Below are 72,089 nucleotides of genomic sequence, written 5' to 3'. Positions count from 1 at the left end.
TAAACGAGGCACCACTGTATTTTGTTTTTCTAGCTTGATCAAAATGATTTATTATTTCATAACAGGTAGATAGTTAAGAGATTAGGTGGCTTCAGTGGTGGGCGCCGGGCACCCCCCAGAATTTGATGCCTGGGTGCCCCGCACCCCTTGCACCCCTGGGTAAAGATGGCCCTTGTCTCAGCTTCAGTGTTTAAAATGCTTAATGGTTTAGCACATGCACAGAATTACAGTTTCTGTAGCTTCCAGGGAGGCTGAACTGCTGCTATGCATCTATGCAAGGTTTTCTCTGCCTTGCCTGTCCTGTTTGAAGTCCCTCGCCCCATGTTAAAAGAGAACTAGTATCTGGATGAGCAGTTTGGGCTTGGACACCTTCATTGTGCTCATGCAAAAGGGCAGTCTTTTTGGAGAGGAACTGTTGTCCGCTGGTAATTATTTAACTCTCAACCATCGGGGCTTTCGATACACACCTCCTGCAAATGAGGAAATCTCTCCAGAACCTCAATCAGCCCGAATTCTGCCTTTTATACTATTTGTTAAGGAAAGCCTAAGGCACAAAATATTGATCCATGCATGTTCTTCCTTCTCAGAGCCAAGGTTAGAATAGGAACAAACAGAGATTCTACAAAGTCTCTTTTGTGAACAAGGAAATGAGACTTGATTCCATTATTTCCCCTTTAAAGCCATGGCATCACAAAACTGAAACTGGACTCATCTTCTTAACCTGAGTACATGCCTTATCCTCTTTTTTTTTAATGGAGATGATATTTCCCTCTCCTAAACACTGGGATTCAAAGCCTGGCAATTTCCTTCATTGCTCACTGCTTTGAGCCCTGCTTTGGTACATGAACTGCATTGGTCCGGACTGCTTAGGCCTTTGTGGAGGTTGGGATAGTGGCTGGATGCTTGGTATTCTTTTACAGGAGTTTTTGGAAAGGTTGCTTCTTAGGAAGGTTGATGCTTAAAAATAAAATAAAAATCAGTAACACCATGTGAAATAGCCACCTCCAAAATCAATTTTTATATAACTTGCCTACTGATATGATCAAGGATTCTCTCGAAAGGTAAATTATGACACGGGGAGCTTATCCTTGAGTGGGGAAGATGCTTTCTGCAATCGGGCAGCACATTTTGGCTGCTAGGTGCATATGGAGCGATGGGAGCAGGAAGAGGGTAAGGTGAAAGGAGCATAGATGACCACTAGTCATCGAGTGGCCTAGGACCCTCATACCTACGGGACCGCCTCTCCTGATATGTCCCGCAGAGGACCTTAAGGTCCATGAATAATAATAGCTAAAAGGTCCTGGGCCCTAAAGAAGTCAGACTATCCGTCGCCACGGCCAGGGCTTTTTTAGTGATGGCTCCGACCTGGTGGAATGCTCTGTCCCACAAGACTAGGGCCCTGCAGGACTTGATCTCCTTCCACAGGGCCTGTAAGACAGAGCCATAGCTGCCAAATCTCCTGTTTTTCACGGGAAACCCCCAGATTTTAACCCGTTTCCCGCTGTTATCCCGAATAGAAAAAAATCCTGGAAATCCCGTGATTTCCTACCTGCCAGGGAGGCTCCTTTTGCGCATGTCTGGACATGCGCAGAACCAATTTCAGGTGCCGCTCTTCCCATGTCTTCTGCGCCGCTGCTGATCCCGGATTTTTCAACGGGAGACTTGGCAGCTATGGACAGGGCTATTCCGCCTGGCCTTCAATTTGAATTAGCCTGATCCTCTATTCCCTTTTCCCTTTCGTTTTTAAATGAAGATACCCTTCTGGGACCCCACATTTAAACTCTTCCCTGGTCTCCTTGCTGGTCCTAGCAGGACCAACTTGGCCTGTTAGCCCTGGTGATCATTTGATGTCTACCGACTGCGGTCCCCCCCCCTAAAATGATCCCTGAATTTTTGAATTTTATCGACATTGATGCTGCATTGATGTTGTATTTTATGCTGTTTTTAAGTGTGTTTTAATTACAGTTTTATATTTGCTGTTAGCCACCCTGAGCCTGGTTTTTAAACTGGGAAGGGTGGGGTAGAAATAATAATAATAATAATAATAATAATAATAATAATAATAATAATAATAATAATAGCAGGACCAGATGTAATGTTTATAGCCCACCTTTCCTCCATGGAGCTGACGGTGATTTACATGGTAGGTTAGGCTATGAGACTGTCATGGAATTCTATTCAATAGTTATCCAGAGCAGAACTCCAATGTATAGTTAGCAGAGTAAAAATTTAAACACGTTGCAGGATTCACCCAAAATAGACCGGAGGCAATTAATATTTCATCCTGCTACTGAAGGCAAATAGCATAATGGTCACAAATCCAATACATTCAGGATTGGCCCTGTCCATAATAAATCCAGTTGCAGCAGACTTAACTAAAACTAATTATAATAAGTCTAAAACATAGCTGCCAAGTCTCCTGTTTTCCCCGGGAAACCCCCGTTTTTCCAGCTGTCCCCAGCAAAAAAAAACAGATTTTTTTGTTTTTCCCCGGTTTATTCTGGCGCGACGGCCATTTTGGAACTGGGCGGAGGATGCTCAGAAGCAACTTTTGATGCTGCTCTGCCCAGTTCCAAAATGGCTGCAGTGCGACTTCTGGTGCGGCAGCCATTTTGGAACTGGGCACAGCAGCATCAAAAGTCACTTCTGAGCATGCTCCGCCCAGTTCCAAAATGGCCACAGCGCTACTTCTGGTATGCTAATTTCGGTCTGGTCCCTTTTTTTTCAGAGAGGAACTTGGCAGGTATGGTCTAAAACCTTAACACTAAGCATCCTATGTACAGAACACCACATCAGAATGAAAAGAGACAGAGAAAGTGAAACCCAGGCTCCTTCTGGCCTCTTATTATCATGACCTTGAAGAAGAAGATAAGAGAACCAGTTTAAACCAACTGTGCTCAGCCTCTCTGAAGGAATAACCCAAACATCATGAACCTTCTGCTTGTTTCTTTCACAAAGAGAAGCTTCCAGACCCCTCTTGAATTAATTAGAACAGGAAAAATCTCTACACATCAGATCAATACTTTCTGTACTAAGAAATGCAAACTGACAGTGGCTGTCCGGGGGTCACCCAGTAAACTTCATGGCCAAGTGGGGATTTGAACCCTGGCCTCCCAGGTTATAGTCCAACACTCTAACCACTACTGCCTAGAAGACAGGAATCCGCTTCAGGCATTCCTTTTTGTTTTGTTTTTTTGCAACCAACATAAGCAGAGGTGGGATGTCAGAGCGAGAGAGAAAAGAATAAGGATGGGCAAGTGAGCATGAAGTGCAGAAATGCTCTGTGGCTCAAGAGACTTGGTTCTGAAAGGAGGAAGCTGCATGTGACATAAAGGTAAAGGGGCCCCTGACCATCAGGTCCAGTCATGTCCAACTCTGGGGTTGCGGCACTCATCTCGCTCTATAGGCCAAGGGAGCCAGCGTTTGTCCGCAGACAGCTTCCAGGTCATGTGGCCAGCATGACAAAGCTGCTTCTGGCGAAACAGAGCAGCACACGGAAACGCCGTTTACCTTCTCGCTATAGCTGTTCCTATTTATCTACTTGCACTTTGATGTTCTTTCGAACTGCTAGGTGGGCAGGAGCTGGGACCGAGCAACGGGAGCTCACCCCGTTGCAAGGATTCGAACCGCCGACCTTCTGATCAGCAAACCCTAGGCTCAGTGGTTTAACCCACAGCGCCACCCGCGTCCCTTGAGTACCCCCTGAGAAAAAAGCACTGGGCTTGGGGTACCAGAAAACGTGTTCTGTAACCAGCCTAAAATCAGTGGCAATTTGGTGAAATTCAGCAAGTACCATTGTCAGAATGCTAATTAGCAAAATACCCCCTCACCCCAGTGCAGCTGGCATTCCTCAGTTCAACAGAAGTGAAAAAATCCAAGTTTCCCTTTTAGAATTCTTTAAGCAGAAAGACTTATTTTGATTGTAACTAAACTACCCATAAATCTATGCACACATGTATTGATCTTGGCTGCCTCTTAAAAATGACTCTGTCCCAGTAAGTTGGCATATTTCATAAACAAAAAAAGAGCAAATTATCGATCTATCACACACTCTAAAAGTCCTGTGAAAAATCTAGGTTGCTTTTAAGTTCATTCCGTACCTAAGGGAATGAGAAACCCTGAAATGAAAAATAGATATTTTTAAAAGGGGCAGAAATAACACAAGATATATAGCTGCCCCTGCCAATATTTAATCTTTCATTGTAACTCCGATTCCGTATATTGTATCTCTTGTTATAGCTACTGATATGCTACTGATAGACTACTTAAAACATTAGTATAACTACTTCTGACATGGAACAGTAATTAATTTAGTTATATGCCAGAAGATAATTAGTTCATTGTGGGAAATACTTCTATAGCTTGCAAATTGAAACTGCTGTCTGGCACAGTTGGTTTGCTGTGAGCTCAAGCTTAAAGCCACAAAGTTCTGAGGGTGGTTGCAAATATACCAGAAAGAAGCTAAAGAATGGCAAGGATTGCTACTTTTCCAAATGTGCATGGTAGGGCGATTACTTTTTTACAACCACATTTCCCTGTATCATAATTTGGTGAGCTTTCATTAACGACTAGATAAAATCTTACTTTCAAAGAAATTTGATAAAAAAACCTCACGCACAAAATGATTTAAAAAAATTTATTTATCAGTTTTTTGACCATTTTTGAAGTCACTGTAAGCAGATACCGTATAAAACTGAACCCAAGCTTTAGAGTTGCATATATACAACATCATATAGGGTCATCAAACACACAAGGAAGCTTTTTTTTAGCTGCAGTAACAGTATAGACGCCGCTAGAGGAAAATGTTTTGCTACCTCTCCTGTAGGTTCTTTTCCCAGCATGTCCGGCAGGGTCTGCTGGCTGAGTTTTGAGGTCCCAAAACGGGGCTTTTACCTTGCGCAGGTGTGACATTTGTATACCCTATGTTGCTAAGAACACTCCCCATTGTAGAATGTGGTGTTGTGTCCAAATTTGATACGAAATATATATAGAATCGTTAATACAATTTTATGAAATGGTAAAACGGCATACAAAATTTTTTTAAAAACGGTTTGTGCGTAACCTTTTTAAATATTTCAATGGAATATACATCATTTTAGTCATTAATAGGCAAAAGTTCATCCATTTGTGCTACAGGAAATAATTTTTGAGGGGGAAAAAATGAAAAAGTCATCACCCTAGTACACGGACTCTCCATATTTGGAGAGGAGAGTTGGCTGTTGTTGGCAAAGCTGGCTGTTGTTTTGTTTTAAAGAAGAATCTGGCTTTCAGGTTGCACCAAGCTCTTCTTCGGGGTTGGGTCATGAGAGCAAAAGAAGAAGAAGCAAATAAAGCAAATAAATCTCAACATGGAACTTTTTTGGACAGTCAGGAGGTTGGTTCGGGAAGTCTGATATCCACTGCAGCCGGCACAGAGATAGCCGGCTTGAATGCAAACACGGCATTCTGATGTCATGTGTGATGTCACAAACAGATAAGCTCAAAGTCTTGGCAACCGGAAAGTCAGTTAACTGTCAGACTGAGTCTGGACACAGTCAGGCTGGATGTTCAGAACAGGGGGAGGATCTACACGCATGGTTTTTAACGTCAAGGAAGAGTTAAGGAATGGCTTTCCTATTTGGACGCATTACGTCCTCCTTTCAACGTTCATAGCGCATTATTAAAATGGGACACCAGAGAGCGCTGCAGAGCAACCAGGAACCTGCATTAGGGAAACAGCGTTTTGACGAGAGAGAGAGAAAAAAACAAAGGTAAGAAATGAATGCTTTAATTTACAAATATGCTCTGTGACGTTTTAGAATGGCATATCTAATATCGTTCTAATAACAACAAACAGGTCAGTGTAAACCCAGCCCAGGTGGTGATAAACAAGTTTGCCTGGGAGCTAGAGTAATGTTATCATAGGAAGGGAGTTTTAGAACGATTTGCAGATAAATGAGCCGCCAACATTTAAGTCCTTTCTGGACATCTTGCCATGAGAAGAAACAACAGTATATGTGACGGTTTCAGCTAATTAGCAGAAGCATTTGCCTGATTCTGAATTTAACACCCCCCCCCCCCTTTAATGGACTTCATCTGCTTTTTGTATAGCATCATTTAAGAGATCCTTCTAAACCTTGGCTCCAGAAATCTCCATTTTGCCTGTAATTGTAGTTTGGATTTGCTTACTTCAATTCATATTGATGAATGAAGGATTCTTTTCGGTTATTCATAGCAGTATGTAATATCTAGTAAATGCTGTCAAATGCTCTACCACTGAGTTATACCCCAAATGCAAAATGCCTTTCTCTTCTGTCTAAACCAAGTATTTCTAGTGAGGTCATAAGATGTCTAACACCACCTTGTGCTTTTATATGGTTGATTTAACTATTTTTTTCTTTGATGTGGGCCTGGCCCAGCCTGAATAATAGGTCTTGCTGTTTCTAACAGAAAACCTGCAAACATAAAAATATTAATTCTGATTAGTACTCTTTGTCATCTTCTTTTTCCCTTTTGCGTGTTTAAAGTTTGTATAATTTCTATTTTACTTTTACAGAAAGGGAATTTTTTTAAAAATAAACTTTATTGATATCAAAAAAAGAAAAAAAATACAAACCAATAAAATCAATAAAAACATATATCACATTTCATTGTTGAGCCCACTTTATCCCTTACAGAAAGGGAATTTAACAAAGAACTAGTTCAGCCATTTGTTGTGGGAGGGTGTGGAGGGAACTGATCTGCAAACAGGTTGGGGGTGGTGGTGCTGAAGTTCAACAAATGCTTAGTTTGTGGGCGTGTCGTTTTTTGCCACATTGTACCAGGTGGCAGAGTGCTTTGTGTAATCTAAAAAAGAGGATATTCCTTCCCATGTTTGCTATGGTGTGGATCTCATCCAGGGCCAGATTTAGGTTTGATGAGGCCCTAAGCTACTGAAGGTAATGGGACCCTTTATATGTCCAGCTGTCCTTTGTTAACAACAAATTGTCGCTGTTTTTTGTGTTGAATATATGCTTTATGAAACAAAATTAAAAAAAATTCCTTCCAGCAGCACCTTAAAGACCAACTAAGTTTTTATTTTGGTATGAGCTTTCGGGTGCATGCACACTTCTTCAGATACGCATGCACACAAAAGCTCATACCAAAATAAAAACTTAAGTTGGTCTTTAAGGTGCTGCTGGAAGGAATTTTTTAATTTTGTTTCGACTACGTCAGACCAACACGGCTACCTACCTGTAACTAGAAATATGCTATATGGTAACTTATGGACCTAATAGGTATCTAAAGCCATTTGCACATAATGAAATATGCATTTTATCAAAGTAATTGTTGAACTGAAATACAATTAAGAAGAAGTATATTAATAGTGAAATACAATTAAGAAGAAGTATATTTTTGGGAGCCCTCAAGAGAGTGGGGTTCTAAGCTTTAGCTTGTTTAGCTTATACGTAAAACCGGCACTGATCATCTCCCGAAAGCTTCTAGTCCAGAACCATTTAGTACAGCGACTGTTGTAGCTGTGGAACATCACCTGGTTTCAGAAAACAGTCAATCCCATAATTCGGTCTGCGGAGGGGTGGTCTATGACTTGTAACAACAAGGTTGTTGACTGACTTCTGAACCCTATGTACCATGACGTGGTATTGAAACGACACAACAAGAAGCAATGGTGGACTATGCTTGTTGATGATTTACTGCATTGTATGAGATTATACATTTCAGAACCAACTTAAAAAAAACAAAAATCAAGGCTCAGTTTCATACGTTTTACAAAGAATCTGCCTTGGCTGTGGTAAATGCCAGACACAAGATTTGAAACCAGTCAGAATTTTTTGTTTTGTTTTGTTAATGCTTGTCTGTCAAAAAGATAATACAAGGTGGATTGTGATTTAAATAAAAGTGGAGTCTTTGAGAGTCTTGGCCAAGACGGCCAATACTGACAAGCTGGAATGTGTCCATAGGAGGGCAACCAAAATGGTCAAAGGCCTGGAAACGATGCCTTTTGAGGAACGGCTTAGGGAGCTGGGTATGTTTAGCCTGGAGAAGAGAAGGTTAAGGGGTGATATGATAGCCATGTTCAAATATATAAAAGGATGTCATATAGAGGAGGGAGAAAGGTTGTTTTCTGCTGCTCCAGAGAAGCGGACACGGAGCAATGGATTCAAACGACAAGAAAGAAGCTTCCACCTAAACATTAGGAAGAACTTCCTGACAGTAAGAGCTGTTCGACAGTGGAATTTGCTGCCAGGGAGTGTGGTAGAGTCTCTTTCTTTGGAGGTCTTTAAGCAGAGGATTGACAGGCATATGTCAAGAATGCTTTGATGGTGTTTCCTGCTTGGCAGGGGGTTGGACTGGATGGCCCTTGTGGTCTCTTCCAACTCTATGATTCTATGATTCTAACTTCCTTCATAAAATTTTCCTTGGGTTAGGTATTCAACTTTTTTCTTTTGCCCACAACTCCATACCAAGTTGCAGATTCATCCAAAAAGTTTTCAGATTTGTAAAGTTCCAGAATGGATTTGGCATGAAAATGGGCATGAAAATATTGTTTTTCTTCTGTGTGGGACTGAGATGGATATGGGTCCAGCAAACTGCAAGCAAGTTGGCTTTCATCACTGAAACAAGTCCTCAGTGAGGAAATAAACAAGTCCAGCTAGGCAATGTACTGTAGATGGTTTGGTGGTAGAACTCTTCTGTGGATTGGTTGGGATGATTAGCATGACTTTTCTGTTGTGCGGTTTGTCTAGGTACATTAAGTTCTGCGTCCACTTCATCTGCTACTTTCTTGCACTTCTCTGCTATTGTGCTGAAGGTCTCTTGACCATAGCTGCCAAGTCTCCCGTATTCCCCGGGAAATCCCTGTTATTCCAGCTGTTCCTAGCTGAAAAAACGGGTTTTTTTGTTTTTTCCCGGTTTATTCTGGCGCGGTGGCCATTTTGGAACTGGGCGGAGCATGCTCAGAAGCGACTTTTGATGCTGCTCTGCCCAGTTCCGAAATGGCTGCAGTGCGACTTCTGGCACGGCGGCCATTTTGGAACTGGGCAAAGCAACATCAAAAATAACTTCTGAGTATGCTCCGCCCAGTTCCAAAATGGCGGCAGCGCTACTTCCGGTCTGCTACTTCCGCCCGGTCCCTTATTTCTCCGACAGCAACTTGGCAGGTATGCTCCTGACTAGCTTCCCTGTGTTGTTGTATCACGCCCGGAGTCAGTGTGGTGTTGCTATCTCTTTAAGGAGTGAAGCCCAGAATTAGCAACACTCGGCAGCAGTCAGAGTTATGTTTGTTTGAACACCTTTACTTTAGAAGGCTGATGCAGCTTGTGGTTTAAACTTTGAGATATGTCCACTAGAACACCTTAGCTTTAGTAAACTTGCACAGCCATTAGTTTAATCTTGCAAGAAAATGTTTTTTGTTGATTAATAATTTTTGGAGGTTATCTAACCTTATGTTAAAACAATTTTAGCTTTCTTTGGGGAAATTTCTCCGACTGCTCTGTTTAATTCAACCTTTTGTAGAGTTTTTGTAGAGTTCATTACTCTAGTCTGAGTTTAAACATTAAGATATTAAAAACCAAACTAAAAAGCCTTTTCCTTCTGAGGAAGATATTTCCAGTGAAACGAGAGTATATAGCCGGCATCTCGTCAGGTGATTTGATTTATAGGTCACTTAGAAAAAGTTTACTTTCCTTCTTATCTACTTAAGTTCGGGAGATTTATATCCATTATATATATTTTTGAATAGTCATTAGTTCTAAGTTGTCTTCACAAAATATCTTGTTTCAGGGAGTTGTCACGGTGGTTTTGTCTTATTGTTTGTGTATCATTCATTCCCGTGATTGTCTGTTTTGCCTCTTCTTGTTGTATCACACCCAGCAAGTACTGCATAAATGGCCTCGGTCCAGTATACCTGAAGGAGCGTCTCCACCTCCATCATTCTGCCCGGACACTGTGGTCCAGCACCGAGGGCCTTCTGGCGGTTCCCTCGTTGCGAGAAGCCAAGTTGCAGGGAACTAGGCAGAGGGCCTTCTCGGTGGTGGCGCCTGCCCTGTGGAACGCCCTCCCAACAGATGTCAAAGAGGGAAACAACTATCAGACTTTTAGAAGACATCTGAAGGCAGCCCTGTTCAGGGAGGCTTTTAATGTTTAATAGATTATTGTGTTTTATTTTTCTGTTGGAAGCCACCCAGAGTGGCTGGGGAAACCCAGCCAGATGGGCGGGGTATAAATAATAATAATAATAATAATAATAATAATAATAATAATAATAATAAATAAAAATTATTATTATTTCATTTCCATTACATCTAACTTTTCACAGCTTAGGTGACTGGCCCTGGCACTGAAGAATATTTGCTTATAATCACAAGGCAATCAATACAAGTTGATCTCCATGATCACGCAACAACTGGTATGAAAGTTTCCTTCAGTTGCGAGGCAATGCCTGTATGATTTGCTGCAAACACACAGGTGCTCTTGTATTTCTGAGTCCTCCATTTTTCACACAGCATTGGTCTGTTGGTATTCAATGTCATTTTTGGATAACCTAATGTATTTTTTTATGATGACCTTAATTGTGTCAACTGTATTACACATATCACTTACGCTATTCAGATAATTTGCAGAGAGATTAAATCTATGGGATGAGCAGTAGGGGGCAAACATTGCCCGAGGATAGAATGCCCTGATTTGTGCTTGAACCTTCTTTTCCTGTCCGGCTTCCAAACTCATTGTATTGTTGTCCAAGTAACTTTTTGAGACCTGGTCAAAAATTAGAACAAACAGGTGTGGTTGTTTTGGACATGCCTACTGCAGTTTGGTCTGAGATTGAAATCAACCCAAGAATTCCTCATGTACATATGCATTCTTATCATTTTATTTCACAAATCTTTCACCGAGAGATAATTGTTCTATCTATACCAGGAATAGCTGCTGTTTCATCTGCTAAAACTGAGAATTTCATGAGAAGTTAGCCTCCATAACTATTTATTCCCTCGAACGTTTCCCACACAATTTCATTAACACATTCTATATTTGGGCAGATGCGTACTTAGCATTATCACCCCCAGTTTCAATAATAATAATAATAATAATAATAATAATAATAATAATAATACCGTAATAATTCTTAGAATTTTGAAGTGTCAGGCATAGCTCTAGTGGCTTTAGCCCAAACGTAGCAGAGTTTTCCTGCACAGCGCAGAAGCTAGTTGAGGTGGAAATTACTAGTCGGCTAGACGCAGAATAACTATTTACAGGATTTATTAAAAGAAAATAAAAGCAGCAGAGTTTCTGCATACAAAGCAAAGCAAAGTAAATCCCCCCTCTCTCTCCAACCACACGCAGAACTCCTACTCCCACCAAGAAACAACTGTGCTAGCATTCCTAGATAACAGAGTTCAGTGCTGGTCGTTAACCAATCAGAGAGCTGTTGCCTGGCCAGGCCAACCTTGGCTTTCTGCCAAGAGTAAATTGACACTGCCTTGAGTTAATTTGTATGAAGCAAGAATCTGTAAGTTTCCCATGAGAATCAATTAACAGAAACCGAACAATAATTGCATCCTCTGACTCAACATGAAACTGTAAACGGTCTATCATGCTAACTGTGGTATTGGTCTTAGATGGAGCAAGACCATGCACATTGCTTGATATTACAGTGTACAGCTTTTGTTTAGTTGCCTGTATAGCTTGGAAGCAAAGATTGTTTTAATTATTCCTCTGAACAGTACACTGTTTCCCTCCACCTCCCAAATAAATATATGGACTCAGACCCAAAGGAGATGAATTGGTGACCTAAGGGAATAACAGCTGAGGAAAATCTAGCCTGGGCATCACCACCCAACTCCGGCCAAAGGAGTGAATTCCGGGGGACTCACCAAAGAAGCCTCATTGCACCCATAGGCCAGAGCATGTCAGGTGGTACTCTTTAGCCTCTACAAAAGCTTCTGACTCTGAAGCAGTGGCATAGCTGCCAAGTTTTCCCTTTTCTCAGGAGGAAGCCTATTCCGCATAAGGGAATTTCCCTTAAAAAAGGGGATAACTTGGCAGCTATGAGCAGTGGTGGAGGAGAGCACCACCCCTTGCCTGCCATGAGCAGCACCATGATGGAGGTGGGAGAGCCATGGCAAATCTTTTGCCCACAAAACCCAATTGCAGTCCCTGCCATTTTGCCATTAAGACACCATTCACTGCACATGAGTAAAGATTAAATAGTTTTTAATTGATGCATTAAGGAGGGAGTGTGTTGGGGTGTCTGTGCATGTCCATCCTTTGATCTGCTTTTGTGCACTATTAAAGTTTTTGATTTTCAAATAAGAAAGTGGAACTAAAGTAGAACAAAAAAAGTAACACTTCTGCAGCAACTACTATTCCTGTTTACTCCCATCCTCTTATTAAAGCGAACATAACCCTACAACAGCCTTATGATTTTTCTTTCTTTCTTTGAAGCACATTTAGTTTTTATTTCCATCCATTGATGCTGTCAGGCAGTGCTGTTGCCGGGTGCATCACGACAGAGGGGGGTTCAATTAATACATCGTTTCTGAAAATTATCTGACAATGAACACTCCCCCCCCCCCGTGTCTCTCTCTCTCTCTCTCTCACACACACACACGGAATAAACTGTGTATTCAGTTTGCCCGTGCAGTCATATCTAAGTCTCCCTTGGCTGCTAGCCAAGACCTCTAAAAACCCATTAAGGCTATTAGAGAAATTATTTCCTTTCCATTTTGAGCTGGGTAAATTTCACAGTTATCGCAAGCAAAAGGAAATGAATTGGGAGGATATCTGTCTAGGGATGGCTTGCCCTGTAGTAGGAATTAAGCCAAGGAAATGCAAAGCCCCATTTCCCTTTGTGCCATTTGCACTGGAGAGCCAGCGGGTGGCAGTGTAATCCAAGCCTTGTGCACCAAAGGTCTCTAGGGAGGAAATCTCTCGCACTTCTGACCGGCAGCTGTGAGCAGTGGAAGCTCTTCTCCTTGCAATTATAGACTTTACTGGAAATCAACTTTGCCTTGGAAAAAAAGCAGTGTGTAAACCAATATTTTCCATGCACTGCAGCCTGCCGTAGAAGAGAGATTCCAAATGACGGCTTCGGGTGCACCACTGTGACCTAGCACATGCTAGAAAACACTTCAGATGAATCCCGGAGCTTTGTCTGAACAATCACGCAGAGTGTTGTGTTCAGACTCCACAGTACAATGCCACTTACCTGTTTGATGTTATTCAACAAAGGGCTAATTTTCTCAGGGCAGAGAAAGAAATTTGGGCGGATTTCCCATTTTGTTTTTCACTGATTTGTAGCTTTGCATCCATGATTAGACCAAAGGGGGAGTGAGGGGACTAGTAGCCAACCTGAGCATTGACCAGGCCAAGACCTGCGTAAGCAACGCATAGCTGAACATAACTGACCTGCCATGTGGTGGTAAAAAAATAAAAATAAAATAAATTGTACCCCATCCATCTGACTGGGTTGCCCAAGCCACTGTGGGTGGCTTCCAACATATACAAAAACATAATAAAACAGCATGGTTTAATGTTTTATTATGGTATGTCTTCTTGCCCCTGTTTCTAAAGTTCCACGCAGGTAAGAAAAACAGGATAATTGTTCAGGCGTTGATTGTCAGTGGTATGCATTTGGCATGAGTTGTGAAGCTTGGTTCGAAATGCCTTTTTAGTCAGTTCTCTGGACCTACAGAAAAGAGTTACGTATGCAACTTGCTCGTGTACGAAGCTATGAACACGAGTTTGACCAAGATGCGGGAGGCAGTGGAAGACAGGAGTGCCTGGAGTGCTATGGTCCATGGGGTCACAAAGAGTCGGACACGACTAAACGACTAAACAACAACATCCAACTTGCTGTGCAGCTGCTGCTACTCAAAACACAACTGTGTGCTAAGCAAAGTTTCTCCCCATTAAATAGGAGTGGTTACAACTATACCAAGATGATGTAAGTTTCCAGCAGACATTTAAAGTTTAAATCAGAAGGCACTTGCTGAATCTCTATTGGCAGAGCATCCCACAGAACTGGGCTCTCTTTCTTGCTGTTGTCAGATGAGCCTCGTCAACTTGGGGAATGACCAACCACACTTCTGCAGATGATCTAAGTGAAGGAGCTGAGATATAAGAAGCTTGAAAACATTTCTGTTTAGCCCAGGCATTTGGTGGCAGAAGAATCCTGTTCCTGGCAACCCTGAGAGCCCTAGATAAAATCATGTTTTAAACTGAAACTGTTTTAAGAATGCTTAACTGTTTTAGAATGCTTAAAATACAATCTGATTGTGTTTTCTTCCCTGAGATGCTTCAGGAGGAAAGGCAGAATAGAAATTTAATAAATAAGATATGTATCCTAAACCAATGAGGTTTGGGGCTTTGGCCCAACACCATTTCAGGCTTTATAGCAGGGGTAGTCAACCTTTCTATACCTACTGCCCACTAATGCATCTTTCTTGGTGGTAAAATTTCCTTATTTCTTGGTGGTAAAATTTCCTTACCGCCCACCAGTGCTCGATGGAAGGAGGATTCAGCTTGCGCCATAGAACCCCCGACCGCCCACCTAGAACCCTGAAACGCCCACTAGTGGGCGGTAGGGACCAGGTTTGACACCCCCTGCTTTATAGTCCCACGCAGCCCTCCAGTCTGGGCTGATGTTATGCTGAGTACCCAGGCAGGCAGAGTTGAGCCCATTTACTCTACCTAGGTCTCGGTAATACACACCAGGTCGGCTCACTTATCTACAACTAAAACGTGGATAGGCATGGTTTTATTACTGACCAGCTTGACATTCAGGTGCAGAACCACCAGACTGTTGGCAGCAATTGTAGAGCATTCATTATTACCAGGGATAGGAGGGAGCTTCGTGGGAGATACCGTATTAGGCTTCAAGTACCTATCATCAGCCTTCCAACACGCCTCCTTTCAATCACTGAGATTGAACCCCCCCCTCCAATACCCTTCTGCTGAGACACACCCTATGTATAGAACATTTCTAGAAAAACCCAGTGCATGATTTATCATGCCACCAGGCCACATAGACATCGATCCACAATAGTCAAGAGCACATACAGTCCACCATAAATGTGCCAACCCTCCAGCTGAGCAAACAAAACAAAACAGTATATTATACAGGAATTCCATCCCGCCTTTCTCCTGGGGCATAAACAGTAGATTTTCTACACCCAGGAGTTATAAACCCTTTGTTGTTGTTTAGTCGTTTAGTCGTGTCCGACTCTTCGTGACCCCATGGACCATAGCACGCCAGGCACTCCTGTCTTCCACTGCCTCCCACAGTTTGGTCAAACTCATGTTCGTAGCTTCTAGAACACTGTCCAACCATCTCGTCCTCTGTCTTCCCCTTCTCCTTGTGCCCTCCATCTTTCCCAACATCAGGGTCTTTTCCAGGGAGTCTTCTCTTCTCATGAGGTGGCCAAAGTATTGGAGCCTCAGCTTCAGGACCTGTCCTTCCAGTGAGCACTCAGGGCTGATCTCCTTCAGAATGGAGAGGTTTGATCTTCCTGCAGACTCTCAAGAGTCTCCTCCAGCACCATAACTCAAAAGCATCAATTCTTCGGCGATCAGCCTTCTTTATGGTCCAGCTTTCACTTCCATACATCACTACTGGGAAAACCATAGCCTTAACTATACGGACCTTTTAGTTACAGGTAGGTAGCCGGGTTGGTCTGAGTCGAAGCAAAATAAAAAAAATCCTTCAGTAGCACCTTAAAGACCAACGAAGTTTTTATTTTGCTATGAGCTTTTGTGTGCATGCACACTTATTTAGATACACTTGAAACAGAAGAGTCAGACCCTTATGTATATACAGATGGTGGGGTGGGGGGGAATGGGTGATGGGCTGATGGGAGTGGTAAACCTGTAGATGGCTGTTAACAACTGCTGATGACTGCAATTGGTCCTGCGGGGAAAAAGGGACCCCTGAAGAAGTGTGCATGCACACGAAAGCTCATACCAAAATAAAAACTTCGTTGGTCTTTAAGGTGCTACTGAAGGAATTTTTTTATACGGACCTTTGTTGGCAAGGTGATGTCTCTGCTTTTAAAGATGCTGTCTAGGTTTGTCATTGCTTTTCTCCCAAGAAGCAGGCGTCTTTTAATTTCGTGGCTGCTGTCGCCATCTGCAGTGATCAAGGAGCCCCGGAAAGTAAAATCTCTCACTACCTCCATTTCTATAAACCCTCTAGGACTCCTCAGTTTCTCATACTGGGTACTCCAAAAGCACAAACCTATGCATGTCTCCCTCTCACCCTTGCGACAACCCCATGGCCCTGCCAGATGGCCTTGAAAATGAAAAGTGATAACAGCTGCACAGTCTTCAGGCACCATTGCTCTCAGCTGCTAGGCTTGTCCGCCTGGTGGCAAGAGGCTTGCTTGGTGGTAATTGGCAATTGGAGGCAGGTGCACGGCTAGCAGGAGGTATGGAGGGCAGATGTTCAGAGGTGTTTTCGGTTCTCTTGCTTCCCATTCACCAGGCTGCCGCAAGCAGCAACCTCTTGGTGTCCTGGACCCACCGAGCCTCTGCTTCCTCTCCATTGACTGCACCCATTCCCCCATGAACTAGACTGTAAGCTTTTTGAGGGAAGGAGCTGTGTCCCCCCCTCCCATGTAAAGTCAGATACTTTGTAAAACCTGCTAGCATAGTAGGCCAAATGTCCTGCTTGACAGTCCTCTATTTGAGGGCACCCTCGCTTTGAAGGATTGTCCAGTCCAGATCTGGTTTAAAGACAGATAACAATAAGAAAGCGGAGCCAGGCCTTGAACTAGCGTTTCAGCAGTTAGCGCTGCAAGAGCAGAATGAGCAGGCACATATCGTATTTTTCCGCGCATAACACGACCCCATGTATAAGACGACCCCTATTTTGGGGAGCCCTCAACAGCCGTTGAGCTTCTTTTGCAAGTTCGCTGAGCTGTTGAGCAGCTTTTCGATGATCCTCCGTTCTGGCTGATGGAACTGGTGCCATAATACACCGCATACTGGCACTCACCAAATACTCTTCCTAAGCCGGGAAGCACTGCTAATAACAAGAAAGCACTGCTAATAACAAGGCCAGTGGAAGTGATGATATTCCAGCTGAACTATTCAAAATTTTAAAAGATGATGCTGTTAAGGTGCTACACCCAATATGCCAGCAAGTTTGGAAGACTCAGCAATGGCCAGAGGATTGGAGAAGATCAGTCTACATCCCAATTCCAAAGAAGGGCAGTGCCAAAGAATGCTCCAACTACCGCACAATTGCGCTCATTTCACACGCTAGCAAGGTTATGCTTAAAATTCTACAAGGCAGGCTTAGGCAGTATGTGGACCGAGAACTCCCAGAAGTGCAAGCTGGATTTCGAAAGGGCAGAGGAACCAGAGACCAAATAGCAAACATGCGCTGGATTATGGAGAAAGCTAGAGAGTTCCAGAAAAACGTCTACTTCTGCTTCATTGACTATGCAAAAGCCTTCGACTGTGTCGACCACAGCAAACTATGGCAAGTTCTTAAAGAAATGGGAGTGCCTGATCACCTCATCTGTCTCCTGAGAAATCTCTATGTGGGACAAGAAGCTACAGTTAGAACTGGATATGGAACAACTGATTGGTTCAAAATTGGGAAAGGAGTACGACAAGGTTGTATATTGTCTCCCTGCTTATTTAACTTATATGCAGAATTCATCATGCGAAAGGCTGGACTAGATGAATCCCAAGCCGGAATTAAGATTGCCGGAAGAAATATCAACAACCTCAGATATGCAGATGACACAACCTTGATGGCAGAAAGCGAGGAGGAATTAAAGAACCTTTTAATGAGGGTGAAAGAGGAGAGCGCAAAATATGGTCTGAAGCTCAACATCAAAAAAACCAAGATCATGGCCACTGGTCCCATCACCTCCTGGCAAATAGAAGGGGAAGAAATGGAGGCAGTGAGAGATTTTACTTTCTTGGGCTCCTTGATCACTGCAGATGGTGACAGCAGTCACGAAATTAAAAGACGCCTGCTTCTTGGGAGAAAAGCAATGACAAACCTAGACAGCATCTTAAAAAGCAGAGATCACTTTGCCGACAAAGGTCCGTATAGTTAAAGCTATGGTTTTCCCAGTAGTGATGTATGGAAGTGAGAGCTGGACCATAAAGAAGGCTGATCATCGAAGAATTGATGCTTTTGAATTATGGTGCTGGAGGAGACTCTTGAGAGTCCCATGGACTGCTAGAAGATCAAACCTATCCATTCTTAAGGAAATCAGCCCTGAGTGCTCCCTGGAAGGACAGATCGTGAAGCTGAGGCTCCAATACTTTGGCCACCTCATGAGAAGAGAAGAATCCTTGGAAAAGACCTTGATGTTGGGAAAGATGGAGGGCACTAGGAGAAGGGGACGACAGAGGACAAGATGGTTGGACAGTGTTCTCGAAGCTACGAACATGAGTTTGACCAAACTGCAGGAGGCAGTGGAAGACAGGAGTGCCTGGCGTGCTATGGTCCATGGGGTCACGAAGAGTCGGACACGACTAAACGACTAAACAACAACAACAACAACAAGCCGGGAAGAGCAGGTAAGCAGCCTCCTCTCCGACATTTTCCTGCTACCACCGCAGCACCAGCCCTCACTTACTTAGCCTGTTAACCCATGTATAAGATGACCCTCAATTTATCACCAAAAGAAAAATCAGAAAAAAGGTTGGAAAACTACAGTAGGTCACCTACTCACCGTCTTCCCAATTGCTGCTATGATGAAATGCATTTTTAAAAAATTAAATCATTTCTAAGCATGCATTTATATATTTAATGTAGCATGGACAAATATTATGCAAATATGTCTCTTGTTCTGTCCTCTTTTCCACGATGCAATATCACATTTTTCTTTTCATTTTGGTAATGTGGCCACCATAACTTGTATTACCACTGCCAATAATAATCATGTGACACACAATAGATTGTTGATAATAATCACAAGTAATCACAAGTATCTCTTATGCGGGACCCAGGTGGTGCTGTGGGTTAAACCACTGAGCCTAGGGCTTGCTGATCAGAAGGTCGGCGGTTCGAATCCCTGCAATGGGGTGAGCTCCTGTTGCTCGGTCCCAGCTCCTGCCAACCTAGCAGTTCAAAAGCATGTCAAAATGCAAGTAGATAAATAGGAACCGCTACAGTGGGAAGGTAAACGGCGTTTCCGTGTGCTGCTCTGGTTCGCCAGAAGTGGCTTTGTCATGCTGGCCACATGACCTGGAAGCTATACGCCGGCTCCCTCGGCCAATAATGTGAGATGAGCGCGCAACCCCAGAGTCGGTCACGACTGGACCTAATGGTCAGGGGTCCCTTTACCTTTACCTCTTATGTATCACATTAAGTGTTTCCTTTTAAGGCAGGCTTCTGTAATTAATAGCAATGGTGCATACCCTCCAACACGACACAGAGGAAAATTTGGATGTCCTTCTTTTGGAGCTGTGCTGCTGCATGAGTCATGTGATTTGCGTGAGAGCACGACCCCCCAAAATGCATGTCTTTTTGGGGGGGGTTGCTATTGAGGGAGCCAAAAGAGGACATCCTGGGATCCAGTCAGAAGCCAGGATGACTTCTGTAATTCTGGGATAGCTCGGTCAAATCAGGGCAATTGAGGGGCATGGTGGTGAGAGACCAAGTCCTTGCATAAGATTTAGTAGTGATAAGGGAAGGTATAAGGCAGCTTTAGAAGACACGGATTTGGGATTGTATTCTGAGAATGCTGTCCAGAGAAGGGAGAGCTACACAAGATATGAGAGTCAAAAAATCTCAGTCATTCATAAGATTCATACCATCTCATAGCTGCCAAGTTCTGGTCTGAGAAATAAGAGACTGGACCAGAAGTAGCAGACCGGAAGTAGCGCTGCCGCCATTTTGGAACTGGCCGGAGCATGCTCAGAAGCTACTTTTGATGCTGCTCCGCCCTGTTCCAAAATGGCCACCGCACCAGAAGTCGCACTGCAGCCATTTTGGAACTGGGCAAAGCAGCATCAAAAGTCGCTTCTGAGCATGCTCCGCCCAGTTCCAAAATGGCCGTCGCGCCAGAATAAACCGGGGAAAAATAAAAAAAAATCCGTTTTTTCGGCTGGGGACAGCTGGAAAAACGGGGGTTTCCCGGGGAATACAGGAGACTTGGCAGCTATGTACCATCTTCCAGGAAGGGTCATCCCACACTTGCAGCATTGGCATGTGGGGAGAGCTACGGTTCCCCAGTAAATTCCCAGAGTGCTTTAGTATATAATATTTATTGTTCTTAACAAATGGGCATCCCAAAAGACTGGTCAGGGTGGTGGTGGAGCTAAATTTGGCATGGTTAGAGGAGTTGGCAGAATCCCAAAATGGAGATCCAAGACAGGCAGCTATGTTTACGGCGCTTCCTTAAGGCTAAACTATTTGCTGCATGGGAGATTAGTGCTTAACCCTTTAAAACCACCCTTTACAAGCTGTCTTTCTCCCTACTGTGAGGAGACCCCAGACACCCCATAATTTTTTCCTCTTGCAAGTGGGAAAGCAGAAAACGCAGGTAGGGAAAGGATCAAGCAGTCCCTCCCAGGTAGCTCATGTTTGAAGTTTGCAAGGCTGATTCTTGGTGGGTGCAGGAAGGAGACTTTCTCTCTCTCTTCTGTGCATTGTACAGTATGTATCTAACAGTGGTTGTAGAATATATTCATTTTCATTATCTTAGCTCCCTCTCCTACTCACCCCCCATCCCACCTCATCATCCAAGGCCCCTGAACATTAGTAACCAAAAGGTTAACAGCTTCCAGTAAGTAACAAGTCATTTCAAATGATGTAAAATATGACACACTTAAAATAGAAGCAACAGCTAACATCTGCAGGATGGGACCAGTGTGTGTCTAGAAAGTGCTTTAAGAATGAGATCTGTTGCAGCATTGAGCTTCCACAGTACTAACTCAATGGGCCAGATATTTATACTGTTGCTGACAGCAGCCCAGTCTTCTGCAGTTGCTGGGATAGCATATGAAGCCCGGACATTGTACATTGTGAATCATGACATAAGAACATCACATACATGATGTTGTTGTTGTTTAGTCGTTTAGTCGTGTCCAACTCTTTGTGACCCCATGGACCATAGCACACCAGGCACTCCTGTCTTCCACTGCCTCCCGCAGTTTGGTCAAACTCATGTTCGTAGCTTCGAGAACACTGTCCAAACATCTCGTCCTCTGCCGCCCCCTTCTCCTAGTGCCCTCAATCTTTCCCAACATCAGGGTCTTTTCCAGGGAGTCTTCTCTTCTCATGAGGTGGCCAAAGTATTGGAGCCTCAGCTTCAGGATCTGTCCTTCCAGTGAGCACTCAGGGCTGATTTCCTTCAGAATGGATAGGTTTGATCTTCTTGCAGTCCATGGGACTCTCAAGAGTCTCCTCCAGCACCATAATTCAAAAGCATCAATTCTTCGGCGTTCAGCCTTCTTTATGGCCCAGCTCTCACTTCCATACATCACTACTGGGAAAACCATAGCTTTAACTATACTTTAACTATACATACATACACAACATCTACTTTAGAGTAATTGCTTCCCGTGTGCCAAATCAAACAAATGTTGCATCTAAGAAAAATATCTGTAGAAAAAAGAAGCAGTAGACATGTCACCTTATACTGAAAAGCAACTGACTGACAAACATATCTACATGCTTCCAGCTACCATACCAAACATACCAAACAATCAATTGTATATAGCCAGGTTCTACGCTACAGCCGCATCTGCTCTGACTCTACAGACAAGGATTCTCATCTAAGAGGTCTAAAGCAGGCATAGGCAACCTTGGCTCTCCAGATGTTTTGGAACTACAACTTCCATGCTCCCTGGGCACTGGCCCTGTTAGCTAGGGATAATGGGAGTTGTAGTTCCAAAACATCTGGAGAGCCAAGGTTGCCTATGCCTGGTCTACAGCAAACCGTTTTGGAATGAAAATATCCGCCTGATGAAGTCAAACAGCAAATCAACAAAGCCAGATTGATACCCAGAGAGAACTTGATGCAAGACAGACCCAAAAGAGAAAATAACAAAACACCACTAGTAATCACATACAGCTCCCAAGTTAAAACAGTTCAACGCATCATCAGAGATTTACAACCTCTCCTAGACAACAACAGTTCTCTTTCTTAAGCTCTGAGTGGAAGACCTTTCATTGCCTACAGGCAGCCACCCAATCTTAAACAACTCCTCGCCCACAATTATACAACAACCAGACTTAACATGGACACTGGTACCAGAGCCTGCAATAAACCCAGATGCCAACTTTACTGTCACACACACCCAGACAACACCATCACTGGCCCCAACAACATCAAACATACCACCGCAGGCCTATTTAACTGCTCATCTTCTAACATTGTGTATGTTGAGTGATTTACAGTTTGAGGTTCATTACTGTTCCACAGAAATGTGTATTTCTTTAAAAGAAAGAAGGAAATGTAGTGACCTAGTTCTGCAGCTGTGGGGCAGTACAGCAGCTGATGTTAAGTTTGTATTGATTTAAGGCGTGTCAGCAATCGCATACAGTATATGAAGAGGTCTGCGTACCTCGCTCAGTACCCTGAGTGGTGGGTCTGGATGGGTCATGTTTCTGTAATGTTCTTATGATTAGTGTAACTTCTGTTATTTTTCTTTAATTAAATCGACTCCTGATTATACTTTGCAGTCTCCTCAAAACGCTTTTTGTTGCGCAATAGTTACTCTGTTTAAATACGCCAACAGTGTAGGCCATCAAATGCCAACAGTGCCCTTCAGCTCTCTATATTGGACCAACAGGCCAAACCCTACACCAAAGGATAAATGGACATAAACCTGACATCAGGAATAATAAGACAGAGAACCAGTAGGAGAACACTTCCATCTCCCAGGACATTCTCAAGACAAGGACAAGATCTCAAAAAAGCTGTCTTATTACAAAAGAATTTCAGAAGTAGACTTGAAAGAGAAGTTGCTGAATTACAACAACTTATTACTAAACTGAAAACTATGGAGAGACCTGGTATGAATAGAGATATTGGATTCTTGTCTCATTACACATGCTAAAGCTATTTTTGGTCATCTGCATACTATCCCTTGTTTTTTCCCCGTAGGACTAATTGCAGTTAACAGTCGTCAACAGATTTACTATACCCACTATATACATCTCTCCAGAGACCATTTTATATACGGTTCTATCCCTGATGATTGGGTGCAGTTTACATATTACTATTTATAACGGCATATTGTCCGATCCACACAGAACAGAAATTAAAAAGAACAAACCCATGCATTGCTTCCAAGAGTCTCTTCCCCCTTGAAAGAAATTTGTATGTGCCCATCCTGTATGTGTAATGCTAGGTATGTGTAACTGAAAAAAAGACACATGTTCTTTCTCTGTTCATTCCTGCCTTTACTTTCCTCTTTTTTCTCTGTTGTCTCTTTTGTGTCAACTTGTAGACTGTTTCTTGTACTCTGTGTGACTAATAATAAAAGTAACAATTTGTTTTAAGACAGTATTAATTATAAAACCATACAGAAAACAACTAAGGAAAATCAATTTCTGAAAAATGAATTCAACCAGTGAAGACAAATATCCATTCCTAATAAATTCTTATTTATTTTTGTTTTAGGTTTTTTCTCTGGTTTCCCTAGCCAAGCAGTATTTTTCAGGTCAATTGATTTAAGCAGTGGCTATTGGCAGTTACAAATGAATGACGACAGGAAATGATTGAAACTTCTTATTTGCCATAAGGATTCCCCCCCCACACTTTCATTTTAATGTAATATGACCAGGAATTACTAGTTCTCCAGCTACATTTCAAAGATGAATGGACAACGTTCTCTCTCTCTCTCACACACGCACACACGTTGGCAAGAAACTTGTCTGTCACCTGCATGATGATGAACTAGTACTAATATAGTATAGGGAGAAAAGAAGTTGCGATAAATGTGAGAGACTCAGAGTGGCTCATTAAACTCCAGATAACAACTTCATAAAAAGGAACACACACACACACACACACACACACACACACACACACACACACCCCACTTAATCACATTTCTTACGTTTTCGAATACTAGGAAACATTGTTAGCAGTCTTTCTTTAGTGGATGCTTCCCTCTTCTACTTATGGCACATTTTTTAAATGTGTGATGAATGGATCCAGCCTGTGTTTATGATCATTATCAGCAGAATTATTGCTCAGGAACGTCCTAGAGATGATGTTCATAATTACCTAATATGAGATTTGTCCAACTCATATTGCTTGGCTATGCTACTAACTATGCATAATTTCTCCCATAATTTGTTTTCGTTTCTGGGAACGTAAAACACAGTTCATAGAATCATAGAATCATAGAGTTGGAAGAGACCACAAGGGCCATCCAGTCCAACCCCCTGCCAAGCAGGAAACACCATCAAAGCATTCTTGACATATGCTTGTCAAGCCTCTGCTTAAAGACCTCCAAAGAAGGAGACTCCACTACACTCCTTGGTAGCAAATTCCACTGCCGAACAGCTCTTACTGTCAGGAAGTTCTTCCTAATGCTTAGGTGGAATCTTCTTTCTTGAAGTTTGAATCCATTACTCTGTGTCCGCTTCTCTGGAGCAGCAGAAAACAATCTTTCTCCCTCCTCCATATGGCATCCTTTCATATATTTGAACATGGCTATCATATCACCCCTTAACCTTCTCTTTTCCAGGCTAAACATACCCAGCTCCCTAAGCCGTTCCTCATAAGGCATCGTTTCCAGGCCTTTGACCATTTTGGTTGCCCTCTTCTGGACACGTTCCAGCTTGTCAGTATCCTTCTTGAACTGTGGTGCCCAGAACTGGACACAGTACTCCAGGTGAGGTCTGACCAGAGCAGAATACAGTGGTACTATTACTTCCCTTGATCTAGATGCTATACTCCTATTGATGCAGCCCAGAATTGCATTGGCTTTTTTAGCTGCTGCATCACACTGCTGACTCATGTCAAGTTTGTGGTCTACCAAGACTCCTAGATCCTTTTCACATGTACTGCTCTCAAGCCAGGTGTCACCCATCCTGTATTTGTGCCTTTCATTTTTTTTTTTTTTGCCCAAGTGTAGTACCTTACATTTCTCCTTGTTAAAATTCATCTTGTTTGCTTTGGCCCAGTTGTCTAATCTGTTAAGGTCATTTTGAAGTGCGATCCTGTCCTCTGGGGTATTAGCCACCCCTCCCAATTTGGTGTCGTTCTGCCACATATGTGGTCAGCATAACCAGGATGCTTTGTAAACACATGGACAAAAGTTATTTAATGTTGGCCTCTACGTATTTATAATTGTTAACATTTACTGCAACATTATTTCATCTTCCTGTCCATGAAATGGGAAGAATAGACCTCTCCTTGATTTCTGTGAAACTACCTGAACTACAAAGCCGGCACAGATGTTCTTTAATGTTAACCCTTTTGAATGCTATCAACTACATAACCAGACTTCTTATCTGTTTTGGTTAATTTTCTTGATCGTTCCTTGCAAATGTTCCAGAGGTCCGTTCTTGACCTGAAACTGTTCTTAACTTGAGGCACCACTTTAGCTAATGGGCCCTCCCACTGCTGCCATGCGATTTCTGTTCTCATCCTGAGGTAAATTTCTTATCCCGAGGTACTACTTCCGGGTTAGTGGAGTCTGTAACCTGAAGTGTTTGTAACCCGAAGCGTTTGTAACCTGAGGTACCACTGTACGTTTGACAACTGAGGTACCACTGTATATATACTTGAAATGAATTTTTCTTCAAATTACACAGGGATAAACCCACTTTCTCTCAAAAAGTACATTTCAAAATACAGCAATATTTTTATATGGCTTTCAAACTACAATGCAATGTTCACAAAAGTGCAAAATCCCATGACTATCTATATTCTGATCCATGCCTTAGTCCCAGGAGGTGGAAATCAACTCAATGTGGTGCTTTGAAGCCACTGGTTTCCCCCCCCCCCCACACCTGGCAGACAACCTTTGACAGAGGGGTGGGACTACCTGCCTCTCAATCACCTAATGATGCCCATTGATTGACATGTAGGTGGTCCCACACACCTGTCAAAGGGGGTCCATGTGGTGGGGGAGATAAAGATCTGGTCTGCTTGCCAAAAAAGGGTTCTGCACTCCACTGTATTGCATGCAAGGTCTAAGATCAAACTGAAAGATCTCCTTAATGAAAGTATTATCTCTTTCTGGTTGGTTGTTTGTTTTTTAAACACATGGGACAGGAAAACCATTTATTTTTCAGCCAGCCCTATTGGAAATCCTTCCTTCCATATATGTTTCCCTACAGGGATCCAGGATTCTTTTCCTAAGACTGAAATATTTTTCCTGTGTGGCCTCAGGAAAGGCACTTCTGCCTGGTTCTTTTTCCTTGTATGTAAATCCAGCAATCATACCCGAGGGGGAAATTTTAATTCATCACTTCTCCGACCACATCACTTCTCACAGTAGACTTATCTGCTTTCCACATTATCTGATAATAGCCCCGCTCCCCCTTAATGTAGTCTGCTACTCCTTCGACTCTGCTAACTTATTTTTATCCTTTTTCAATGTCACAGCAGTTTTTGACATTATTATGCTGACAGGGCGTGTCATTTTCCAACTGAAGCTCATCTGCAATTTTATATTAACACCCATGTCTCTGGTTTAAATATTAAACTGACTTCTCAACAAGCTTTCCGCAGCAAGAGCTGGCTATGTTGTAGTTCAGTGATCATTTCCAAATTATACGCTTCCCCTCCACTGCCACCTTCCTAGGCCTTCATTCAAGTTCTTCTGCTTCCATTCCATCAACCTCAGCTCTGGCATTACATTTTTCCTCTCACGAATTTAGTTGGAATTATTCTCAACACTAGGGCTTGACAAAAAGAAATATCCCCTACTATTTGCTTAGGTTGTCAAATGCGAGGTTTCAAAAAATCCATCTTTGTACTTGTCAGACCAGTCATGACTCAGGTGGCAAGTCTTATGGGTTGTGTTGACTGCTGCCCCATGTGGTGAATCCCTTGAGACTGCTGAGTGGAGGGGAAAGCGGCCATGTTGTTCTTGCAATCCAGCTTCCAGCATAGCTCTATCTCTCCAGAAGGCTCCCCCTGACCAGGCCTGCCTATGAAACAGGGCTGGGAAACCTCTGTCCAAATGTGGACATTCCTGTAGAGCAACTGTCTCCAACCTGGAGCCGCCCAGATCATTTGAAGATTCATTCCCCGTGTCTGCAGTGATGGGATTGTTGTCTATCACATGATGGTATATGTTTTCATTCCACAGATTGGGACGTGATGGAGACAGGATGTTTGTTTTACTGTGTTCCGTGAAATGGGATTATTGTCCTTTGTTTTCTCTCTTTGCTGTCTGATGCTAGAGAGAGGGAGCCCTGTTGCAGTGCTCCTTGTGTGTGTTTATATGTAAAGAAAGTAGATTAGCCAAATGCTGAGTTGCTGAGGTCTGTTACGCAAACTGTGAAGACTCTGTGGATCCCTAAGCATGCTAATGCTTTTTGGCATCAGTCGCTGTGATGTTCAGGCAGAAGAAAGTTTTTGAAGCTCCTGAACGATCGACCAGGAGGGAGAGAACATGCCAGCCGGGCATGTGTCTCTGCCAAGGTCCTACTCGTGTGTAGGACGACTCCTAACAGTTCCCATCAGCCCCAGCAACAGGGGCACATAGCTGCCAAGTCTCCCGTATTCCCCGGGAAACCCCCGTTTTTCCATCCGTTCCCAGGTGGAAAAACGGATTTTTTTGTTTTCCCCCGGTTTACTTACCGGCCAGGGGAGGCTCCTTCTGCGCATGTCTGGAGTCTCTGGACATGCGCAGAAGCGATTTCTGACGCAGCGGCCATTTTGGAACTGGGCAGAGCAGCATCGAAAGTCGCTTCTGAGCATGCTCCGCCCAGTTCCAAAATGGCGGCAGCGCTACTTCCGGTCTGCCGATCCCTTATTTTTCCGGCAGGAACTTGGCAGGGGCAGCACATCCTGTTTTGCCACTTGAGGCAAAATGGCACTGCCACTGCAACCCCCCCCCGCCCCTGCCGACGAAGCATCCCTTGCCTATACTGTGTGGCGGCGTTGCAAAATGGCGGCGGTGACCGTAGATTCTGGTGAGATCTCACCAGAAATCAGCACTGGCGCTGGTGCCGCTTCTCTGATAGCAGTGAAGGTAAGGCTGCTCCTTCACTCTGCCTCGTGGCTGCCCTGCCAAGCCAGAATGGCCAGGAATGATGGGAATTGTAGTCTTAAGACACCAGGAGGAATCCAGGTTGGGGGAAAGGTGCTGTAGAAAATGTACGTTTGATGTCGTAGCACATATTGCAACCTGCGACTCACCCTTCCAAGCCAGTATAATGCCAGACATGCTCCAGCTGCTGTCTTCCTGGCAAGCCAAGGACCTCCTGTGTCTCACTTATGTAGATATTTGCAAGACCCACAGTGCCCTTAATAAGCTTCCACGCTCAGGCTCTGGGTAGAAGTATACATACGTTGCTAGTTGGCCTTGGCTACCAGGAATGGCTATGGGCTGTGCAACACCATGGGATGGCAGAATTGTGGTGTGTGCTCTGAAGACCCTTTCCACACCCTGAATATATGCCGAGGGACTAATACTCTATGGCCCAGCCTCAGTTATCCATCCATAAATAACGGTGATACTCCTTGGAGTGTTGTTATGAAAGGTCAATATACATTTTAAAAAAGAGTTATTATAAGAGAAGACTTGAACACCTGCCTCCTTCTCTCCTGACAGTAATACCCTGGGATAATGATGAATTATGTGAAACAGAGCGGGACACGGGGGGCACTGTGGTCTAAGCTACAGAGCCTGCGGCTTGCTGATCAGAAGGTCGGTGGTTCAAATCCCCGTGACGGGGTAAGCTCCCGTTGTCCGGTCCCTGCTCCTGCCAACCTACCAGTTTGAAAGCACGTCAAAGTGCAAGTAGATAAATAGGTACTGCTCCAGTGGGAAGGTAAACAGCATTTCCATGTGCTGCTCTGGTTCGCCAGAAGTGGCTTACTCATGCTGGCCACATGATCCGAAAGCTGTCTGCAGACAAATCTGGCTCCCTCGGCCTATAGAGCGAGATGAGCGCTGCAACCTCAGAGTCATCCGTGACTGGACCTAATGGATGCCAAGACTGGGCTCAGGGCGGCTAACAACAAAAATATCAAAGTAATATTTATTAAGGTATGCAATAGTACAGTGTGCAAATTTTTGCTGTTGGCTGTGTGTCAGATCACTTCATTATTTGCAAAACTGCTACGTGACCATTTTTGGTGAAGGGCGGTATGGAATTCCCAAAACAAAGAAATAAATGAACTTTTCTACATGCGTAGACATGTATAGGAATGTACTGTAAACAATAGCTTACATATAGGAAGAGAATGCTCACTGAGGCACTGGCAGTCTGTGCTCAGTTTGGTGGTTCATAAGTTCATAAGTTGTGCCGGCCTGCCCTGAACAGAAAGTGCACAATGCTGTACATTCAATATTGATGCCTGCTGCAGTCTGCACATCTACGTCTGTGCGCTGTGCTTTCCTGCTGAGCTGTAATTAATTTGGGACGCCTGCCCTGACATAAGGTGACACATTTGGCTTCACTGTGCTGATTTAGTAAGCCGTCTCATTTGCTCATGGAACCGACATCGCTGCCTTCTGCTTTCAGGAGCATTATCCGTCTTAAACAGGACATGAACAACAACAACAAGGCAAAACCAAACGAAGAAAATGATTCTGCCTTGAAAGACAATGCCACCTAAATGTGTCTCTCTGCATGTGTAGTCTGATGACAGCAACAAAGAAATGTAAAACAAGGTCCCTGAAACTGGTACCAGCTTGTAAAATCTTGTTAAATCATGCTTTTAAACACACACACACATATATACACACACACCGATGCCCATATTACAAAATGCAGTTTCATTTTTCTTTTTTTACTGCTTCCTTTTCTATAGCCTCAGTAGGCCTACGCTTTTCTTTCTCTTTCTTTCTTTCCTTTTTTTTTTAATTCGTCCTTTCCCCTGCTTTTTCAAAAATGCACTCATTGAACTCTTGGCAATTAGTGTAATTGAAATTTATTGACAATGTGGCAGTCTTCTAAAGCTTCATTGTTCTGAGTGCTTAGCGCACAGGACCATTGAAGAGTGCCATGGCAGTGTCAGACGGCGCATAGCTTGCTCAATTATATCAATGGACCAGTGACTGCCAAAGGTTCCTTTGGGGGTATGAATGTTACTTAGTGATAAGAGCCTCTAGAAACAGAATCCCTGGGCCCCATCTCTAGTGGGAGATGGAAATGAAATATGTATTTCTCTGCTGTGGAAAATTAATGTAATTGGCTCCCTTAAAAAGCTTTGACAAGTTGACCTGTTTGAAATCTGAGGAGGGCTTATGCTGCAATATCACATTATCTCCAACATAAAACCCCCTACTCTGATGGGGAAAGGGGGAAAGATAAATGGCATTTGGATAGTCATATTAAACTTTAGTGCCATGGACCATATTAGTACATGCTTCCACCTCCCGCCCGTGTCTCGCTTCTGAATATATTCTGATAGAAATTTTACCCTTTCACATTACTATCTCTCCTTTTTGTTTTCTTTATAAGGGGACAATGGGGAAAGAAAATGTTTGGGACTAAGATCTCTGCTCTTCAGTCTTCCTTTCTGTGCAGTGGCCGCCAGGAAGTCATCTCCAAAAATCACTTTCTCCAGAGATATCCCATTAGCTTCAAGGGCGCTGCCGTTCCGCAAGTGGTTTGATTGCCACCTGTGCACATAATATGAACTTAGTAAATGGCGGCCTTCATACGTTCCTCAATGGAAACACACCGGCCATTATGAAGTGTAAATTGACTCTGAAGTGGGTGGGGGGTTGAATCCCACAACCATTGTGCCACGCCAGGAGTGCAGCATTAGGGATGCACATAGTGTTTCAGTCTCCTTGGGGCCCTCTGACCTGTAGCTCCAAAAATTGCCCCAACAGGAGAGTCACAGCCTCTTGCTGGGTTCTGCTCTCTCCCTCTCTTCCATCATTGTTCCACATAGAACTTTGCTCTGTGCTTCTAAGGCTAGTTATTTATTTATTCTAGGGATTTATGCTCTTTAAACAATGGTGTCTTGGATTTTTTTTAAAAAAAATGCAATACAGTGGTACCTCTACTTACGAATTTAATGCGTTCCGAATGCACATTTGTAAGTCGAAAAAAATTGTAAGTCAAATCCCATAGGAATGCATTGGGAGAAAAAAATTCGTAAGTAGAAGCAACCCTATCTAAAAATTCGTAGGTAGAAAAAATCCTATCTAAACAGCATCCAAGATGGCATACGGAGCTCCATTCGTAAGTAGAAACATTCGTAAGTAGAGTTATTCGTAAGTAGAGGTACCACTGTAAACACAATGTAAAAGAGTATCTCAAAGGCAGTCAGAAGAAATAAAACACCATGAAAGCAAATAGCAGAGGGAAATATGCCTGGGGGATATAAAAGAAGATATTTGGCAGCCACTGAAATGACATTAAGGTAGGCATTCTGTAGTCAGGGTGAAACCTAAAAGTAGGCCCTCTCCTTTGTTGACATATTTTGAAGAGCAAAAAAGAGGATGGTATGATGACTCTCATTGCCATAGACTGGGCAGAGGAGGAATGGTGGAGACCGCCTCCCCAGCTTGACTCTTCCAGGGAGGAGGAAGAGGAGGACAATTTAGATTTACAACAGGGGTTTGAGGGAGGTCACAGCTCAGAGGCAGATGAGGGGGAAAGTTGGGAAATAATGGGAGAGGAGGAGGAGGAAGCACCAGAGGGGCAACAGCTGATGGACACAGTCTCTTTAGAAAGCATTCCAGACCCCCCTCCCCCAGAACCTGGCAAGCCTTGAAAGTAGGAGAGCAAAGAGCTTGAAGACAGAGGGCACTTAGCAGCACCCATAGAAGTGACAAGTGGGAGAGACGGGAGGTGGAGATTGATTCGGGACAACGCCATTATCCAAGAAGCTGGGTTCCATAGCCTCTCTCTGCAAATACTGAATAAAAAGCGGACGGTAAGAAACATTTCCTTGTCTTTGTATATTCCTGGCCGGGAGTTGCTGGCAGAATCCTGACACTCATTTTAAATACCCCTACTATATGTAGGCTATAGAAGCTGTGATATATTGCTGAGGAGGGAAGGATAAGAGAAGAAGATATACACAAATAGATAGTATGTAGTAGTATAGTTTTGCATTATGGTGTTGATATTATATAGGTTCGTATTGAACTAAACTGTAGTGTATAATGGTGTATTGTTGCAGGGGCAAAGACGACACGACTTGAGGCAGGTTGAACTGAATGGGAAGGCGACCAAGAGCAGAGCTCGAGCGCTTCCTTTTATTGAAAGCTCAGGATGACAGTTAATCATTACAACGACAGTGTAACTTCTAGCCAATTACAGCAGTGCAGTCCCATACAAGGTGATGTTTCCTGTAACGTCACAACCGGTCACTCCCTAAGACATCCTCCATAGCCCACGTGTTGTTTTGCCATGCCCTCTGTCCATGCTCCAAGCACATGTCACTCTGTAAACACCCCCTCCTAGTTCCCATTGTGTTGCCCTCCTTGGCTTGACCCATCTGGTTTGTCCTGATTCATCCAGTTCCGTCCAGATCCCCCTAGATCCTTCTAGCTCTGTTGTGACCTGTTGCCCTGCTGACCTGAGCCTCTGACCTGTCCTTCTTCACGTGTCTCCCATTCTGACATTAGCCGGTTTGCCATGCTAATGCCCACACTCTCGAAGATCGGTGTGGCTTGCCAGCACCAGATCTCAGTCATTCCCACACATGCCAGCACAATTTCCTCGTGTAATCCCCACAGTGCATAGTATTGTATTGCAGTGTATGGTATTGTGGTTTTGTGTTGTATGTGTTTTGTATAAGAGGATACATGGCAACCCTACCTTGTAGCCACCCACTGTACTCAAAGAAGAGCCCCTGTTTGAAAATCAGAGTATATGCATATCCATAACATGCAATGTTACCATAACTGAATGCCTGTTAACAGCCCCCCAGCTGTATTTTGGACTAGAGGGTGTTTCTGATCTTCAAAGGCATCCCCATGTATAACATATTATAGCAGCTGAGGCTGACGGATGCCAACCATTTGTGGAAGTTGCCAAGGCATGGATCTCTGGCCAGGAAGTTGCAGCTGATGGAACAGCCTGAATGGGCTAGAGAGGCAACCTGCACCTCTAGTGACAATGATGGACCTGTGAGCACTCCCAGACTTGTGAGGGAGGCAAACTTCATCCTAGGCAGGCTGAACACCACTAACCTGGGCAGATACACTACTTATCCACAGTATCTCCATCTCGTCTGTGGACAGCTTCAGTTGTTTGGCCCATTCTTACTCCACTGCTGTTTTCACACCATCGCTGCTTCACCAAAACAGGATGGGGGAAAACACCAACAAAACAGAGTTCGGTGTCATTTTGTTGAGACCTCGCCCCAAATGTTACATAGAATATTTCACAGATATCTCCTGAAGTTAGGAATGCTGAATGTTTGGATTCATGCGTTATTCCCTTGAAATGTTTAGCCTGGAGAAGAGAAGGTTAAGGGGTGATATGATAGCCATGTTCAAATATATAAAAGGATGTCATATAGAGGAGGGTGAAAGGTTGTTTTCTGCTGCTCCAGAGAAGCGGACACGGAGCAATGGATTCAAACTACAAGAAAGAAGATTCCACCTAAACATTAGGAAGAACTTCCTGACAGTAAGAGCTGTTCGGCAGTGGAATTTGCTACCAAGGAGTGTGGTGGAGTCTCCTTCTTTGGAGGTCTTTAAGCGGAGGCTTGGCAGCCAAATGTCAAGCATGCTTTGATGGTGTTTCCTGCTTGGCAGGGGGTTGGAGTGGATGGCCCTTGTGGTCTCTTCCAACTCTATGATTCTATGATTCTATGAAATGTATTTTCACTCTTACGAGGACAAATCTTGCCAAAGTTTATGATGACTTGCAAACAAACGGATGAGATTTTTACATGCAGAGTTTCGCCAAACAAGCGAGCGGTTAGTTTCCAGTACCTTGGTTTAACTAGGCTGAAAAAGTCTGGTGGTTCCTTGAGATCTTGTCACCTTGTAGAAGAAATGCTATAAGCAAAGGCCCAATCTTCATAAAACTTTTCTGAACTCCCTGAAGACCGTTGCATCATTCACAGCATTATTAGTTGGCCTCCCTCCCCCCCCCTCCCCTGACACCAGGAATGCTTGCAGATGCTCCACATATGAACAGCTTGCAAACACTGGCCTCTGCTATGTAAAAAACTCTCATCAAAGCACCCATGAGACAGACATAAGTATCTTAAATCACTATGAACTAATGTGGGGATGCAATTATTTTAAATGCTCCTCACAGGGATTCCTCACAGGGTAAAGGATTTTAAACACACGCATAAAATATTAATGTTGGCATGCATCAGATAGCCTATCAGTTGAAGTAGACTGAAATGATAGATAAATGATTCAGATATCTTTATTGGCAAAAAAAAAGGTGACTGGATTATAACTAGTAATTATTTTAAAGCTTTTTTTCTTCTCGTTTAAAGTGGGGCTGTGCATGGCCCTGCAGATCCAATTTGGTGTCTAGCCCAGTGCTTCAGAGTAGCCCCAATCTCACCTTGGGCTGGCTCGACCCGAATGGGAGCCCTGAACCAAATCATAAATCTTGCACAGTGTTTCAGGTTTGAACACTGATTAAGCATGTTGTCAGGATGGGGACATTTCCAACATTTCTCCGATGAAAATAGGGGTGCCCCATTCCATAATGATAATTTCACTATTTATACCCTAAACATTTCACTATTTATACACCTAAACATTAGGAAGAACTTCCTGACAGTAAGAGCTGCTCAACAGTGGAATTTGCTGCCAAGGAGTGTGGTGGAGTCTCCTTCTTTGGAGGTCTTTAAGCAGAGGCTTGACAGCCATCTGTCAGGAATGCTTTGATGGTGTTTCCTGCTTGGCAGGGGGTTGGACTGGATGGCCCTTGTGGTCTCTTCCAACTCTGTGATTCTATGATTCTACCCCCCACATCTTATTGGATTGCTCCAGCACTCTGGACAGCTTCCAACATATATAAAAAACATAATAAAACATTAAACATTTTTTTAAAACTTCCTTATACAGGATTGCCTTCAGGCGGCTTACGGGTCAGATAATTCCATACCCTTCAACATTTCTCCGATGAAAGTAGGGACATCCTAAGGAAAAGTGGGACATTCCAGGATCAAATCAGGAACTGGGACGGCTTCTCTAAACCAGGCACGTCCCTGGAAAATAGGGACACTTGGAGGGTCTGGGAGAGGAAGACATACTCACTGCCTGACCTGGAACCAGGTAAAATTTTACAGAATCTGGAACTTCACTATGCAAAAACGCTAAAATGGCAACAGGTGGAGGTGGCAAACCTGAAGGATTTTCAGAATTCATCTGCACCCCCGATTCAGATTTTTTTTAAAAAAATCAATATTAAAAGCATATGCTGAAAATGGAGATCTCTTTTAACAATTGTAGTAAAATTAAATTAAATGAAGGTTTACATTAAATGAAGATATGGTTTGATAAAGAAAGTAGAGCATTGATAACACTTTCACTGTGCTGGAAGGGCCGTGGCTCAGTAACTTTGCATCTGCTTTGCATACAGAAGGTCAGGTTCAGGTTGGGCTAGTTCAGGCATCCCCAAACTTCGGCCCTCCAGATGTTTTGGACTACAATTCCCACCTCCCCCAACCACTGGTCCTGTTAGCTAGGGATCATGGGAGTTGTAGGCCAAAACATCTGGAGGGCCACAGTTTGGGGATGCCTGGGCTAGATGATCCATGGGATTCCTTCCATTTCTGCAATTCTATGATTCAGTCCCTAGCTTCTTCAGACAGGGTGGGGAATGTTCCTTGTCTGAAACCCTGGAAACCTGCTGCCAGTCGATGCAGATAAGACCAAGCTACATGGACCAATGCTCTCACTCAGTACCAGATAGCTTCCTATGGAATTCCTTCCTAATGAGGGTCTCAAATCAAGCTCCTTTATGACACTGAGAACGTTTGCAAACTCCTGATCTCTAATCCTTTTACTGGCTACCCATTGGGCATTGACCGGTGCCAGGGTCCTTCTTTCAGTGGCATTTGCCTCTCGCCTTCACTATTGACTTTCAGGAGGAATCTGAAAACATTTCTGTTTATCCAGGCATTTAATGGCTGAAGGACATTCTTCCTGGCAACGCTGAGATCGCTGGATAAGATAATGTTTTAACTGTTTATAACTGCAACTGTCTTTAGAACATTTTAACTGTTTTTAGAAATGTTTTTGTTGTGGATGTGTTTGGTGCCTTGGGCTCCTTTGGGAAGAAGGGTAGCATATCGATATAGATATAATCATTTAAAGAGGATATTTTGTACTGAGTAGATTATAATTTCACAATGATTATAAAGGCAATTATGTACTGGTTATTTTTTAGATGTATGGGTTTTGCATTACTGGTGTAAGCCACCCTCTGGGCTTCTCCAGATGACCTATTTATTGAGACTTCATCTCGATTTGCTTGCACAAAGCTTACACAGAGTTTAGATTATATCCTGCCTTTTTTGAGCAATTGCTCTGATTTGTCTGATTGGCAGTTATAAGACAAGGAACATTCATCCTGATTTGCTTGTGTTCATATGTCTTTCTGTTCTTATTCATTCCTCCCACACGTTTCAATGCATTTCTCTGTTACTTTTCTGATTGGAAAAAGTCTAATTCCCCCCTCCCAGTGGATCTGTACACGAAGGTGACAGAGCCCTTTAATCCACTTTAAGGGGGGGGGAACCTAAAGTTCTGGCAACCTGAGGATCCACTGGGTAATTTTAAGGCAGGATATAAATCTAATAACCTGAATAGATATTAATGAAAGTACTTTCTGGCATATCCATTAGTAGAGAAATGAACAGTTTTAGAGGGTATTGACCTAGCTTGTCAGGAAACCCTTCTGCGCTGAAAGCATCTTCTGGTTCTCCTATATTTAATACATGAAGCTTCAAGAATGTACTTGGCATTTAATTCATAAGGCCAGAGTAGCATCATATCCACAAAGCTACAAGGCAGACACATTGTTGACATGCTCATCTGGAGGAAGAGTGGGGTCCCCATGGTTCTAAACCCAACCACATCTGCTCTGAACTCTTGTTCCTTTCTACTGAGCAGCCAGTTGGGCAGAATCAAAAAAAGGACATCAAATAGATTCTCCTCTTGATAAACCAATTATGTTGTCAGTTCTCTTGATTCAGCGCAAGCTTGACAAAGCATGCTTCAGAACAGCGGTTGTAGCCTAGAGCTCACAAAAGCTCCAAGAGGACACTTTGTTGAAATATATGAATTATCTACGGACATGGCTGGCTCCTTATGAGCGGCATTATCATGTCCAAATGCTGGTCCCCGGGGTGTTTTCAGACACCACGTCCACTCTGTACTGCCAGCAAGCAGTGAGTAGCAATGGTAATGTATGGATAGTATTAAAACCAGCTCCTTTGCTCCACATTATCCCCTGCAGAAAATCTCTCCCAATCTCTCTAGCTGCTCCTTCTACCACATGAACCCTCTTCATGCATTCAAAAGAAACACGTGGGCATAAAGTGTCTATGGAGCATGCCTCCATGTGTACCAATTTGTCCCCAACATTCACAGGTACACTTGCTATACCCCAACATTCCTGAGTTTCATGGGGAGGTCTGAAGTGGACTTTGAAGACACTCAAATTCAGGAGGAAAGGGAGAAACATGCTAAGAGGAAGTGACATCTGGCAAAGCCTCACCGTGATCAGCTCCCACTTAGAAACCTATGTCCCCACTGTGGAAGGACGTGTGGATCCAGAATTGGCCTCCACAGTCACTTATACACTCACTGTTAAGGCTGTTTTCATGGAAGACAATCTTACTCGGCTATGAGCGATCGCCAAAGAAGAAGAGGAAGCCGCATTCAGACCTTCCAGCTAAAAATGGGAGGGGAATGGAGATAGGGTGAATGGAGATGTTGGGGGCTGTCGGGAGATTCATTCCCCGTCTGCAGTCATAGGTTTATTGTGTATCAAATGACTGTATGTGTTTTCATTCCACATGTTTGTCTTACTGTCTTCCTAAGTGGGACTGTTGTTCCTTTGTTCTTTTCTTTTTTTACCGCCTGTGATGCTAGAGAGAGGGAGCCATGATGAAGAGCTCCGAGTCTGTTTATATGTAAATAAACTAGCTTAGCAAGAATGCTGTGCTACTGAGTCTGTTACGCAGCTGCGCAAGCCTCTGCAGACCCCTAAGGTGTGCTGGCGCTTCATCACACCAGTCACTGTGATGTTTGGGCTGAAGAACGCTCCAGAAGCTCCCGAACGATCTCCCAGGAGGGAGGGAACATGCCAGTCGGGTATGTGTCTATGCCATGGCCTTACTCATGACTAGGCAGCCTCCTGGACATGCTGGCAGGGGCATGCTCACCTGCTCCCTATATACCGTGTTTCTCATATTATAAGACACGTCTTATATTTATTTTTTCCTAAAAAACACACTATGGCTTATTTTCAAAGGATGTCTTATTTTTTTTCTCCTCCTCCTGCCGCGGCCGGCATTTCTGCTGCGCCTATCACTATGTCTTATTTTCGGGGTATGGCTTATATTCCTTGAATGCTTAAAAATCATGCTATGGCTTATTTTATGGGTATGTCTTAAAATATGAGAAACAGGGTATATGTTACATCGCTTCGAATGTGTGAAGAGGGTTATGGTCTGCTAGGATTGCCAGATTCCAGGCTGGATTTCACTCTTTATCTCTAAAAGCAACTGATGAAACAGGGGGATGAAATAGCTGTGACTTCATCCTTGCTTCACCCTTCATCTCCTTGGTCCTGTCACCTGCCCCTTTCCCTGGGCAAGGAGGGTTCTAGGTATGCTGCACAGCAAGATACCAGGGCTTGAGATTGATGAGTGGAAGGTGCCCCAGTGTAAGGGGAAGAGAGTATAGAGAACCTCCCCCTCTCATCAGAAGCAGCTCCTCCCCAAGCAGCGATGGAAGCGCAGGCTCTGAAGAGGCTAGTCAGGAAACGGAGAGAGAGTGCCAGGTCTCTAGCAGCATGGGAGAGCCCCGGCTCCACAGGCGGAAAGAGAGAGAGACAGAAAGGGGGGACAGGGAAAAGACGGATCGTAGACCTTTTCCCCCGGTTCCGGAATTACGGAGGAGGAGAAAGGGGAGGAGATTCACTGTCCCGCGACTCTTATGTTGGGAGAAGTCACGCAGGGGGGGGGCAGTGCCGGATTCTGGATCGGAATGAGCAGACATGTTTCCAACACCCCGTTACACTGTAAATAGAGTGCACCAATAAAGACTGTTAAAAGACAAGCAGGTGGAGAGTCGTTACTCTAGAGTAGTCGCAACAACATCTGACACCCAGCTATGCCATCTTCCAGGTCACTGGTCGATTGCTAGCTGCCTTCTCTCTTGTTTTGGAACTATTTTGTATTTCTTTTATAGGCAAAGATACAACCATAATAAAATCAGTACTGTTCCCCGTCCTGCCCTGCAAATAAACAAAAACTCCACAGCTCACCTTGACCCATGAGCAGTATCAGAACGTGAATTCCATAGCACATCCTGGCAGGCTTATAAATGTTCTCCTTTTTGACAGCTCAGAGGAGTATCTCACAAGAACCCTTGATCTCAAAAGCCAGGTTTCCAGAGTTTAAAATGAGGAGAAAGAGGGGAAAGGTTTAGTTGCATACATAAATGAAGGGGTACCAAGTGAAACCCATTTCATTTAAGTTGTGGTATGATGTACTAGGACAAAAGGACTTGAAGCCTAGGAATTTACATGCCCGTGTGGTTTGGCTAAAATCCACACACCCTTTTTACAACATTCTTTGCTGATCTTCCAGGACTGGTCTCATAGGCAACAAAAATCACTGAAAAACCTAGCAGCACATAACATCCAGATTTTTGACATTCCTGAAGAAATACTAAACTTAAATAATGATTGCATTGGACCCCCTTTTTCCAACTTTCAGGCACAAACTAAACGTATCATAACAGCAAATTCTCTTTTTGTTTCTTCATTTTGGGGCAATGTTTTGAAGTATTCCTACAGACCTGTTGCCATTCTCTGCCTCCCTCCCCCCTCATCTATATCTTTCTGTAGACTATGCTATATATTACCTGTGAAGTGAGTGTATTTTGAGAACACTATGCTAATATAGCAGGTTTGATTTCCAAAGGATACTGAAGGCAACCTGTGAAATTTATGTGGATATCTGAGATCATGGATCAACAAAAGCAGAAAACTCAGAGGAAATGACGAGGGGAGGCTATGTTCTCATCAGCTGCAATGTGCATAGCGCTGATGAGCTGATCTGGCAGGGATTTTATTGGTATTATTGAGAGTAGTATTAGTGTTATCTAAATTAGGCTGCTGGAATCACCAAAGTTAACCAGGAGTGGATTTTTGTGCGAAAGAATGGTGAATTGATATTGAAAACCAATTCTTAGCCTCAGAATGTGCTCATAGGCACTTTGTTCCTTAATTATAACTGTATGCTTTTTGCACCTGGCTCTGGTTGGTAGATTTTAGGAGTCTATTAAAAAAACGCAGTAGATAGACAAGATTGAAGTTTGTGCACCTTGCGCTACGCATGGTTTAGTAATATGAGAATGAGATGCAGTGAGACTCAGGTGCACGCATTCCCTCTCCTCAAATGTGACAATAAGAGGAAGTAGATAAACTTTGGCCTCTGTTTTAAAGTAATTGTGAATCTGAAGCCAGATAAACTGTGGTTAATCTTAAATCAGCTTCAATCCATACCTGATTATGCTGGCTTGCTTCAAGTAACCATAGCTAAGGTTAATCATATTTTGAACACCAAACAAACCAAACCAAGGTTAAAAAGGTAAACGTAAAGGGACCCCTCAACATTAGGTCCAGTCGTGACCGACTCTGGGGTTGCGCGCTCATCTCGCATTATTGGCCGAGGGAGCCGGCGTATAGCTTCCAGGTCATGTGGCCAGCATGACAAAGCCGCTTCTGGCAAACCAGAGCAGCACATGGAAACGCCGTTTACCTTCCCGCTGTAGCGGATCCTATTTATCTACTTGCACTTTGACGTGCTTTCGAACTGCTAGGTTGGCAGGAGCTGGGACCAAGCAACGGGAGCTCACCCCGTCACAGGGATTCGAATCGCCGACCTTCTGATCAGCAAGCCCTAGGCTCAGTGGTTTAACCCACAGTGCCACCTGGGTCCCTAAACCAAGGTTAATCTCAAGCAATTCAGCCTTCTAGTCCACCTGCAGTCTAAGTGGAGTGTCCAAGCCAGAGGTTCACTGTGACTTTTTCTCATCATGCTAAACAATAGTTTAGGGCTACATCTGAATGCCAGCAGTGTGTCTTGAGTAGATAATTTTAATATTGTCTATGGTTTGCTTTCCTTGAATTATGCACAGTTTTATTATTTCAAGCAGCCTGAGACACTGAACTAGCTGGAGGCTGATGTATCGAATCAGACCGGTGGTATTGCCTGATGTTGTTTAATTCATGTTAAGATATAAGCTTGACACATGCAAGTATTGTTTGTTCAAGCGTTAGGATTGTGATACATTAAGTGCACTCCCTTAGCTGCCCAAGAGTATAACATTTCAACCCACAAAGTACTGAAGATTGCCTCTGAGCAAAAGTGAATATTGGAGCCTGATCTGATGTTGCAATCCTTAAATAGCTTACTTGGCAGCCATCTCATTTAGAAAAGAACTTTTCTGGAGTAAATGATTGGAAGATAGCGGCCTAAGTGATTAAAAACACTGTTCTTCTCAAGGGATATGCTGTTCAGAAGCAATGGTAGCTGGCTATATACTGATTTGCTAAAAGCCTGCAGTGCCTAAACAAGAGGGTGTTATTCTTACCAAGACAAAATTAACAGGAGATAACCTGAAGTAATCCATTCAGAGTAACGTTGTGTGTAGTCACAAATAGGGATTTGGGGGGGGGGAATGATTCAATCTGCATTTAAAGGTGAATCTATCAAATTCACACTTCTGAAACAATATGAGAAACGAATCACAGTCATCTCTTGAAATTTGAAAATATCTGGGGGGTTTTCACGTTAGTGAAAGCAGAATGCAAAAAAAAAAAAATGCATTATGTTAGGAGAAACCGCTTCTGAAAACATGTACATTAATCAAAATGGCATACATACATGTGTTTAGTAGGAGAAATTTGCATGACAATGCCGGCAAATTTTCGTGAATCTTCAGTTGCTGCCAAAATTGTGGAGAACTAACTTTAAGACTGGAAGAATGAGAAACTGGGAGAAGAGAATTGAATTTGGCAGGTGTTTCCATCCATAGTCACAAGTGGTATGTCCTCAATTCCTGGTTTCACAGATAGGGCTGAGGTGGTCTGAAATCCTGGAGAGTCATTGCCACTCAGTGAAGACAATCCTGAATAGAATCCTGACGAACCATAAGGCAGTTATACAAACTCAGTATGAGGCAGTTTCCTAAGTTCCTGGACACAGGGACTCCTCTGCCCTATCAAGAGCCTCTCCAGAGTGGCAGATTCAGGGTTCAGGTGGGTTTATTTTAGTATTATTTTTATTTAAAACTCTTCTATGCTGTCAGGAGTATGGGCAGGAGTCAGGCTCTGGGGCCGGTAGTGCTTTGCAGGACTGGGGCCTGCATCAGCTTGTAATGGAGAGGCAAGGATTGGTCACTCAGGTGAGGCCACTTGATATCTCACTGCACCTGGTGGCAGGAGCTGGGAGGGATAAAAGCTCAGCATTTCCCTTCAGCTCTTTGCCACAGCAACGCTATCCCTGCCTGGTTGCCTCTGGCGCCTCGGACCCTTGCCTTGCTGACGCCTTGCTCCTTGGACCCTCGCCTTGCCGACGCCTTGATCCTCGACCCTGGGACCTTTGCCTTGCTGACACCTTGCTCCTCGACCCTGGGACCTTTGCCTTGCCGACACCTTGCTCCTCGACTCCCAGACCTTCGCCTCTGCCTTGCTCCTTGACCCTGCGACTGCCTGCTGCTGGACCATCCGCCCTGCACCTGTTCCTGCTTCTACATCACCAGCTTGCCTCCGGTCCTGACGTCCTCAGTCAGGGCTTCAACCGCCTGCCGACCTGACCGTGACATATGCTGCCTTTCCTTCAGAATTACAAAGTAGAATCTTCTTCTTCTACTACTTCTTCTTTGGCGATCACTCGTAGCCATAAAGACTATTTTAACAGTGGATACACACGTCCTTCCACAGTGGGGACATAGGTTTCTGGATGGGAGTTGATCATGGTGAGGGTTTGCCGAGCGTGCCATCCTCTTAGCACATTTCTCCCTTTGGTCCTGAGTTCATCTTCAAAGCCCATGACACCTTTGGTGAAGGCTGTTCTCCAGTTGGAGCACTCACAGGTCAGTGTTTCCCAGTTGTCGGTGTTTATGCTACATTTCTAAAGATTTTCCTTGAGAGAGCAAATCACAGCAAAGTAATACAAGGCAGATCACAACAATACCAATGAAAAGGGCTCTAACAATAATCACAGTTCAAACTAATATTAAAAATACTGCAGTTAAATAAAACACTGATAAAGGGACCAGGAACACCCCCCCACACATGGTCTTTCCCATTCAGTTCAATGGCAAAGCCAACTTTTCATTTACTACACATCCACATGTTTTGCAACATATAGAAGATGCTTAGGACCACACAGAAAGAGTCACAGGTCCTCCTACCTACCTACCATAGGAGGTTCAAAGCTCAGAGGGGTTGTAATACAGGGAATGATCACACCCATTCCAGACAGAGTCTTGCTCTTACTGGGCCCAAATGGTTATTCTGTTGGTAGCCCTGGGAAATAGGAAAGTAGATTTGTTTCATTTTGGCATGTTAATATGATCCTACCTAACTGCTACTTCTCAACCCCATGTATGAACTGAAATGCAACTATCCTTTGAAGTTAACACTTCTCTGAATTTTGCGGTGCAGTTCTCCAGCCAAAAAATGCATATATTAGGAGAAAGTATGGGACCCAGGTGGCGCTGTGGTTAAACCACTGAGCCTAGGGCTTGCTGATCAGAAGGTCGGCGGTTCGAATCCCTGTGACGGGGTGAGCTCCCGTTGCTTGGTCCCAGCTCCTGCCAACCTAGCAGTTCGAAAGCACATCAAAGTGCAAGTAGATAAATAGGAACCGCTATAGCGGGAAGGTAAACGGTGTTTCCATGTGCTGCTCTGGTTTGCTAGAAGCGTCTTTGTCATGCTGGCCACATTACCTGGAAGCTATACTCCGGCTCCCTCGACCAATAATGCAAGATGAGCGCGCAACCCCAGAGTCGGTCACGACTGGACCTAATGGTCAGGGGTCCCTTTACCTAGGAGAAAGTATGCACAAAAATTGGTATGTTTTAGGAAAAATGATCTTGAAAGGTATTATTTCCTTATTAATTTTGCATACTGCCCTTCTTCTGAAGATCACAGGGTGGTTCACAACCCAAAAATACAAAATGAGAACACAAAATTCATAATAAAAAACCAACCAATAACCCTCCTCCCATAAACACATTTTAAATGGGACAGAATGTTAATCAGCTAAAGGCCTAGTTATAAAGAAGGCACCATATGTAATGAAGGCGCCAGGCAAGCTTCCCTGTGAAGAGCATTCCACAAATGGGGAGCCACCTCAGAAAAGGTCTGCTCTCATTTTGCTACATCTGGACCTCTCAGGGAGAAGGCACACAAAGATACATCATATTAGGGGAAATGGTTTGCAAAAATGCATGCTGTTGGCAAATTTGTTTAAAAAGGTGTGTATTAAGAGAAACTGTGTCCTCCCTTAAAGAGGGCATGTGTTGCAGTGAGACCTGGCAACCAAACCCTTGTGTGTGGGTACGATTGGATAGCCACAACACCCGGTTGGTAGGTCCCTTGATGCTGGGTTCAATCTGATCAATGGGATGCTAGTCAAAATGGATCAAGGGACCTATATATGCCAATGCACGTGACCCTGAGCTTTCTCTCTTGGTCAGTACATCGGAACACCCGCCCACCTCTCCCTAGATTTAGGGCTTGCGTGCTTGACCTTGCTATGCCGTCGTGTGTTGTCTGTCATTGGGACAGGGGCATGGCAGGAATTTCCCCACTTGGCTGATAGGCTGGTGCCATTTGGGTTTCGTCTGCCGCATAGCAAATCGTCACAACTTGTAAGGTTGCGGATAGGCTCTGGTTCAGGTGATAGGGATGCGGGAACGCTCTCGCCATCCCTATGTGAAGGGGTATTCCGTTAAAGGAATCCAGGGACTTAATGGTTTGGTCAACCCTGCGAGGGGTTGTACCTGTGCCAGAGTCCAGGGGTCCAGGAGTCCAGGGGAACATCTGGGTGGTGGACATAGCATCTCCCCAACTTTCTGCCATTTCAGGTGTTCACCTTTGGCTGACCTATGATGGAGCTCTGGTGAACCACGGTGCAGGGAGCTAGTTGAACCAGAGCCTATGCAACCACTCACTTGCTGTAATCAATAAAGTTGTGGCCTAAATTCTGCCAAAAACCAAACCAAAATTTGAGTCTTCTCTGAATTTATTGAAGGGGGAGGTTTAAAGGTCTTCACACGCAACACATAAAAACATGTAGATTATTGTGCAGACTTTAAAAAAAGAAAGAAAATGGGATAAACAGAATTCAAGACTGGAAAAATGAGAAACAGAGAGAAACAAAAAATGGCACATTTGTTCATCATTGCTGAGGAAGTACTTTATCCACATCTAGAGCTCTGAACCTTTGAATTTTGAGGCAAGTCTCTCTGCAGTTGAGAAGTCCTGCAAAAACTCAAGATATCATTTAAAATGTGAAACGAAGTGACATTAGCCAGAGATTTATTATCAACAAAGGCATCAAGTAGGGAGCATTTCATTAAATCAGATTTAAACATATTGTCACAACGAGATGCCTGTGTAATTTGCTCTGTAAAAACATGAATCCCGCAGGTTGCCATGAATTATTTGTTAAGTTATAAACAGTAAACATCCCTTTCAACATTATTTGCTCATTATCATTAGGCGTTCTTTAATCAGTTTCTGATTTGGGAAGTTTCCTCAGCTAGAGAGAAACTTGCTTCATCCGACAAACCAGAGTGTCTTTTGTTGTTCAAGTACATTTGATTGGGACAAATAAATACTTAATTGGAAGAATTGCTTGGGGCCAGATGGATTTCTTCAGGCTACCTACCGGGGAAGCATAAAGAAACAAGTTGATATGGCTGAAGGAATCTAAATGCTGGCATTCAGCAATGAATTCTTGCTATGTCTTCCTAAAGAGAAGGCAAAACCCCCAACCCATTGTCCAACCCAATGGGTCAAGGCTAGCTATCCAAATTCATCAGGTGCTTATCTTGCAATAGAATGAGCAAATGGTTGTTCTCATGCACAATGGTTTGGAGAATTTTTTAAAAAATAAGGTTGTTATGGGTTTTTGTTTTAGTATTGTATGCATTTTAGGTCTTCCCAGGTTGCCCCAATGAAGGAATTTCTTAACTGTGAAACATTTTGAGCACAATAAAACATTATGACACTTAGATAACTTATTCTGCCCCCCCCATTTGTTTAACATGCATCCCCCTTGCCAACCAAGTTCATCTCATACCACACTGATATATAATTCCATTTTTTTATTTTTTAAAAATGTAACAAACACCTACAGGACTTGATCTCCTTCTGCAGGGCCTGTAAGACAGAGCTATTCCGCCTGGCCTTCAATTTCAATTAGCCTGATCCTCTATTCCCTTTCCCCTTTCCTCTTCTATGAAGAAACCCTTTCTGGGACCCCACATTTAAATTCTTCCCTGGTTTCCTTGCTGGCCCTAGTTAGCCCTGGTGATCATTCGATGTCTACTGACTGGGTTTTTCCCACCAAAAAAATGACCCCTGAATTTTTGAACTTTATTGATATTGATGCTGCATTTTATGTTGTATTCTATGCTTTTTATGCTGTTTTAAGTCACATTTTAATCAATGTTTTATATTTGCTATTAGCCACCCTGAGCCCAGTTTTTAAACTGGGAAGGGCAGGGCATAAAAAATTATTATTATTATTATTATTATTATTATTATTATTATTATTATTATTTTGAAGTGCATTTTCTTTCAAAAATATGAATTTCTAAGGGATGTATCCAATGAAACTGTCCCCTTAGCTCAGCAGCAGAACCTCCTCTCCTCTTTCTTGTGCCCTCATCCCCCCAGGGGAAAAACCCCTGCTCTAGAGGGTTGTTGGAAGCCCCAGAAAAGATTTAGAATGCATGGTGCTGAGAAGAGGAAGAGGAAATGCCACAGCTAATGCAATGATGTCAATGTCATTGGCTATAACCCTAGATGCATTTTCTCCCAAAATAAAGAATTTTGAAAATACGGGTTTGTTTTTTTTAAAATAATAATCCAAGTACTGTACTGGTACATTTGGGAAACACAAAAGCTGGTGGATAGCGAAGTTCGAGGCCACACACTAATTTGGGAGGTGCCAACCAGGTTCACTGGTATTCTGTTCATAAATTCCTCAAGCCTAGGAATGGGCTCTTAAGGAAACTGGCTGGCCTCAAGGTGGTGCCTGTAAGAACAAAACTACTACTTGATTAACATCATTAGCATGCAAAGGAGATGTGATACCCACTCAGTCTCTTCATATATCCATTAGCAGTCAGTGAAAGAATTGGAAGCCACACACCTGCAAGTTTTGAACAGTGTGGCCTGATCATTCGCACAGAAATAATGGTAGCGCCAGCAGCAGCAGCAGCAGCACATGCCTTACTGATCTGCTTCTTCCAGCTGTGCCTGGAGCAATCATAGAATCATAGACTTGTGAAGGTGGAAGGGACGCCGAGAGTCATCTAGTCCAGGGGTGGCCAACACCTAAGAAACTGCGATCTACTCACAGAGTTAAAAACTGGCAGTGATCTACCCTCTTTTGGGGGGTTCAGGTCAAATTTGTTGAGCTTTTTTTTTAGGAAGGAGGAAGGCCCATTTTTGGGCGGTTCGGGTAAAAGTTGTTGAGTTTTTTCAGGGAGGAGGTAAAATGTTGAGCTTTTTTTAAGGGGAGCCACAGTATTGTTCAGCTTCTTTGGGGGGGAGCCAATGATCTACCAGTGATCTACCGCAGACACCCAGTGATCTACCGGTAGATCATGATCTACCTGTTGGACATGCCTGATTCTAGTCCAAACCCCTGCAATGCAAGAATCTCAACTAAAGCATCCATGGCAGATGACCAACCAACCTCTGCTTAAAAACCTCCAAGGAAAGAGAGTCTACAACCTCCCGAGGGAGACTGTTCCACTGTCGAACAGCTCTTACTGTCAGAAAGTTCTTCCTGGTGTTTAGTCAGAATCTCCTTTCTTGTAACTTGAAGCCATTGGTTCGGGTCCTACCCTCCAGAGCAGGAGAAAGCAAGCTTGCTCCATCTTCCAGGAGAAGCCCTTAAGATATTTGAAAATGGCTCCCCGCAGTCTCCTCTTTCCCCGGCTAAACATACCCAACTCTTTCAACTGTTTCTCATGAGACTTGGTTTCCGGACCCTCGGTCATCTTGGTTGCCCTCCTCTGCAGCTTTCGAATGATAAATGGAGCTGATGGTGAATGTGAGGTGTGTTGGGGCAGAGTCAAAAGGTAGCCTCCCTTCCTGCTTGTTCCTTTCAAATGATGCAGGTGAGATGACAGGAAGTGTTACCTGTCTTGGGAAACACGGGGGCCTCCACTCTAGTCCAGAATCTGAAACATCTCATCTACATATTTGATGGGAATCGAAACTAAGTCCAAAATACTGTACCTGAAAGGGCAGAGAAGTCTGGTACCTGGCTAAGGTTTCTTTCATTATACCACATAGCCAGTTAATCAAGATTTGAATGAACATCAAGCTGTAGCTTTCACTCTCTCTGTTTATTAGCTTTCATTATGAGCAAAGCTAAGGTGCAATTGTTAACAAGATGGATTATGCTGTAAAGATCTCTCTCTCTCTCTCTCTCTCTCTCTCTCTCTCTCTCTCTCTCTCTCTCTCTCTCTCTCTCTCTCTCTCTCTCTCTCTCTCTTCACACATCACCCCTTCATAAGTTTAGTTATTAAACTGTACCACGGTGATGTATTATGTAAAGGGGGTTTAAAATGTAAGGTGACAATGACCTTCCCCTTAATTAGATGTGATGGAAATAAAGGTGAGGACAATGATGATGAAGCTGTGCTGCGAACTATAAATCATCCGCAACCCTGGCAGACAGGACACAGCTACCAAAATAACTTTGCAATTCATAGGTTAAATGAGTGTTCCGATGAGGTGCACATCATAATTATTTATCTGTTGTGTATTGGTGCATATTTACTATACAGTTGCTATCCCTTATCAGAGAATCAGCTTTGAAACAGGATTCATGGTTAAAAGTAGGGGCTGTCCAGTGAAGCGTTTTCTTCTGCATTAGCTCCATTGGAATGAATGGGAGCTGTGCTGTGCTCTTGAACATATGCTTTTTTAAAAAAAAAATCTGTGCTGTGCTCTTGAAGGTTTGTTTTAAAATTTCTGATAGTCACAAGCAGGGATTTAAGAAGACATTGATTTTTGTTTTGACACACGTAGTGTCGTTTCTGTTCTGCTGCAGTTCAGCTGACAACGGAGAACTTGTTATTGTTTCCCTCTGACCACTGTGGGGAAATTTCACGTAATTAATTAATTACATTTTTTATTACCTTATCCCAGATATCTGCCTGGGGAGAATGAGTCCTGCAACATCCAATGGCCCTCAACTACACTCCTTCGGCATTTTGGATTGCTCTCATTGTATCAACTTCATATGTCTAAGAGTTACCATCCTATTCAATTTCTGATGATAGCCAATCAGCTTTTGAAGGTGTGGTGTTTTTTTGAGGGGGGGGGGGACATACCACCAACATCAAGCATTTTTAAAAGATGCCTTGATTTCAGTGGAAGTTCAGCGCTGTCTTTCATCTATCTCAGTCAAATAAAAGGCTCAAATAAAAGTGCTTAACTTTGGCTGGGGTTTAGTGTTCTTTGTTTTCAACAAGCTGTGCTCTTAAAAATGCAAGAGATTGGAGCCTCCAACAACAACAAAAACATGTGAAAGTCAAATCAATTTGACTGGATCATTTTGAAAGCAGTTTTTAGCTTAGTTTATTACCATTTTAATACTTTTTTTCCATGCTTGGTGCTAATCAAGCATGACAAATAGGCTCACCTCTGAACACACTTGGCACTAATAATGCCATAAAATAGCCCTCCTTAATTGTTACCTCAGGCCACAGTCATCAAGCAGGCCCATAAAAAGGAACCCATGACAGCTTTCACTTCTGCAGGATTTATAAAGGAGGTTACCCTATTAGTAGAAACCTTATTAAACAAAAGAAGTAATATAATGGATTTTCTTTTCCTTCTTGCAATAACCTTGCACACAAAACCTAAATACTGCCGTGTTGCCACTACCAATACTTTGCCCTCCAAAAGAATGAAGGAAGCGGCAGGATGGCAGTCAAGTGAGCTTCTGCGCCGATGTCTTTTTATTGCAAGGTGAATAGTTCAGATCTATAGGTCATTGTGATGACTTTGCTGCCCTCCTCACCTTCCACAGAGTAGGGGCTGGCTCACATACACCCCCAGCCGACAATACTCTTTCCACAGTAGTGAAGAGGGCATGATTCTCCTCCCACCATGTACCTAAGGGAGCATGTGAGGTGGCAGTTCCCACTGACGTACAATTTGTGCCCTACTTCTTTCCTGAAAAAGGAGAGATTTGTGAATGCTTCAGGTGTTGCACCTGCCCCAAATGACCAAGACTTGGTCTCAGATGGCAGATATGATTGCTCAGCTGTAGCTGACAGACAGAACAGTGTTGTTGTTTAGTTGTTTAGTCGTGTCCGACTCTTCGTGACCCCATGGACCAGAGCACGCCAGGCACTCCTGTCTTGCACTGCCTCCCGCAGTTTGGTCAAACTCATGTTCGTAGCTTTGAGAACACTGTCCAACCATCTCATCCTCTGTTGTCCCCTTCTCCTAGTGCCCTCAATCTTTCCCAACATCAGGGTCTTTTCCAGGGAGTCTTCTCTTCTCATGAGGTGGCCAAAGTATTGGAGCCTCAGCTTCAGGATCTGTCCTTCCAGTGAGCACTCAGGGCTGATTTCCTTCAGAATGGATAGGTTTGATCTTCTTGCAGTCCATGGGACTCTCAAGAGTCTCCTCCAGCACCATAATTCAAAAGCATCAGTTCAGAACAGTAGACACACCTTAATGTGAAATGCCCCCAAAGCCATCCTATTTTTGTATGGTTCAGCTCCAGCTAGTGCTGCCAATGACCACAGAGAGTATTGTGATCTGTTTTGAAGTGAGCCGGTGCAAATGCTGTCCAGTAAAGGCCGGATAAGAAAGCTGGTAGACCCTGTTGGGTGAAATTATCATTGCCACTTCGGGATGTGTCATTATTGTGATAGGACAGACTGCTTATTGACAACTATTAATCCATGGTTATTTGTTTGATCCAGCCACTGCCTAGTTTCTGGCCTTTTATATTGGTGTAATATTACACAGTGGGTGATTGCTTCAGAGCTACAGGAAAACTTGAAAGTTAATGGGACCACTTGTGGGATGGAATATTGGGGCAGACAAGTCACAACAGTTCCCAGAGTGTCCACATGGAGGACCACATGGAGGAACACCTGACCAGGTCAGTTTCCTGTTCCTCCACACATGCAAATGAGATGGGAAAGGTGGCAGATAAATTCACTGGCCAGTAGCCATTTCCATCTCTTGGACCACACACTTCAGAGAAGCAACATCTTAGCGTTGGAGTCTCTCTCGGCTTCCAGCTCTCTCGGCTCTCCAGCCGAGAGAGAGACCAAATGGAGCCTTACTTTACTAAGTAGTCTCCACATGTACATAAATGTAACTTTTTCTAAGCAAGCCTGCCTTTCTGAGATTATGCTGTCAGCTCAGGATGTCATGTGAGTAAACTCTATCTTATTTTAAGACTATTGTGTTGTGTATTTCTTTTTAGAGGGATAAAGGGGATTTCCCAGGAAGTATAATATTGTTGTAGAGGTTTTAACAAACCTAAACACACACTTTTGCTGCGCACAAAAGGGGAATGTCACTCTGCTGATATTGGAAGCTTGATAACACAAGCTTGGATAGGATCTATCTAATAATATATCCTAATCCACATCCCTAACATTCCCACAAAACTGACCCTTTCCATATCTAGTTTTCCAGCAAGGTATGGGGCTGCAGGCAACATTGGCCAATGAACCATTGCTTCAGAATGAAAAGAGTACTACTGTTCCTCAGGTGTTGGTGTGCTGCTTTCAGCCACACTCCAGCTAACAAGCAACCTTTAGATCAGTGTTTCCCAACCAGTGTGCCTCCAGATGTTTTGGGACTACAACTCCCATCATTCCTGACCACTGGCCTTGCTAGCTAGGGATGATGGGAGTTGTAGTCCCAAAACATCTGGAGGCACATTGGTTGGGAAACACTGCTTTAGATCACTCATACCACATGTAACACCTAGATCAGGGCTGGCCCACCCATGAGGCAAGGTGAGGCAACTGCCTCAGGCAGCAGATCCTTATGCACAGTAGATCTTTATTCCCTCCTTGTTCCTGATGCAAATCATTACTCATCCCTTCTTCCCTGGCAGGGAGGTGGGGTGGCCTTTTTTGCTTCACCTCAGGTGGGTGGCGCAGTGGTCTAAACTACTGAGCCTCTTGGGCTTGTCGATCAGAAGGTGGGTGGCTCAAATCCGTGTGGTGGGGTGAGCTCCCGTTGCTCTGCCCCAACTCCTGCCAACCTATCAGTTCGAAAGCATGCCAGTGCAAATAGATAAATAGGTACTGTTGCGGCGGGAAGGTAAACGGCTTTACTGTGCGCTCTGGCTTCCATCACGGTGTCCCGTTGCGGCAAAAGCAGTTTAGTCCTGCTGGTCACATGACCTGAAAAACTGTCTGTGGACAAACACCAGGTCCCTCACCCCGAAGCAAGATGAGTGCCACAACCCCATAGTCACCTTTGTCTGGACTTAACTGTCCAGGGGTCCTTCACCTTTTTTACCTTTCACCTCAGGTGCCAAAATACCTTGAGCTGGTCCTGACCCAGCTCCTAAGTGCTCTGCACACTTGACCAACTTTCTAGTCTCACACTGAATGCGTGACGGGCCATCTTTGTTTTCCTCTGCTGAGCTTTGCAGTACTTTTCTGCCATATACTCATGCTGAGAGGGGAAAAGTAAGCTTTTTCGGCTGACAGCTTAGTTCGCTGCCTGAATCAGATCTCAAATCTGTCATAAGGATCTGAATATTTTATGATTATTGCCACCCAGTGGCCAAAAGGAAGAAAAGTTTGCTTAACAAAGCGAGATTGATCATATCCTTGGAACTTGAAGACCCTTCTCCAAGATGGATGCCAGGTTGTGAACTGAGACAAAAATAATCCCTATTTAGTCGCCTTGCATCTCTGGTGGGGCTTCTTCTTTTATGTATCTCAATGCAGTTTGGTGTTTTGCTTTCCCCGAACATCTGGTTTGTCACAGAACAGATTATTTGTTTGTTCATTGATACAATTTAGCCCAGAACAGTGCATACCACTAATGCTTTCCCTCTCCAATAAATCCAATTTTATCGCTGTCAAAGCAACCTTCTCATTCTGATAGTGTTATTTCTGGCATCTTAACTAAAGAGAGAGTGTGTGTGGCAAGGGGGGGGGGGTTGTAGGATTTTAAATGTCATTTCTGAACATAAACTGCAGAAATTGACTGAAGTTTTTAATTCTACATTTTAACGATACGGATTGCAAGGTCTTGCTTCTTGAACTATGAAGAGGGGACAGACTCTCGAGGATTTAAAAAAAAACATATATTATGGTGCTTAGAAGTTCTCCTTTCCTAGGGTTACAGCGCTGACAAGATGGAGAGGATGCTGGCATGTCGCTGGTTTCCAGAATACATGAAATGCAAATACCTGCTATGAATAATTTATCGTTTACTATCATATCTAGAAAATTGCATTATATGCATTTCAATGACAGATCCAGCCAACTGAGCACTTGATAAACTCTGTTTCTCTGCTGCCCCCCCCCCCAGTGTATCAGTGGCTGGGATTTGGGAGGAAATTCTGACTGCTCCCTTCTAAGTTGCTTTGCTTATTATATTTATGCCCCTGAAAAGCTCTGGGAAGCACATATGATTCTCAGATGATCTCTCAACCAAGCAACCTATAGAGCCGGAAGCTCTTTAAGTTCAGTAGTAAAACTGTGTTGGCTGCATTCTGAGTGCCTTCCTCCTTCTTAGCCTTGCTTGCTTGTTCTGTAGTCGCCAAGCAAGGAAGCACAAAGAAGAGGGAGGAAAAGGAACAGGTTTCTCCCTCTGGTATGTGGTATGGATGGATCCCATTTGCGAATGGCAAATGAATGGACAGCGGTGATTGGAGTGGTGGGCCCACAGTGCAGTTTTTCCCAAGAGTCTGGAGCCAACCCTGGTCAGTGCTACATGAAATGGATCACCAGTGTAGGAGGAACTATAAGGAAAAGCTGACTTGGGATTTGGATGGAACGTGGTGACAAGAGAAGGGCCCTCCATGACACATTCTCTGGCTTCTGGCGTTTCAAACTTCTCCGGCCATACCTGAAGGAGCGTCTCCACCCCCATCGTTCTGCCCGGACACTGAGGTCCAGCTCTGAGGGCCTTCTGGCGATTCCTTCACTGTGAGAAGTGAGGTTACAGGGAACCAGGCAGAGGGCCTTTTTGGTAGTTGCGCCCACCCTGTGGAACACCCTCCCATAAGATGTCAAAGAAATAAACAACTATCTGACTTCTAGAAGACATCTGAAGGCAGCCCTGTTTAGGGAAGCTTTTAATGTTTGATCTTTTACCGTGTTTTAAATGTTCTGTTGGGAGCTGCCCAGAGTGGCTGGGGAAACCCAGCCAGATGGGTGGGGTATAAATAAATTACTACTACTACTACTACTACTACTACTTATGATGATGATGATGATGATGATGCAAGGATTTGCTTTCCTAGAATTGACCAAAGCAATCCCTTGCCAATGAGCACATTTGTTCTGCTCTGCACGCCAAATGGATATGAAAAAAGTATTTCGCGTGTTGACATTTTCTGGTTCTAATTTATTCAGTTGACAAAGAAAATACGATAAAGGAACTAGGCAAGGATTCATCGCTTTGTAAACAATGAGATAATAACTGGAATATTGTAAGCCAATTGTCTGCGCCCAGCCATGTTTCTAAACACAGTCTACTTTCTTTCTTTCTTTAAACTGGGCTGTCAACTGCATTTGCCTTTGTTTTAAAAATTCCTTTACGCAGCTGAATTCTGGGTTTGGCAGAGCTAAGGAAACCCACACCAGGAAGAGATGGCCAGTCACCCTTCTTGTAATCACCTTGGTAACTTCAGGCAGGACTGAAGAATGAAACCCTTTCAACACATTGGCCTCTAACTTGAGGTACATTCAGCTAGGTGTAACACCAAGAAGATCCAAGCAACAGCAACAATTAGCTATTTGGTAAATGTGATCAGCATCAATACTTTATTTGGGGCTATTAATGTGCTGCTCATTGGTTGATTGGTATCAGGAATCTCAGGCAGAGCACTCATTTGATGCTGTACTGTTTTTAATATTCGGTTGGGAGCTGCCCAGAGTGGCTGGGGAAACCCAGCCAGATGGGCGGGGTATAAATAATAAATTATTATTATTAGGCATAATTAATTATTATTATTATTATTTGCATCATTTTAAATTATCATAATTTATATGATAAATAATAGTCATTAAGTGAAATCTTATTTCCCCCTTTCCGCAAATGTTCTTCACAAATAACAAATTTGTTACAAATTTGGTTTGAAAAATCAAGCTTTTGTCCCCTTATTTTGTATTGCAATATCACATTTTTTTAAAAAAATCATTCCCTTCTGCTATCTAAATAATTATATTTCATTTGATCAGGTCTGATGTTTTATGAATATAGCTCAGCAACACAGTCTGACTTCTATGATCATTTAAATCAGGCTGCGTTGCTGAGCTATATTCATAGTTTTTTATTTTTCAAATAAACTTTCTATTTCAGACAGAGACAAAATATTAAGGGCATAATATTGCAATCGTCCAACTGCATGGAGGTGATTTTTATTTATTTACAATAAAGAGGTATATAAATTTTATGAAATAAATAAATTAAGCACATTTAAGTCTCGTGGGTTTCAGTGGAAGCGTTCGGCACTTAAATCTCTCCCGCTGACATCAGACCAGTTTAGATGGACTGTGTCCTAGAAATGTTGTAAAAGTAGAAGAAGAAAGATATAAACATTCAATCACCCTGTCACTGAGGAACATGGAAATAAGTGTCAGTATATATTTAAATGCTTACTTTCACCTTTTAAAAAGAACCCTGTCGTTTCCAACCCTTCCAAGTGTCAGGAAAATTAATCTATGTCAACGAACATATGCTTTTTGGTATTTCAAACAAAATCTGATGTTGCGCTAGTCCTTTGCCTTGTTAGCTCTTACACTTGAGCTTCCAGACAGGTTATTCCTTTCTGCGGTGCACAAAAAGGGCATACATAATGCTTTTCTCACCCACAGAATGAATTTAGTTAGCGCTCATCCCCAGCTGAGTGGGGCCAGGTCCATTTCCATTGTTGACTTGACAAACAGGGAATGTCCTTCGTTTTTCAGCATTTGACCTTGTCTAATTATGGAGAATTGGTGCAGCTGTTACAGCTTCACTGAATGTTAAAACCCAATAATCTCTCTCTCTCTCTCTCCTTTAAAAAAACAACAACCCCACAGCAGTAACTTTGGAGCTGCCATCATAAAACTCTGTTTTGAAGACTTCATCAGCATGCGTGGTACCTGCCTTTGGTTGATGCTATTTAGTTCAATTAACTTGCTTTGACAGTGCATTTTGGCAGACAGGAAGCATTCCCCACTGTTTCATGTCTGGCTTTCTTTCACACCTACTTTACAAATCTCTGGATGGTTTCAAGAGAGCCACTTTAGAAATGGCAAGATAAAAATCATCTGGAGATAATTGATCTATTCTAAAGTTATAAACAAACACTGATATGAAAGAAAAAATGAGCAAAAGCCAGGAGGGGAGGTAAACAGCTTGCAAGAACATTTGCTCCCTTCTTACACGGATTATTTGCTGCTGGAGATTATTTCATACAAAGTGATCTTAAAATCAGCAGAGTGAATGGCATATAGGATGAATTTTAATATGGGGATTTTGATTTGGGCCCACAATTCCATTCTAAATGCCACTTGTCATTTTGGTATTGGGTTCAGAATAAATTCTGGCTTTCATTGTTAAATACGGTAAACCAAAATTCGGAGCCATGGCGGGCTATTACCTTTTTTTAAAATTGACCCCTCATCAAGTTTTGTTAGGTTCCTCCACCTGACACAAAAAGCTCCTGAAATATCAATAAGGTTTCACACACACCCCAGCCTTCCCAAGCCTCGCCAGGTATCGGTTGTGACCTGTTTTGTGACCCTTTGTGAAGCCGCATTGGCAATTGTATTTCCAGCTCTTAACCAGCTATAAAATACAAACATGATACTGCAAGATACCATAGTTCCTCCTGGAAATGCTGTCATGCAATATCTTGAGATTTTATAGCTTAAAATAATCTGAAAATTTTCTAGGAGACATGGATCCAGTGGGTTGGATTCATCTAATGCCGGCATCCCCAAACTTCGGCCCTCCAGATGTTTTGGACTACAATTCCCATCATCCCTGACCACTAATCCTGTTAGCTAGGGATCATGGGAGTTGTAGGCCAAAACATCTGGAGGGCCGCAGTTTGGGGATGCCTGATCTAATGGGTCCTGCTAGCAGAGGTTCTGCACCAACCACTCAAGCACTTTGCTAGGCTTCTTTTTCATAACCTTAAGTGGTAGAGTGAAGTCCAAACCAAGATACAGTTGCGGGAGGGGAACCCTGTATTTTTGGGTTCTGCTATAGCTCTACTTTATATCGGTGGATGTTCTACAAGTCCATACATTTTAATTGCCCCTTCCCTCAAGTTGATGGGCATTGCCATTCAAATGGTATGCATGCACCATGTCATGTGATAGATTATGAGGGGCAGGGCTTACCTGCCCCCCACTTATTTTATTCAAGTTAGCACCCCTGTGATGGACTTTGTTCTGATTCAGCAGGTAGACAGTGGGTTTTCCGGGGAAAGCATCAGGAAGAAGAAGAAGAGTTTGGATTTGATATCCCGCTTTATCACTACCTGAAGGAGTCTCAAAGCGGCTAACATTCTCCTTTCCCTTCCTCCCCCACAACAAACACTCTGTGAGGTGAGTGAGGCTGAGAGACTTCAGAGAAGTGTGACTAGCCCAAGGTCACCCAGCAGCTGCATGTGGAGGAGCGGGGAAGCGAACCCGGTCCCCCAGATTACGAGTCTACCGCACTTAAACACTGCACCACACTGGCAGGACAAAAACAAACAAACAAAAAAACGCTCAGACCCGTACCCACAAATCACAGACCACTGCCTACAAATTGTGTCACAAACCGAAGCTCTGGATGAGCTCTTAGTGTTCATTCATGCACAATAGGTTCTTCACATTTGATCACCATATTCCTGTTTGACTTAATAAATATTTAGTGGACATAATTAGAGTTAGTTACAGTTGGAAATGCTAAAAAGCGTCCCTAATTTATTTTTATATTCATATTGATTTTCCAATATAGTTCCAATAGCAGCTTCATTATAACAATAGCAATTTTATCCAATTAATACAATTATTAATGCCAATTATTCCAATGTCAAATTATACAATTTAATCAAACTGGCCACCCCGCTCGCTAGATTTGATGACTTCATTCTTCTACATTTTTTTCTGTGTTTCAAAATCTTAATAATTTCCATTCCATTCCATTCTGATAAAATAATCCCTTATATAACAGCTACAATCTTGCAATTTCATTTGTGTTGGTATATTAGGTAAAAGTTTCAAGTGAGGAACTCTAACTGTAATCCTTATTCTTTCCTGTTTGTGACAGCCCCCCCCCCTGATGTTTTCCCATCCATATATGGTGTTATATCCTTAATTTCTACAACTGTTGATGGTTCCAGTCATGTCTTGGGGAGGTGGTTATCTCACATTTTCCAAAAGTCACTGCATCACTTCATCTCATGATTTGGCTTCCAGTAAACAAGCCATCTTCACCATATTTTCAGCATAGGAAGAATGCTCTGAATCCAGACTGCAGATAATTCACCCAAAAGCTTCTATTCCCGCAACTGGTAGAATCCTTTCTTCCCTGCCACTCATTTATGGCCAATTTTCCTTATCTAAAACATATTCCTTTGTGGATAACGGAGGAGTATTTTGTTCCATATTTTCAAAGTGTAGCATCCCCCCCCCTCACTCTCAGTTCCTTCCTCTCACACACGTAGTTCTGATTTCGTTAAACTCCATATTTATATTCCAATTTATTCCTTCCTCAATTGTGTGTGTGTGTGTGTGTGTGTGTATATATATATATATATATATATATATATATATATATATATATATATATGCATTCTGGGGAGGGTTGCCATATCATAAATGTAGAAAAAAACTTTGATATAAGCAAATTGTGGGCTCTCCTCCCCCTATCGTCTTTTTCACCGAATGAAATCTGCTCTCAATCCAAACCTTTTAAATCCTCATAGCTGGGGTCATTTCCGCAGTTTCTTATCTTATCATCTCTAGCATGCGCCTGTAGTTGACTCCAAACAACAACAACAACCAATTATCATGATAACCTGTGCTTCCAGGAATGGGATCAGGGGTGTGGGGTGTGTGTCATGGCAGCTGGAGTGCTCCATGCACCCAGTGCCTTTGCCTGCCCTCACATTCCATGGGGAAGCAAGTGCCAGACTGCCAGGCAAACTGCGGGTTGGAGCCAGGATCCTCTTCCAACTTAAAATGCAATTCCTCCATCTTCTGATTATCTCTGTCTCTCTCCATGGTGTTGGGAGAGGCATCCATTCCCTGGTGCACAAGAAATAGGAAGCCACATCCCTGATTTATCTTATCGAAGTAGAGGGGTTGGTTGTTGTTGTTTTGGCAGCATTGCTTTCATTCACCACCTGTATCAGATTGCCCTGACTTGTGAACACCCTCCTGGAAGTATTGTATAAAAAGCAGGGTGTCACACACAAACGGAAAGGGGCACAGTTCAAAGGATTATAAACCAGCTACTCTGGGTTTAGAAGTGCTTGGCTAATATCCTCTCAGTGTATTTGATCATTTCTTAGGTGCTAGCTGCACACCACAGGGGTCAGGAATAGCAGGCGCTGTACTTGTTTAGCTGAGATCTAAGCTCTCTCAACAAACCCTCTCTAAGTTTGCCTGGAAGCCTTCATAAATAATACTCTGTTGTTGAGTTGCGATTCATCTTCGGTGAGCTGAATAATCAATCTGAATGCTGGCCGTACACTGCATGTGTGCGGGCGTCTGTGTGCTCTTGTGCTGCAGATTGAATTAATCCAACTAGGAAAATGCCTTTCATATCGCAGGGGGAAACAAGAATGGCACACTGGAATGCTTGGGCTTTTCGTGATGGAATGGAATGGTTTTAGCTAACCTTAATTTAGCAAGGCCCAATTAAAAGGCAGCATTTGGGAAGGTGGATGTGTGCAATCTTTTGTTCTTGCTGATTTAAATTTTTTTTAATTGATCACTGTCATTTTCATAGGAGGAAGTAGAAGCTCTGCAAATCACTGCTACATTGTGGATCACCTGAAAGAACAGTACTATCAGGAGGATTACTTAAAGCAAGGGGTTTGTTTCTAGGGTTTCCAACTGATGGAGGGAGGCAACTGGTTGTTTTCAGGATTACCAGGTAAAGCTTTTCATGCAATCGAGATTTGTTGTCATAGAATTAAGCTGCTGTTAAGGGACAGGAGGGACCCAGGTGGCGCTGTGGGTTAAATCACAGAGTCTAGGGCTTGCTGATCAGAAGGTCGGCGGTTCGAATCCCTGTGACAGGGTGAGCTCCCATTGTTCGGTCCCAGCTCCTGCCAACCTAGCAGTTCGAAAGCACGTCAAAGTGCAAGTAGATAAATAGGTACAGCTACAGCGGGAAGGTAAACGGCGTTTCCGTGCGCTGCTCTGGTTCGCCAGAAGCAGCTTTGTCATGCTGGCCACATGACCTGGAAGCTGTCTGCGGACAAACGCTGGCTCCCTCGGCCTATAGAGCGAGATGAGTGCCGCAATCCCAGAGTCGGACACGACTGGACCTGATGGTCAGGGGCCCCTTTACCTTTTTAAGGGCACAGGAGAAGAGGGTGATACAGACTTGGCAGCCCTATCAGTTTCAGGCCCCCATTTTTTTCTGGAAGAGATGCATCTCACATTATTATAAAGTATCAAAAGTAATAATCGCAAACGCTGTTTAAATAAACAACCATTTTTGTAATCTAATCTCAGTTATATCCAACAGCAGAACTTTGAAACCTGTCTCAGCCTTCCCCACTTTCACTGAAATCTCTTGGCATTCCTTCCCCCAAATGTGAAATGGGGCTTCCCGGTATTTTGTTTTGTGCTTATAGACCCCACCTCCCAGTAAAAATGACGGGCAGCCAGTTGTGAAGACACAGTTGGGGATTATATCACATATGCTTCAGCTGTGGTGCTAGGGGATGGTGAAAAAAAAATCTTCATTTTTAAAATTCATAAATGCTTCACCCCAAGATACTAAGAAATGTGTACGCACATTCCAAATCCATATATGTTTCCCAGTTTTCCATGAGGAATCCATTACAATGGGCATTGCAATAGCATCATCTCCAGGAAATGTCACAGTTATCACCAATTTCTTGTGCAGTGGAATGCAACTTCTTACAAACCCACTATATTTAATTTTTTATTTTGTTTTTTATTGCAAAGCTGAGCATTTGTGCAGCTATTTCAAGGGTTAATTTTATTTCCATTCTGGCGAGTTTTGCTTGCCATTATTTCCTTTTCCTTTTCCTTTTCTCCCTTTTAACTGATTCATAGCATAAAATCTTCCTGGACACCTAATTATCAAGCCAGCTCGCAGTCACAGCTGTCTGCTTGGAGAACCCATTAGATGCAGCAGTTGAAGCCTCCATAATTCCCCAAACTTCCCGGTTGTGAATATTAAGAAAAGATTTTTACATGTCATATGCAATTCGGAGGTGGTGTGAATGGCGTTGGAAATGACGAGCGCTGAATGCTTGTCCATCATTCCATTCACTGGTTACAGGTGGTCTCATTTTCCACTTTCAGATATCGGCTAGCTATGACAGCAGGCACTTAATTTGCATGTTCGACAGACAACAAACGGCCCTGTGCATGTCAAAATAAGTGGTGATGCGTGACAGTTCCTACACAATACCGTCTCCTCTTTGCTTGACCTTTGACCTCTCTGCATGTCTTCCTTCACAATAAGGGGAAAAAAGATGCACTTTTCAGCTTTGGAATAAATTTGATACCAAATTGATTATTTTTCCTTTCTTCTTTTTCTATTTCTTCATCCTCCTCTCTTCTTTTAAAGTGTGCAGGCATCCCGACTTTCATCTTAAGAGCTACAAAACTCTGCCAGAAGAGCTTTAGCCTCATAAAATTTAAAAATAGGTAGGCAGCTAGGACAGGAAGCTGCCTTGTTAAAATTCATTGTAGTTAAATAGTTTGGAGGATCTTTGTAAATGCAAATGTAACCTTTAAAAGAGAGCTTAAGTCAGGTTAATATTTGATTAAAAAATAAAAATTTAAAAATATCACCTTAGGGCTTACTTGTACTTAAATGTCCAGAAATCCATATTGAGGTATGCAAAAGTTCCACCAATTGCTGCCTAATCCTAGACACACTTACTGCCTTGGGAGTAAACCCCATTGAACTCATTGGAATTGACTTTTGAATAGACAGGCATAGGAATGCATTGCTAGTATCCTGTTCACAATTAGCACCATCTGATTCATGGTTCCACATGTGAAGCAATCATTTACACACATGGCATTCCATTTTTATTTTATTATTAGTGAACATTTATGAGGGGGAGTTGAGGGGGAGGAACCTTAGAGGGTACAGCATGCCTATATTGGTGTTGAGCCCAGAGGTGAATTGCAACACCTTGGGGTGCCAGAGTTTTTAACATACTTTGACTTCTTTAGAACAAAGAAACAAACAAAAATGTAAAAATAAAAAAAATTCCTTCAGTAGCACCTTAAAGCTACTTTAAGGTGCTACTGAAGGAAAATTTTTTTATTTTTTGAATTTTTTTATTTTTACTTCGATCCAGACCAACACGGCTACTTACCTGTAACCAAAACAAAAATGTAGTTAATCTTTGTTGTGGATTTCACAGATCAGCTATCAAATCCCATGAATGAATACTCCTGCCAACTTGTGAAAATCCAAATACAGCGGCTGCTTGCTTTTCACTCTTAATGCATGATTAATATTAAGCAAAAAACAAAAAACAAAAAAACCTGACCAGATTTTAAAAGTTGCTTTCATGAAACTCATACACCTAAAATAAACTGAAAAATCAAGATTCTTTGGGCATGCAACCGTCTGTGAACAATAGATTCAAATCTTTATTATTCTATTTTGTTTGCAGACACTGAGTGGGTTGCATGGCAAGGCCCCAAGCCCACCCCATTTCTAGATAATGAAACACACGGACACCAGTATTTTGGGTTAATGGGATAAATAAGGCCACAGCTTTATTGGTTACAGATGTGAGCGGTATTGGCTTAGGCACTGGAACTGAACCGACTATATCTGACTCCTGCCCACCATGGAGGTAGTCTCATAAGAGTCAACCACCAGTAGGGGGAGCCCTGTTGATGTACAGTGGTACCTCAGTTTGTGACAGCAATCTGTTCCGCGGAGGCAGTTGTTTGCCGAAGCGGTCGCTCGCCGAAGGCATGCTTCTGCGTGTGTGCAAAGCGCCGATAGAGCTCTTCTGCGCATGTGCGAGCTGTGCAGATCACATCTGCGCATGCGCAAACTTCGCAGATCGTGTCTGCGCATCCGATGCCGCGGAACCCGAGTGTAAACAGTTCCAGGTCTGCGGCGGTCGCTCGTCGAAGTGGTCGCCAACAGAGGTGGGCGTAAACCGAGGTTTGACTGTGCATCAACTGCGAGCTCCTCCAGGGTTCCCGGTGAGGTTGTGGCATGGCCCTAGGCCATACCCGGGCTTTGGACAAGATCCACACCCCCGGAACCCTTTAACGGAATACCCTTAAAAAGGGGAGGGGCAGGTGGAGGCCACAACCTCCCCTCCCACCCACATTTACCAATGCCTAACCGCCAAACCTTGTGACGATTGCTACGAGGCAGGCGAAAACCACATGGCTGGTGCCAATTTGCCAAGTGGGAAAATTCCTATCTGGCCCCCTTGACAGGTGACCAACCATAGTCCATATCAAGGCCAAGATGGCGAACACATGAAAATAGGGCGGGAAGGTGCTACTTGTTGCCTGAGTTTGTTTGCATGTTTACTTACAAGAGCTGAGAACCAAGGCTTCTACAGCAAAAAGTTCTATAAAGCTCTTCAAGTTAGCCATGCAGGACACAGATCTAACCATCACTATCTGAGGATTTTTGGCAACGTAAAATTGTTCATGGTAACAGGGTGGTTTGCCACATCCCTATACAGAGTCACAGTCCTGTCCCCATAAAATGCCCACTTCTCTTAGGATTTGTATAGGAAATATATCTGCTTTTTTCCAGTATTTGTGGCATGAGCAGCCATTTATTCCAATCCTTACCCTCTCAGGCGGCAAGGGTAGGGGATTTTTTGTTTTTTGTTTTTTAATTCTTAGCAGGCCTTTAAGCAAAAGGTCAAAATTGAATGAGGGTGGGCAGAGGGAACAAGCAATGGAGCCACTGTCTGGAAATACGACTGATAGTAAGTGCAGGACTTGAGAAAATGTACAAGGCCTGAGGCAAAGAAACTCTGTGCTTTATGCCGTCCTATACACATACATTCCTATAATCTGGTGGACATCTCACTAGTTGCTATGCATTTTCCCACAGATGTTAGATGTGTCGTATTTTTCATTAAAAATTATAATGTGACAGCAGATTAGAACACTTTATGGTATTACAAGGCTTAAGATGCACTGGCACATCTTATACCCAGGAGTGCGATTATCCCATGGTAACACTCACCACTTTAATTCCCAGACGCACCTCTGCCTCCAAGACCTTCCTCCAAGATCCCTCCTGAGGGCCTTTATAATGGGGTGGAAGATGTGTAATTGCAGGCAGAGAATGATGAACATTACCCTTTTGCTACTCTGCCTTGCAACAGTACCTGGGGAAATATGTCCTGTTTCTAATACAGCACTTACCTTGAAGCTTCTTGGTAATTAGATATGTTCCTGTTCTTATTAAGGGGGGGGGGTGTTACAAAGATCTAATGAATCTTTGACTATAAGAACCTAGAAAATTACATGGTACAATTTTATTTGCACCACTTCCAGCTCTGCTAAACAACTATGAATCCAATTTCAAAGGCTGACATCACTGACAAGAAAATGGTGTTTTAGAAGTAATTTCCTAGCAGTCACAGTCACTAGCATAGCTATCTTATTCTTTAGAACAGGGTTGTAGGCAACCTAAGGCCCGGGGGCCAGATGCGGCCCAATCGCCTTCTCAATCCAGCCCGTGGACGGTCCGGGAACCATCGTGTTTTTACATGAATCCAATGTGTCCTTTTATTTAAAATGCATCTCTGGGTTATTTGTTGGGCATAGGAATTCGTTCATTTTTTTCCTTCAAAATATAGTCCGGCCCACCACATGGTCTGAGGGATGGTGGACCGGCCCACGGCTGAAAAAGGTTGCTGACCCCTCCTTTAGAAAAACAGACAATTTCATGAAATGGAAAGTTCACACATCCGTACACATATCTATCAAAAATAAGGCCCGTTGAGTTCCTATTGCCCCTTGGCAAGACAAATGCCCGTGTTGTCAACCTCAGATACTGACAGCAGGCAAAGTTTTAGGTCTCTGAGATCGGGCACCTAAATACTAAGCTCCCTGTCATGTAACACAGCCTCCCGACTGAGGGCAACTTTACCACATGTGCCAAAACATTTCTTTACACTCCCTCCCAACAAAAAGAATACCCAGTTGCTCTAAGAAGCCAAATTGGAGGACGCCGGTGGCGCTGTGGTCTAAACCACTGAGCCTCTTGGGCTTGCCAATTGGAAGGTTGGAGGTTCGAATCCCCACAACGGGGTGAGCTCCTGTTGCTCAGTCCTAGCTCCTGCCAACCTAGCAGTTCGAAAGCACGCCAAAAAGTGCAAGTAGATAAATAGGTACCGCTCCGGCGGGAAGGTAAATGGGATTTCTGTGTGATGCTCTGGTTTTGATGTTCCGTCGCGCCAGAAGCGGCTTAGTCATGCTGGCCACATGACCCAGAAAAACTGTCTGTGGACAAACGCCAGCTCCCTTGGCCTGTAAAGCGAGATGAGCGGTGCAACTCCAAAGTTGTTTGTGACTGCACTTAACTGTCAGGGGTCCTTTACCTTTACCTTTTTACCAGTGTCGAAGCAACTTGGTGCAGTTTGACTGTTAGCATAATATCCTGCTTTGTGGTGAGGTAAAGTTCAGAGGTGGAGGCTTCAAGACTTTGACCACCTCATGAGAAGAGAAGACTCCTTGGAAAAGACCCTGATGTTGGGAAAGATGGAGGGCACAAGGGGAAGGGGACGACAGAGGACGAGATGGTTGGATAGTGTTCTCGAAGCTACCCACATGAGTTTGAGCAAGCTGAGGGAGGCAGTAGAAGACAGGAATGCCTGGCATGCTCTGGTCCATGGGGTCACGAAGAGTCGGACCTGACTAAATGACAAAACAAGAACAAGGTTCAGTGGGGAGGAGCAAGGAGTCAAGGCTCAAGCTGCATGCAGGGCTGGGCTTTGCTGTTGCTTCAGCACTAGTTGGTACCTGCAGTTGCACCTCAGTTTTTAGTTCCACGTGTGCTGGAAGATTGATGCTTCTTCAGTTCCAGTAATCTCCTACTGTGCTGCAATGGGAAAGCCTCTGGTCTCAATGCATGTTGAATTCTCTGAGTCTGAAGATGGCTATGCTACATACTGGGGTTGGAAAGCCCTGGTCCCACACAGTAGGACATGTCATTTTATGAAATGAAACTTTTTGCAAATTGCTTCAGTGAGGGGGTCTTAAAAATATGCTTTTGGGTGTAAGGAATTTGAACCTGCTTTTTTTGTGATTGGCCAACATTTAGCTTGCCCTCCCGGTTCTCTCCTACCTCTCCTCCTCAGGAGTGGCAGTGGCAGCAGCAGCGCGGCAAACTCGGGGCTCCCCTCTTTTTCCCCCTTCCTCTTTCTCTCTCCTCCTTCTCCTCTCCTCCTTCTTCCTGCATCGGCTCCGGGTTTTTTACTGACCCCAGAGGGCTGGTGGGCAGTCAGCCGGGTGCTCTCGCTCCTGGCTCGATTTGCGTTGCGGGGGTGTGTCAGCGGTTCCCCCGGTTGACGCGCCAGGCGTCCCCAGTTCCCCCTCAGCAGCGGCAGTCTCAGCAGCCCAGAGCCAGCCTGGTAGTGCAGTTGGCTCTGGCTGGCTTTAGGAGCTGCTCGCTGCCATGGCACCCGCCATGTTGCCTCGCCGGAGGTCCCCTTATGATGTGTCTTGTGCCATTGAACCAATCACGCAACATTCATTCCCTACTAATAAATCTACAACACTTAAAATATAAATCTGGGGACATAAAATGAAACCCAGGGACATTCCGGGGACGGATTTTGTTCGGGGACAGATTTGTAAATCCTGTACATCTGGCAACCATACATCAAATGACATAAGGGCCACAAAGTGGTTTGTGCATTCACAGAGATGTTAGAGATAAAATATTTAAGCTGGGTGTAGGTTGATCCATTCAGTTGACATTTTCCCCCCTTTATTCTCCAACAAAAATTTTATTGTTAAATTGCTTTGAGGTGTTTCATAGAAAGCAATTCACAAATGAAATTAATGCGTACAAACTGTAGGCAAAACAGCCATTCCATGCAATCAAAAGCCTTTTAGGCACCAAGCATAAAAATGGAGAGATACTTTTTATGTGTGTTGCTATGGATAATAAGGCTGAGGAGACACCAGATGGGCAGCATGGACCCATTGCTGTACATATAAGCAACCAACATATGACAGAAATAGATAGACTAGTCTATTATCTGCAGATGTACAGGGCCCCACTCAGCAGAATGCGCAGAAGACCCTCCCCCCCTGCATCAAAACTGGTGTGCCATGTTTTTAAGTACAGTAAATATAGTAGTATTTTCCATCTAAAGAGCTCTCACACATCATACCATGAGTTCAGAAGCTAAAATTACCCAACTACACCACTGATGGCATCTCAATGAATACTCTGGTCTGCCAGCTTCATGCATAGCTGCCAAGTCTCCCGTTTTCCCTGGGAAACCCCTGTTTTTCCAGCTGTCCCTAGCTGAAAAAATGGATTTTTTTGTTTCCCCCCGGGTTATTCTGGCACGGCGGCCATTTTGGAACTGGGCGGAGCATGCTCAGAAGCAGCTTTTGATGCTGCTCTGCCCAGTTCCAAAATGGCCACCGCGCTACTTCCGGTATGCTACTTTTGGTCCGGTCCCTTATTTTTCAGAGAGGAACTTGGCAGGTATGGCTTCATGAAGTTGGTGGGCAGAATTGGAGCACTGTCTGCTTTGCTCCACTGCTGAAGTGACTGGAGGGAAGAGGAGTGCATTACCTCTGAGTCTGGTACCTGCCCATTACTATCTGCTTTTGGATATTTTTTAACTTACTGCTTTATATTCATTCATTATTTCTAGACTGCTCTTTCTCCCATGGGAGCCCAGGGCAGTGGACAGGGTAATCACATAAAATTGGAGTTAAAGTTTAAAAACTTACCTAAAAATGGATTCCACAGCACAGCAGTCCATATATATATATATATATATATATATATATATATATATATATATATATATAGTGTGTGTGTGTGTGTGTGTGTGTGTGTGTGTATACAAGATCACCATCATCTCCCCATAAAGCCCTAGTGAACAGATGTGTTAAGATGTGTTGATGCCAGAAAGTTGTCCAATTCCAATTCCAATTAGACTTTTTATTGCACTAGCCATAGGCCATGGCATCATTCAGAAGAAGAACAAACAACAACAAGAACAAAAACCCCAAACAATAACCATAAAAGTCATCGGGCACAGACATACAGTAAAACCACGGTCACGGCTACTAAAATTAGAATAGAATAGCAGAAGATTCTCAGGTAAGATGTGCCAAATTAAATATCCAAATCCCCTTTGCAGTTGACCACTATTTTGTCTAGTTCCTTCCTCCTGATCTTCTTCGCTGCCAACGCATAGAGTGCTACTTTATAAGTAACAAAGTCGTCGGTGTCACGAAGCAGCCATTTCACCCTTTCCACCCTATTCAAATGTGTTCCATTCGTAAACGGGTTTTATAAATCGGTCTCTTGGGTCTATATATAACGGGCACTGTAATAAATAATGGCATAGGTCCTCGACGCAGGGTTGTCCACACAGACAGAGTCTCTCTTCATAATGTACTTTGCTGTACCATCCATCCAACACTGCCGAGGGCATCAATTGGAATTGTATTTCTGTAAAAGCGATTCTTAGTATGGCAAGTGGGAGCTTTGTCAGGTATCTGGCTCGGGCATGCTCCGTTTTGATAAGTGGGAACCATGGTGAGCTCTTGGAAGAAGCCACCATGGTTAGGTCCCACTGTTGTCAGTGAAGGGGACAGTGCCTGCTGGATCATCCCAGTGGCCCTTTCATTTCAGCATCTTCCTCTCACAGTGGCCGTAAGTTGCCCACGAGAAGCTCAAAAGGAGGATCCAAGTGCAGCAGCACCCTCCCCTCCTGCAGTTTCCAGCAAGTGGTATTCAAAAGCATGCTGATTCTGACAGTGGAGGTACGGTATTAGGTTGACACAGTTTTTGGACACAATTTACAGTGTTAAAAAGTGGGTCTTAGAATGCTGAACGCAGGTTTCCACATGCTGTTTGCTGCCTGCTCACAGTTGCTTCTTTTCCTGACCTTCAGGTTTGGCACCTTTGCTTTTTTATAATTTTTTTAAAAATCGCCTTCTTCCAGTGGCATATGTCATAGGCCAGGCAATCTACTCCCAGTAAAATAAAACTGGCGGTGATCTACCCATTTGCACATTGCCCAAAATTGTTGAGCTTTTTTAAAAATATAAAATAATTTTTTTTGGGGGGGGGGGAGAGAAACGAGAGTTGTTGAGCTTTTTTTGGGAATGGGGTGGCCACAGTTGTTGAGTTTTTGTTTTTTCGATGATCGAATACAAATAATAATAATAATAATAATAATAATAATAATAATAATTTATTATTTATACCCCGCCCATCTGGCTGGGTTTCCCCAGCCACTCTGGGCGGCTTCCAACAGAAACATTAAAATACACTAATTTCTTAAACATTAAAAGCCTCCCTAAACAGGGCTGCCTTCAGATGTCTTCTAAAAATCTGGTAGCTGTTTTCCTTTTTGACATCTGATGGGAGGGCGTTCCACAGGGCAGGCGCCACCACCGAAAAGACCCTCTGCCTGGTTCCCTGCAACTTGGCTTCTCGCAATGAGGAAACTGCAAGAAGGCCCTCGGAACTGGACCTCAGTGTCCGGGCAGAACAATGGGGGTGGAGACACTTATTTAGGTATACTGGACCGAGGCCGTTTAGGGCTTTAAAGGTCAGCACCAACACTTTGAACTGTGCTCGGAAACGTACTGCGAGCGAATGAAACATATCTTTCATAGGCAATATGATGATCTGTCATTACACTGGCAATATCATAAAGTCTAATCAGAGTGAGCAGACATCAACCTCATTTAACTGGCTGTGTTGCATCGTCCAATTTGGTGACATGGAATGGAATCACGGTTAGGGCAATGCCTTAAAAAAGCACAGTATGTTTTATTATGGATAATAATTTTCATTAAATTGCCTCCCTCTGATGTGGCTCAGTTTCTAAGGGCTACAGGCAAGGGGTTATCAAATGGATTTCACACCTTCTTTTTTTGGAATAGAAAATTATCCCAGTCCTAGATCAGTCCAGCTGAATTTCCTACAAATATCCCAATTTTACATATGTCTTGCTCAGACCATGGTATATCTATGTTTCCTATATGATGCCCATTTTTACATATGTCCAACTGAGGTCATGGTCTGTCCATCAAAGAACAGGATCTCTCCAGTAACTACCTCTGGCACTGTGTCACCTCAGATTTAGGTTTCATCTGGTGCTTATCCACGGAGTCGTTGACATTGTTAGTAAACTGTTAGTGACACAGATGGAGCTTAAACGGGACTTCTGAATTTCTCAGTTGGTGACCATATGGTTGATGAAATATTTAATGATCTTCCTCTGCCTAGCCTCTAATTATAGAAAATCTGTTTAGAAAAAGACCATCATTGGCTTAAGAGAACAAAGCAAGTTCAAAGGAAAAAGAAAGCCCTTCTTGCTCTGAACTCAAACTTTAAATGAGAATGATTTCATTACTTGGAAAAATGTTATCAATGCCCACAGTTAACTCACTACTTAATTTTAACTTTAACCCTTAGATTAAAAAGCTTGTCTTCATTTTCTACCTCCAGTCCAGGCCAATATATATATATTCTTAAGCCCTTTTATCCTTAGTGAAAATAAGCCACTTTCAATGAGGAATCTAAGCTGTTCTCTAGACAAATTGCTCATCGTGTGCTAAAACTGTTGCCACATTCAACCCCTTCAAACTGCAGGCAGTGGATTCAAATGAATTTCCTATGCAAAATCATTCCTGTGCCCAGAATATTAGTGCATCCTGGAAAAGGGTAGTCCAGAACTCTTTGCCTTCCTATCCAGTTTTCTACATGCAATGATGTTTTTTTTTGGGGGGGGGGAGAAAATGTGCAATACTGTACATTTCTATTCAGAAGCAAGTCCTACTGAATTCGAGTTTCAGAATAAAGGGGGGGGGGATTCCTTCAAAAAATATTGTAGTAGTGGTTCTAACTTTAAACCGCTGTTACACCTTTCCCCCAGAAATGGCAAACTAGCTGATATTGTTGGTGT

Source organism: Zootoca vivipara, chromosome 8 (genome assembly GCF_963506605.1).
Source record: "Zootoca vivipara chromosome 8, rZooViv1.1, whole genome shotgun sequence".
NCBI classification, from domain to species: Eukaryota; Metazoa; Chordata; class Lepidosauria; order Squamata; family Lacertidae; genus Zootoca; species Zootoca vivipara.
Note: the sequence above shows the minus strand (reverse complement) of the source record.